Here is a 68123-nt window from a genome sequence, read left to right on the forward strand (position 1 = left end):
CAAGCAAAAAGGTGTAGGATCCACGCCCGGCAGTAGTACCCAACTGTCTCCTCATCTGCCTCCTCAGAGCACTATGCGAACTCTACACGTAGCCATGAGATGGGAACTCCAGAAGTGTGAGCCCCTTGCTCGCCAAGCTCATGCCTAAGGAAGGCCTCCACTCGTGCTCTCCAGCCCTCTGACCTGCACTACCCGGTGACTGGGTTCCCATGAATCCTTAGGCCTAGCATCTTCTGACAGTCCTGAAGTGAGACTGTCATCTCCTCGAAAGGTAGGTGGAAGCCGTGAGTCTCCGGTCGTCACCTATATTTAAGACAAAGCAAGATTACTTGTCAAAAAGTCAATCACATGAACAAATGGCCATGAATGGAGGCAATGATTCACTTTAATACATGTCTACCAACGCAGTTATCGCCGCTGAGTTGAACTTGGGCAACCCACGACGAACCGGAAAGGAGATGACATCTAGGCCAGCTCTTTGCAGGAAAGGAGTGTACCTGTCGTCGTACCGAATGTCCAAGAACCCACTGTGGGTCCTAGAACGAAGGTGCGGAAGGTCCTGCATCGAATAAAACATAGTCACATGTTACTTCATGAACACATGTACGAATAAAACTTATAGATTATTACCTGCCCCAGCGCAATGAGACGTCCTCGGTGGGTCTCCTCGTACGTCGGGTCGAGCAGGTGGAATTGCTCCATCCTACAAAAAAAGTGAATGAATTAGAATTCCAATGTACAATGAAATATGAACTTATAAATGTATAAGTAATTGACACAAATACAAGCATAAATTGAGACATACATAATTAAATATATGAATAAGACAAATATAAAATAATACTATAAACCAATAGTCCTACCTCACTAATCTGCCAACGGCAACTTCGTGAGTTGTGGCCAAGTCTACCGCACTTGCCGCACTCATACTACTCAGGATCAGTAACAAATGGAGTTCCTCTCCCACGCCTAGTTCTTCCAGGTATCTGATCCATAACCATCCTGTGCCTCATCCTCTGCCTTGATCCACGCTTATTCCAATGGTAAGCTAGATCCGCAATGTACTTCGGCCCATCATATGGAGGCCACTCTCTAGGGTCCCGGAAAGGCATGAAGCGGGGGCTCCATGTGTTCACAAGCGTGTTGACACTGAACTCGTGAGGTATCCTCCTCTCGATATTATAGTTGCGATGCCTAGCTGCTGCCATCAAATGAGAACATACAAAGTGGTATTGCCTTGGTTTACCATAAGTGCACTTGAAATCTTGAAGGACAACCACATGTATCCTCGACTCTCAGACCTCGCCGTCGGACATTGTACCGCCCCTATGCTCGACCTGATAAGTCCCTATGGCATGGTCAAAGCATGCAACCTCATGTGTGCCAGCTCTTTCTCTTGCCTTCTCTAGGTGTGCCTTTGGTTTCGGAGCCCATATCTCTCCATCACTCCTCAACTGCAATGCATGGGCGTGTCTATCGTTGAACCAGGCAATAAGCTTATAGAAGGTGAATTGAATAATTGCATTCATGGGCATACCATGTATCCCCAATAGCAACTTATTGAATGACTCTGCCATGTTGCTGCACTAAAACTCGTACCTCTAGCCACCGGCATCGTGAGCTCTCGTCCATTTCTCCAAATCCCTCATCAAACCTGTGAGCCATTGTCTACCTTCTGCATTTGATGCGGTTCTGACCTGCTCCAACTTTTCCCTAAAGTACTTGTCCTCAAGCTATCGAGCAGCCTCCTAGAACAGATCAAAGTTACCCTTGACACCGTCCTTCCGAAGTAGATTCTCGGCAAGGTGTCGAGTACACCAATGATGGTGCAAAGGTGCATACCCCTCTAACTGCTCTCGCATGGCATTAAGTATGCCCTGATGCCTATCAGATATGACGCCAACCTCCCTGCTAGGCCCAACCACGTGTATCCAGACTAGCCTCAAGAACCATCCCCAACTGTCATTGTTCTCCTTCTCAATCAAAGCAAATGCCAAAGGAACCAACTTATTGTTCGTGTCACAGGATATGGCTATAAGAAGTGTGCCCTGATATTTGCCAATCAAGAATGTACCATCAATGGAAAAGATGGGACAACAGTGCCTAAAGGCCTCGACACACTGAGGGAAGCACCAGAAGGCATGAAAAAATATATGCCTCCCATCCTTCCATGCATTAGGTTTTGGGATGTACTCATAATGCATGCCTGGATTCACCGCTTTGATTGCATTGAAAAGAACTAGCAGCTGCTCATACCCATCCTCCTAGTCCCCATATATCATCTTCCACGCTCGCTGCTTAGCCCTCCATGCTTTACCATAAGTTATCACATATCCTCCATACAATGCCTCAACGGTCCTAATAATTGTTCTCACCTTCATGTTGGGTTCTCCCTGCAAAATTCCCATCAACCGCTTGGCAATAAGGGTAGATGTCAACTGCCGATGCCTCAGTGTCAACTCATGGTCAGCACAATTGTGTGGCCCGACAACTTTTGTGATCTTCCATTTTTCCAGTCACCTATTGCTTCCTTGCACAAACCCTCCATGGGCAGCGTTCCTTGTCACACACAACTATGTAACAGCGCTCCACATATGAATGCAGTACCCTGTAAGGCCTCTTTCGTATCACTACAAAAGCCTGCAACCACCTCTTCAAAGCAGGGAGGTCATTGAACACCCTCCCCTCCTCAATTATCATGTTAGTACCGACCTCAGGAGCTTCTAGGAGCTCATTATCATGTCCTTCCACAAATGCCTGATTGGAATGAGCAAGATCACTGAACTCATGAACTCTAGGATCATGGCGGTCGAGAAAGATACACCTCATCATCTCAACATCACTCTCTGTTAGCTCTCCAACAGGACGATCATCATCAGAATTAAGAGCCCTAGCCATCTCATATGGCTCTGAGTCATGCATAATTTCAACACTATTGGAGCCACGGAATCCATCTCCAAAGTGCACTTGCGCAGCAACATGGGGCACATCCATATTCTCAGGAATGTCTCCTGCAACATCATTACAGAAATAAGGAAAGAATGAAAGAAATAGATGTAAGAAATGGGGTAAGCTCTCAAAAACCATGCGGTTAAGACACTTACTCGGATGATTCTGTGTCAAAGGGATCTCATAAGGAGGATTTGCCACGAAAACATGAGTATGACAACCATCTCCAAATACCGCATTGGGGGCAGATTGAGCATCAGGAACCGTAGGCGCAATCTGCACATGCAGGTAAGGTTCCAGAACAGGAGGGTCGATGTGTGCCTGATGATCCATTGCTGGGGTACCCATGAGGGATTGGATCAACTAACACCTGACGCACAACTACGTCCAAACATTGCAACTGGCTCTTCATAGCCGATCTCACATAGTTCTCCCACTGATCCGCACAACCAATTGAGATCATTCGCCTAAAGATGTTCGGAGGACAACCTAGGTGTAGTACACCATCAACTGCAATGTCATCATCTCCAAAGCAATGCAGCTCCTCCCGAGCCCTTGCAACCATGTCACTAAATGAAGGCCTATCATTGAATAGCACAGGCACGCTTTGCATGTCAAGAAACTCAACATATCCATAGCGATCGCTTTCAACCGTGCCTCCATGATATATGGTCACTAGGTTGTCCATCTATTTAAAAAACGTAACGAAACACATGTCCTTTAGTCCAAATTAGACGATAGATAGTACCTAACAAGTACTTTCTAACTACAAACTAAGTAATCAAGATAATAACTACGTATATATTTATAGTGTACTCACTAAATAGCTAGATCATATAAAGTTAACTACAAATATAACTACATATCTAAGTAGCTATCTAACTATATCTATTTACCAATGTATCTATGTTTCTATCTATCTACATATATATCTCACTAAATCAACTAACTGAGTCATCACAGTAACTAGTAAATAACAAACACAAACTAAATAGGTACATTGCATATTCATAATTTTTACCTTTCCGAGTCGACAGATAACGGGCGTAGGTCAAGGCGAAGATCCGGGCCCGCGGTGGCGCGGCCGACGACAGAGGTGGCGCGCGGCGGGCGCGGGGTGCCCGACGCTCCACGCGGCGAGTCCGGCTCGACGGGCGCGGGAGGCACGCTGGCAGTGGACGGTGGCAAGGCGGGGTGAGGTTGGCGGTGGAGGGGGGCAAGGTGGGACGAGGCCGAGGCCGTCGGTGGAGACCAAGGCGAGGCTAAGGCGAGGATGGCGGTGGAGGGCGTGGCGGCGCGGTGCTGCCGCCAACCATGGGCAACGGCGCGAGGGCACGGCGGCGCGGTGCGGGCTCGGGCTCGGGAGCAACAGCGGCGGCGCTACGCGGTGAGGGCGTGGGCTCGGCCGCTGGAGCAGCAGCGGTGGTGCGGCGCGGGCGCGGCGCAGCGTGGGCTCGGCGCGGGCGGGCGTAGGCGGGCGCAGCGTGGGCGCGGTGGCGGGCACGGCGGTGGAGCGGGCAAGGGCGGCGGCGACGGCGCGGGCAGGGGCGGCTTGGGTGAGAAAGGAAGAGGAAGAGGCGTGGGCCAGATAGATATTTCTGAGCTCGGCGCCAAGATCTACGATGCCGAGCTTGGCGCCATAGTGACTGGCGCCGAGCTCCCTGACAGGCCGCCCCACCGTGCCCGCCAGCTCGGCGCCAGAGACACTAGCGCCTAGCTCAGCGCCAGTCACTCTAGCGCCGAGCTAAGGGTCCATTTCCTGAATTCTTTCCGCCAGGGGTCTATTTGTGAGAAACTTTCAAAAAAGGGCCAAATAGTAAAAAAATCGGGTTAAAATGCAGTAAACTATTAGTTTGTTTAATAGTACATGAAAACAATTTGATTGTCTATACTTGTACAGCTCTTTGAATTTGTAATTTGAAAACAATTTGACTGTACAATTTCTAGCCTGCGAAAGAACATGATAAATTCAGCAGCAAGAAAGTCTATATACTTGTATAACGAGTGAAAATTAGCTAGCGTATCTCATCTTGTTTCCTAATCCTATTTGCATTTGCTAATCAAATTGAGAAGCAGAAGGGCTACGAAGATTCTAACTATATTAGATTACAGCACACAAAGGAAAGGGAATAGCAAGGTTCTTAGTAATGGATATATAACATGTTGTATGATCCTCAGAACATTAGAGAGGAAAAGAATTTTTACCCTGAACTGCAAGAATTGCAGCCATAAGATCTCATGAAGCAGGAAGTGGCAGTTGCAGGCTTGCAGCACGCTGGGCAGTGCAAGAGGCAGCCATGGCAGGGCGCAGTGGGGCGAGGTGCCAGTGGCACCGGCCCAGCGACTAGGCCCCCGACCATGCCAGCTGGGTGAGGCGGCCTCGACTACTAGCGCCGAGGCGAGGTGGCACCTACGCGGCTGCTACCCAGCGTGGGCACGGCCGGCTCCTCGACGCATGATGAGGCCGGTTCCACGGCGCATGCACGGCCGGCCCTGGACGCACGCAGCTCTATCATCGCGAGCCCGGTCTCGCCGCACCTGGAGCCCGCTGCCACGCCGGGAGCCCCTGTGGCGTCTGGAGCCCACTGCCTCACCAGCTCGTCGGTGGTAGGGACCTGCGCCGGTGGCTTGCGTGCCACCGCTTGCCGACGACCCATGGACAGCCGCACCCACGGGCTAGGAGCCACCGCCAGATCCCCGCCTCGCCGCTTGTCGCGAGGGGCCAGCTCACCGTCGTGCCAGTGCGTCGCGCCAGCTCATCGGTGACCGCGATTCAAGCCCGCTCTAGTGACCCTGCAAGCGAAGGTTGGAGTGGAGAGTAGGGGTGGGGGCGGCGGTCCGCGCGGAGGAGGCGAAGGGGAGAGGGGACGAGCATCGCCCATGAAGCTTTGTGATGGCTCCGAGGGCTTTCTTGAAAAAAAACTGAGAGGAGGCCTAGACTGTGGGTTGATTCGACTAAAGTCCGAGGTTTGTTTTGCAAAAAGACCAGGGCTCGCACGATCTGGGCCGATCCAATGGACGTGGCCACGCTGCCTGGCCCTCTTTTGGTAGCAGGATTCATATGGTAAGATTTGAAGATGATGTCTAGAACATCAACATGAATCGGAAGCAAAAGCTTGCTGGAGGTTGCAACGCCACCAGCTGACCAGCAAACCAATGATTGATCCAGTGGTGGATCTGAATTGCGAGTACTGCAGAAGGACGATCCGGCAGCATGATAATCAGCCTGTTCGTTTCATCATAAACGATCGTGGATTATTTACTGTTGGCTGGTTTGGTATGAGAGAAAAATATTGTTTCAGCTTATAATCCACGATCGTATACGAGCAAGCGAACGGGCTGAATAATACGAGCACAGAACAAATGGATCCGCAATTTCGACTGCTGCTAAAAGGCCTAAATGATTTGTGAACCAATAACATCAAAGCTTCGCATCTCACCACTGTCCATATGTATCTTGGCTAGGGATGAAAACAGATCGAATACGGACGGATATCACCGATATTACATTTGTTTTCATATTTCTGTTCGGATTCGGATTCAGATACGGATAGTGTCAACTATGTCGGATAGGATACGATTGGATATCGACATCATAAATATGCGATTTGAGTATTCGGATACGGATACGGTATCAGATGTTGGATATCCGGACTCAGATATGGACAGATCTCAACCCCTCTAAACGGATTCGGTTTTGAATACGGTCGGAAAATATCTGTACCATTTTCATCCCTAATCTTGGCAAAGGATAAGTAATGAACAAATGCTATCAATGGGTTTCATCCGCTGCACAAAATCTGCACTCTGTGTACCTCCATGCATGCCTACCACATTCAGGTATTCAGCAAGTCATCTCCATCTAAAGAACAGTACTTCTCATCAACAACCAAGTCCCTTGGCTTTATGGTGTACCGGTGTGGAGCACAGAAACGATCGACGGACATGGTAAGGCCAAGTAAAGACGTTCTGTGCCTATGGACCGGGAGTGGTGAAGGACGGACATGAGGCTTGGACCAAGGAACCAAGATGGCCGGAAGACTGACCGTGGGTGGTTGACACTTGGGGACATCAACAAGTAAGAGCACATGAGGAGGAGTAGACTGTGTTGACCAAGTCAAGACGGCGGTTGATCAAGTCAAGTGAAGGCGCAAGAGGACTTGGTGATCAGACGGTGGAGGATGATGGTGACATGTGTCGAGATCATGGAGGAGGCGTAGCGGATATGCTTCTCTAGGGGGTTTGGGGGTCTGGGGCTCAAAACCACCTATGGACAATTTTCGAGTTTGGGCCTCAAAATCCAATTGAAGTTCTGACGGGAACGCGAGGAGGACATGGTGTCATCATGAAGCTTGTATCAAGGTGAAGCAAAATCATGAAGAACCCATGGCCATCGGATGCTTGGATCTCAAGTTTGACCATTTTGCCCCTGGATTAAGTGGTTCAGCCAAAATATCTAAGGGCGTGTTAAGAGTTGTGTAATAGCTTTGTAAATAAGAGGTGGGCTGCTCCTAACCATCCCATCTCTCCCGTTGTCATTCTCTAGCTTTTCCCAGTCTCTACTTTCCTAGTTTACTGCTGTTGAGATCCACTGCGCGGGAGATTGATAGTCTTTGTGTGTTTATTAATCTTTCCTCTGTAAGAACTAGATTTGGTTGATCTTTCAGCAGTAAGCAATCATGTTTTCTGAGATTTGAGTCTATGTTCTTGCTTTGAGTTGGTTTTGGTTTATCTTCTCCGGTTCCCCTCCCTTCTCTGTTTCTTTAGATTTTGAGTTCCTATGGTTTTGGAGTTTGTTTTGAGGGTTTGGATATGTGCAAGGACCCTAGATGAACATATCGGTTAAGTGATTTTGTCAGATTCATCTCGAGCACAAAAATCTACCCTTGGGAGGAAATTTGAGAAAACCCCAACCTCTTTGATCGATTTTTAGATCTGCATCCATTCAGGAGCTTCTAGGTGTTGATCTCTTGGGAATACATCCACAACACCCATAGAAACATCCCTGTAAATTTTGAAGTCCATCGGAGTTCGTTTGAATCGTTTTTTTACTGTTGGGGGATTTTTCGCGGGATGCTAGAAACTGCTGAACCGGCCTAGCCGGATTGTGTTGCAGCAGTCTGGCGATGTTGCAGAACCGGACCAGCCATGTTGCGGAGTCGGCTTAGCTGATTTGACTTGCGGTGTTGCAATATTGGCTTGGCCGTGTTGCAAAGTCATCTTAGCCGTGTTGCAAAGCGGCCTAGCCAGATTTCTAGGGTTTGCAGCAACGTCTTGTGTGTTTTGGAGTTCTGTTGGTCCGTTTCAAGATCCGCTTGTTGCAAGGGTTTTCAGCCGTGCCCAGGAAGGTTCTTAACTCTCTAGTTACCCGTTGGCTTTGAGGGCTTTGAGTCTGACTCTTACTTTATCGTGGATGATATTGAGAGCTCGGTTTCAGGTTCCGGTGTTGCGTGTTGGTTTTCCGCTGTTGTGGTTTCTTGCTGTGTTCTTTGGTCTTCACCAAAAACATCTAGCCACCAGTTGACTCGAAGGCATCAATGTTGAGAGGTTTGGTGTTTCGTAGGGTGATTTTCGGACCGCAGCTATTTCGGAAGAAATTTTGAATTGACTCCCATTCAACTCCTCCTCTGGTCTCCTTTCTCGGTCCTTCGTTTTTTAATTAGTAGGAAATGATGTGTAAATATTTACTTGGAAGTGAATGAAAATAAGAAGAAACAATAGGGGAAAAAAGTAGCCTATGTGCCAATCTACTACTACAATTCCTCTTGGGCTAATTGGAGAATAGAGAGCAGTTGTAGATCTTTGCGGATCACCTCCCGAAACAGTGGTTCTTACAACGCAACTTTACAGATAGACTTAACTTTGTGTATATACAATCATATATGTAACTTTTTGGGTGGGGTGAAGAATATTAAGGCACATAAAACAGTAGCATGAGGATTTTCCTTCTTCTATCTATCTATATAAAAATTTCATGCGCGCACAGACCGATATAGATGACCGTAAACCCACTTGGTCCTGTGAACAATGATGAGGCTCAAGCCGGCTCCAATAATGCACAGCAATGACATAATCAGAGAGCTGACAAAGAAGCAAACAGACCCTTCACACCTAAGCGGTCCATCAGCAAAAAAACCTGCACTGTGAAGCAACCTTGGAGACGCCAATGCCATGAACTGACGACGTTGGTGAGCTTGTTTCTCAGCTTCATAATCATACAGGGTACTGGTAATAAGGCCTGAGAAGATAAGGGATCCTGTGGGGTTTGCTAGAGCGAGAAAATTGTACATTGCACCAAAGTGTTTTATGCCGAAAAGTTCAGAGACAGCAGCTGGCACAATGTCCCAATGAGCTCCATATCCGAGTCCAACCAGGAAGGTCCCGATATACATGGTTCCAGGCCAAGCCATAGCAAAGAGGAAATGTGCAGTAGCAATCAGGATCTGAGAAACTGCTAGTGCTATGTGCCTTGGATATGCATGTTGCCTGATTAAAAAGAAGAGATAGCTAGTCAGGATGAAAACAAATACACAGAAAAAAGTGACTGAAAGTGAATGGTATATAATCAAATCGTAATGTCTTAGCTTAGTGTTGATACCTGACGATGATCTCAGAGAAGTAGCCACCTCCAACACGACCAAGGAAGTCCCATATGCTCGTCAATGACACGAAGATATGCACATCTTTGAATCCAACAGCCTGGCTCATCTGACCCAGATTGTCCATCACTGTCAACCCTGATCCTGACCCAAGTAAAAATGACATCCAGATAAGCCAAAAATCAGCCTTCCCCAGTGCCTCCATCATGGTGAAGTTCTCCCCCAGGTGTGATCTCCTTTTCCTCCTTTCAGATGGAGGCAATGCTGCGTCAATGTCCCCAAACTTGTCTTCCACCTCACTTAAAATGGCCTGCGGTTCTTGTGAAATGCTTCCCTCTCCTGTCAATGGTTCAGATTCAGATAGGAGGGCCTCTCCAATCGGATACTCAGCTTTCGACATTAGCGTCAAGGTCACAGGGATCGCGATCGGCGAAACAAGAAGGACGAACAGAATCACAGTGAGAAAAACTACCATATCGTCAGACAGTTGCAGGAAATCTTGGACTAGCTTGACACCGGCAAGATACGAGGCGAGAAGCAGGCATATGGTGTAGATGAACACGAAGCTATTCTTGTCAGATGGACGCGCCTGTAGGTAACCTCCAACTGGCCTGATAACACATCATAGCAATGGCAACCAGCGATGGACCAACAGCGATCATCAAGGTAAGTGAAGCCTGGTCTGTTGTGTGCATTACTGTGTAGATTTGTGTCAGAATAGCGCTGGTTAGGCCCAGGAATCCTTTCAGGATGCCCACCATTGGGCCCCTGCTCCTCGGGAAGTTCTGGACGCATGTCACGAGCGAAGCTGTGTTGAAGTATGTGGCGCTGTTGTTTCCAACGAATATGAGAACGCACATCTGAATAACAAAACAATGAAGAATCATATGTTAGGTTCCATATATCTTTGCTTCGCTCATTTGAACGTGGTGAAATGAACACTTAAAAAACATTAAAGGTTTCCAATTTTGTAAGGAATCATGGATAGCGGTGGATTGTATTGCTCAAGTTTAATTATCAGAAGCTCATGCCTGTACCATTTTTTCCTCTCTTGATTTTCTAACGTGCAAACATGACAATTCAGAAGTAGATGGCTTCATTAAACAAAGCAAAAGCAAGCAAGGTATGAATTGGATGAATGATGTAAATCTCATCTAGGAAAACATAAATTTATTTAAAAGTAGTATCCAAGCTAACTCAGGGATAAAAAACCAGGGGAGATGCAAGGAATATGAAAACAAAACAGGATTTGCTGATTCTCTCCATCAAATCCTATGCTCAAGCGAACAGGACTCCAGCCAGTGGTTGGCGCTCGTAAGTCGTAAGTAGCACCCTAGCAGCCCCGGTTGGATCCCTCGTGGGGACGAATTGTTAGGCTAGGTTGAAAAATATCCCTCATTGACAACCTAAAGTTGGTTCTGTACTACCAGGGTTCAGGTGGTTTTGGTCCGATGAAGGCTGAGTTTTTTTTTTCTTTTTAATGAAATGTTGTGGTCAACGCCAAGGTCGCTCCAGCGCCGACAGCTCAGAGTAAGATTAAGAAACGTGTTTCTTTCGCTGATCCTCTGTCCTAAGGGAGCCCCCTGAAGTTGCATGTGAGAACATAAAGTCCCCCATTATTTTGCAAGATTCTATCATCCTGTCTACTTCATGTTGTCTGCCCACAGTTGACCCGATACTTGATGAATTTATGCTATGTGCCTCTCATGCAGCTGCACAGGAGAAGTACATGCGCCCCAACAGCATCAGGGCAGAGGAGATCAGGAAGGAACTGGAGCAGAACACGGTAGCAGCAAAGAACCTGAAGGCTACGGTCAACAAGGAGCTCGCACTGCACCTGACTGTAAGTCTCGACAAATCCCCTACAGTCCAGCAAGTTTCATCTCAGTCGACTAGAGTGTTGGGGTTGGGGTCCAATTATCATGAACAAGGGACGCACTCAAGAGAGGAAATAATTGCAACTAATGAAGTCGTCCCATCTGTTGAGGCAATCCCGGTCACTAGTCTTAGTTTAAATTTTGTCAATCTATCAGAAGTGACAGAAACCATTGAGCCCAATGTAGTTACAGAGGAATGTAACCAGCTCTTACCATCAGCTAATCCATCACCAAGAATAGGCCTGAACCAAGAACAGAATAGCGTGGGTTCAGATCACGTAGGGCAGCACACATCACAGGGCAGTCAAGACATAATTGACCCTATGGATGCGTTTTTGCATTCTGTCACAAACCATATTGAACAACCTTTGCTCCCAAATCCAGTACAGGTTGAGGCTAGCCAAATAGAACTATTAGAGGACGTTGCGATGTCCGATTTCACACAAAGAAAAAGTAGTCGGCTTGCCAATAAGACGAAATCTAGAGTTGGTAAAGACACTCTCACGGTAGCACAGGACCTACTCATTAAAAAGCTAGGAGATCTAACCCCACGGCAAGATGATGCCAGTGAAGTTAACATTGAAAGTTTTTCACAGCATCTCGACAACCCTCTCAACAAGGCAGAGATGGACACCATCCAGGAGAAGAAGACTGATTGAGCATGGCACCAAGCTGCGAAGAAGATGAGAGCGGCATGAGGCAAGGGGCCTTGGCCGCAGTAGGGCCGGTGTCTCCAAGGACAGCCCTATCTGCAAGGAGTAGCTTCATGCGAAGTTGGGCCCTGCGTGTGAAAGGTCTTAATGGCTAGAGGGGAGGAGGAGAATAGCCTATTAAAAATTTCTACAACAACACTTAACAAACCGGTTAGACAATTATGAGGCGAAGTAAGTGTTGCGCTAGCCTACTAAAATTGTAAGCCACCTATCACAATTCTAGTTTATATAGTTTCTATACACACAATAGCTATGTCACTACACTAAGTTGGTGCGCTCTCAAATGCTAACTAAAGAGCCACACTAATCAAACTAACAAGCTCTCACAACTAGCTATACTAAAGAGCTTGACAACTAATTCGCGGTAGTATAAAGAGAGTGAGCAAGATGATTATACCGTCGTGTCGAGGAAGAAGCCAATCAATCACAAGAATGAATACCAATAAAGACCAATCACCTCGGAATCAAATGATGACATAATGATTTTTTACCGAGGTTCACTTGCTTGCCGACAAGCTAGTCCTCGTTGTGGCGATTCACTCACTTGGAGGTTCACGCGCTAATTGGCATCACACGACAAACCCTCAATAGGGTGCTGTACAACCAACACAAGATAAGAATCACACAAGCCACGAGCAATTCACTAGAGTACCTTTTGGCTCTCCGCCATGAAAAAATCAAGAACCCCTCACAATCACCACGATCGGAGCCGGAGACAATCACCAACCTCTGCTCGACGATCCTCGCTGCTCTAAGCCGTCTAGGTGGTGGCAACCACCAAGAGTAACAAGCGAATCCCACAGCGAAACACGAACACCAAGTGTCTCTAGATGCAAACACTCAAGCAATGCACTTGGATTCTCTCCCAATCTCACAAAGATGATGAATCTATGATGAAGATGCGTGGGAGGGCTTTGGCTAAGCTCACAAGGTTGCTATGTCAATGCAAATGGCCAAGAGAGTGAGCTAGAGCCATCCATGTGGCTTAAATAGAAGCCCCCATGAAATAGAGCCGTTGTACTCCTTCACTGGACATAACTCGGGGTGACCGGACGCACCCTGCCAGCGTCCGGTCAACGGATGGCTGCCACGCCATCCCTCTCTTCAAATAATGAGCGCTCCATCCCAACAGTCAAGTGATGACCCGACGCAGCACAGTGCCACGACCGGACGCAGGACCCCAGCATCCGGTCACTTCTAGTAAGGTTCCAGCTACGACCGGACGCGTCAGTTCGATCATGACTGGACATAGGACCCTAGCGTCCGATCATTTCCAGTAAGCCTCCACTCATAACTGGACGCGTGCTCAACCGGACTCACCCAGCGTCTGGTCACTCACTGTCTCCTCTGTGCGCTACCACGTCAGCAGGACCGGGCGCACCATGCCAGCGTCCAATCATAAAGTGACCCAGCGTCCAGTCGAAGACCGACGCCAGCATCTTCACAACTTCCATTGATCGGACGCTCTAGTCTAGTTGAGACCAGCATCCAGTGCACTCTATGAAACCCTGTCTATTCTGTATAGGGCGCCGGTGGTACCATCGGACTGTCCGCACTCTACGGGCATAGACTCCGTCGGTGAAGTTTCTAACCCTTGCTCAAATATGCCAACCACCAAGTGTATCACCTTGTGCACATGTGTTAGCATATTTTCACAAATGTTTTTAAGGGTGTTAGCACTCCACTAGATCCTAAATGCATATGCAATGAGTTAGAGCATCTAGTGGCACTTTGATAAATCGTATTTCGATACGAGTTTCACCCCTCTTAATAGTACGGCTATCGATCCTAAATGTGATCATACTCACTAAGTGTCTCGATCACCAAAAACAAATTGGCTCCTACCACTTATATCTTTGTCTTGAGCCTTTTGTTTTTGTTTTTCTTCTTTTCAAGTCCAAGCACTTGATCATCACCATGGCATTGTCATCATTATGTCATGATCTTCATTTGCTTCACCACTTGGAATGTGCTACCTATCTCATAATCACTTGATAAACTGGGTTAGCACTTAGGGTTTCATCAATTCACCAAAACCAAACTAGAGCTTTCAATCTCTCCCTTTTTGGTAATTGATGACAACCCTTTCACAAAGATATGAATTAAAATTCAATTAAATCCATATTTCTTGTCCAAGCATATTTACTATGTGTAAAAGGATATGGATAAGTTTTATGAACCCCAAATGGTAGAAATTGCTCCCCCTATATATGTGCCAGGGGCGGATCCAACGGTGGGGCGAGGGGGGGGGGGCTCGTGCCCCCCTACCCATACCAGAGCAGTGGAACCCCTGTGGAGCCCTCATGAATTTTTAGGCAAAGTTCTATAGTGTAGGGAGGGCTGAGACTTAAGATCGAGCAACAGTGTTGTTCAGCCCCCCTGAACTATTTCCTGGATCCGCCGCTGATATGTGCTAAGAGTCTGGTTTGTAGCTTGCACATATGCTTAGGTAGGAAATATAGAAGACAAAGTCTACCAAATGATGCTAAGGTATAAAAGATGGATGTTTAAAGCGTGATATCAATCGGAGTGCACCATTATACCATCATTAGCACCATTAGTAACTAGACATACACAAAAACTAGAATACCCCGTGAGATCAACATTACAAGTAAAGGTCTTGTTTTCATAATATGATCATGAGTCTAGTTACTTAACATATGCATGCTAGTTTTTTATTTCATCATTCAAACCTACAACTAGCATACACCACACAAGCATGGATATTTGAAATTTTAAAACTTGTGCCATGCAAGCAAACATATGAAATGCACATTCAAATGCACCATACAAGTTTATAAGCTTGCTCCCCCTACTTGAGTGCTTAAAATTTTAATTGATCCCTTTCCTTTGTCATATCTCTCCCCCTATGTCAAATACTCCCCCTATCACTTATATCTTTGTTTCTCTCCCCCTTTGTCATCAATGACCACAAAGACTTAAATTATAGATAGGTTATGATTATCAATGTCAATCAATGGGATGAGGATCATTTTTCCAAATTTGGTTCAATCTAGAATACTTGCCAAAGACATTTAACTCGGTTTGATCTAAGGATAAGCTTTTTCACACCTCCAAATAAGGGTTATCTTGTACCATGTTGAGTTAAACACTTAGAGCTCATTTTCTAGATCAAATACTAGGTTTACAAGCCCACAAACATGTCATATGCTACTACTAAATCAAGTCAAGCATAGAAGCAATAGTGGTACCATACAAACATCAAATTTATTTGATTTTCATGAATGAGCCTATTAAATGTGATAGATGACTAGATGCACTAAACATGTCCTTAGCAGGGATGTATGTCATGCCAATCAACTTTTATCTTAGATTGCTCGAAGGAGAGGCATGTCATATAAATGAGGGTGCATCAACACATATTTGAGAAATACAATATGTTCAACTCATTCCTTAGCTTGCAAAACCTTTTCTCATCCAATGGCTTGGTGAATATATCGGCAAGTTGATCTTCGGTGCCTACACTCTCAATGCAAATGTCCCCTTTTTGTTGGTGATCTCTTATGAAATGGTGGCGGACATCAATATGCTTTATTCTTGCATGTTGAACTAGATTGTTGGTCAACTTGATTGCACTCTCATTGTCACATAGCAATGGCACTTTCTTGAACTTGATTCCAAAATCACTCAAAGTGGCCTTCATCCAAAGTATTTGTGCACAACAACTACTGGTGGATATGTATTCGGCTTCGGCGGTTGATAATTCAACACTATTTTGCTTCTTTGATGACCATGAAACAAGTGATCTTCCCAACAATTGATATGTGCCCGATGTGCTCTTTCTTTCAATCTTGCATCCCGCATAATCCGAGTCGGAGTAACCAACTAGCTCAAACTTTACTCCTTTGGTATACCACGAACCAACATTTTGTGTATGCTTTAAGTAACTTAATATTCTTTTTGTAGCCTTTAAATGACTTTCTCTTGGTGAGGCTTGAAATCTAGCACACATGCATACACTAAACATGTCATCCACCCTTGATGCGGTCACATAGAGTAGGCTTTCAATCATAGACCGATATAATTTTTGATCCACCATATTTCCACTTGCATCACTATCCAAGTTACCATTTGTTCCCATTGGTGTACTAATGGCTTTGCTATCACTCATGCCAAACTTCTTGATCATGTCCTTAATATACTTGTCTTGACTCACAAATGTACCATTCTTCAATTGCTTGATTTGAAGACCAAGAAAGTAACTTAACTCTCCAATCATGGACATCTCAAACTCATTATCCATCATCTTTCCAAATTCTTCACAAAAGTCTTGATTGGTTGATCCAAATATGATGTCATCAATATAGATTTGCTACATAAATAAATCTTTTCTAATCTTCTTGATGAAAAGAGTGATGTCAACCTTGTCCATCATGAACTCTTTAGAGAGTAGGAAGTCCCTCAATCTTTCATACCATGCTCTAGGTGCTTGCTTCAAGCTATACAATGTCTTCTTCAACTTGTACACATGGTCGGGCTTCTTGTCATCTTCAAAACCAGGAGGTTGCTCAACATATCTTCTTCATTGATGTAACCATTGAGAAATGCACCCTTAACATCTATTTGATAGAGCTTGATGTTGTGGGCATAAGCATAGGCTAGCAAGATTCTAATTACTTTCAATCTAGCAACCGAGGCATATGTTTTTCCAAAGTCAAGACCTTCAACTTGTGTATAGCCTTGTGCTACCAATCTTGATTTGTTCCTTACTACTATCCCATCTTGATCTTGCTTGTTTCTAAAGACCCATTTGGTTCCAATTACATTGTGTCCCTTTGGTCTCTCTACTAATTCCCACACTTGATTTCTTGTAAACTTATTCAATTCTTCATGCATAGCATTCACCCAATCAACATCCTTCAATGCTTCATCTATTTTCTTTGGTTCAATAGATGACACAAATGAGAAATGCTCATAAAATAAAGCCAATCTTGATCTAGTTTGCATACCTCTTGAAATATCACCAATGATACTGTCCAATGAATGATCCCTTGCAACATTGGTTGGTTGGTGGATTGGAACTTGATTACTTGTACTTGCTTGATCATTAGGTTGAGATGATGTACTAGCCACTTGATTTTGTTCATTGTCATGAGAGCCACTAGTATTAGCTTGATTTGTATCATCTTGCACATTTGAGTTAGAGAGCACTTGCACTTGATCATCTTCATCATCATTCACTTGCCTAGACCTCAATTCACCAACATCCATATTCTTCATGGCATTTAAAAGTTAAATACCTCTAACATCTTCCAAGTTCTCATTCTCTTCTTGTGAACCCTTGGTTTCATCAAATTCAACATCATGAACTTCCTCAAGAGTACCATTATCCAAATTCCAAACTCTATATGCTTTGCTTGTAGTGGAGTAACCAAGTAGGAATCATTCATCACATTTCTTGTCAAACTTGCCCAATCTAGTGCCTTTTTTTAAGATATAGCATTTGCAACCAAAGACCTGAAAATATGCAATGTTGGGCTTTCTACCATTCAAGAGCTCATATGGTGTCTTCTCTTTCAACGGGTGACAATAGAGGTGGTTGCTACAATAGCAAGCCATGTTGATAGCTTCGGCCCAAAAGGATTAACTCACATTGTACTCACTAAGCATAGACCTTGCCATATCAATAAGTGTTCTATTCTTCCTCTCAACAAGGCCATTTGATTGTGGAGTGTACTTGGCCGAGAATTGATGTCTAATTCTAAATTCATCACACAACTCATCAATTCTAGTATTCTTGAACTCACTACCATTGTCACTTTTAACTCTCTTGATGGTTGTTTCAAACTCATTGTGAATGCCCCTAACAAATGATTTAAATGTTGCAAACACATCACTTTTGTCCACTAGATAGAATATCCATGTGTATCTAGTATAATCATCCACTATCACAAAGTCATATTTGTTACCACCAATGCTAGTGTATTGAGTTGGCCTAAACAAATCCATGTGCAATAACTTAAATGCTTTACTAGTGCTCATCATGCTTTTCTTAGGATGAGTGTTTCCAACTTGTTTGCCGGCTTGACAAGAGCTACAAAGTTTATCCTTCTCAAACACAACATCTTTCAAGCCTCTAACCAAGTCATGCTTAACCAATCTATTCAATTGTTTTATTCCAACATGACCAAGCCTTCTATGCTATAACCAACCCATGCTAGTCTTAGTGAACAAACATGTAGATAATTTAGCTTCACTAGCATTGAAATCAACAAAGTACAGATTCTCATATATAAAGCCCTTGAAGATCAAGTTAGAGCCATCTACACTTATGATCTCTACATCATCTACCCCAAATATGCATTTGAATCTAAGATCACACAATTGAGCCACGGATAGCAAATTAAAGTTTAAGCTCTACTAGCAACACATTGGAAATACTCATGTCATTGGATATTGCAATCTTACCAAGCCCTTTGACCTTGCCTTTGCCATTGTCACCAAATGTGATACTATCATAACCATCATTGCCATTGGTGTTGATTGAGTTGAACATTCTTGCATCACCGGTCATGTGTTGAGTGCACGCACTATCAAAAACCCAATGCCTTCCTCCGGCTTTGTAATTGACCCGCAAAAGAAGATCAATTTCTTTTAGGTACCCAAACTTGCTTGGGTCCTTGAAGGTTAGTGACCAAAATCTTTGGCACCCAAATGGCTTTCTTCTTTGAGCCCATCCATGGTTTACCAATGAACTTAGCCTTTATACCATTTGCACCTTTGGTAAGCATATAGAAAGAATCAAGCTTAATGGAGGATACATTAGCATTTTTGCTCTTGTTGTTGCACTCATGCTCTTTATGACCAGCTTGCTTGCAACTAGTGCAAAACCGATCATTATTCTTCACAAAACTAGTCTTATGAGGAGCAAGGGCCACCTTGTCTTTCTTGGGGGTATAACCTAATCCCTCTTTGTAGAGAGAAGCTCTTTGGCTACCCAAGCACATAAGCAAGCGGTCCTCACCACCATAGGCCTTACCCAAGGTGTGAGTGAGCTTATTGACCTCCTTCTTGAGGTTCTCATTCTCAACCATTAGTGAGGCATTACAAGTGAAACCATCACTACTAGATGAGGTGAAAGTAGAAGTACTACAAGAAGGGTTAGCGGGAGGAACAATAATAGGCATAGATAATGATTCATCAATTATATTACAAGTTAATCCTACATTGCAAGTCTCAACATGCTGCTTTTTATTTTGCTCATCAAGCAAAGAGGAATGAGCTTTTTCAAGCTTCTTGTGAGCCTTGCCAAGCTTCTCATGGGCTTCCTCTAGCCTCTCATGAGATGCATTGAGCTCATCAAAGGCTTTCTTAAGGGCTTTTAGTTCCTTACGCAAGCTTTTGCATTCCCTTCTCTTAATGCCAAAGTATTCTTTAACATCTTCTAGCATGTCAAATAGTTCATCCTTAGTAGGTTCATAATCATCACTATCACTTTTATTTTCATTTTTATTATCATGTTCCTTATAACTTTCATCATCACAAATTTGTACCTTAGTGGCCTTAGCCATGAAGCATGATGGAGTGTCAAAGAGAGAGGGCTTCTCATTGATAGCAATGCTTGCAAGTGTCTTCTTCTTGGTGGTCTTGTTATCATCACTATCATCATCATCACTTGAGGAATCATCACTATCCCAAGTGACCACATATGAACCACCCTTCTTCTTCTTGAAGGTCATCTTGTCCTTCTTCTCTTTCTTTTCCTTCTTGTCCTTCTTCTTGTTTTTCTTGTCATCATCTTTGTCGCTATTGTATGGGCATTGAGCAACAAGATGATCTTTGCTTCCACAATTGAAGCACCTTCTTGACTCTTCCTTGTTCTTGGATGAAGACTTTTTTCTTCTAGAATGGTAGCCCTTCTTCATCATGAACTTGCCAAATCTTTTAACAAAGAGAGCCATCTTTTCATCATCATCCCATGAACCATCATCTTCACTTGATAATTCTTGCTTTGCCTTGCCCTTGGATGATGTGGCCTTGAATGCCACACTCTTCTTCTTCTCATCCTTCTTCTCATCTTTCTTCTCCTTCTTTTCTTCCTTCTCATCATCATCTCTATATGTATCATCAGTCATTATATCTCCTAACACTTGGTTTGGTGTCATAGTGTCCAAACCACTCCTTACTAGAATAGTGACCAATATGCCAAATCTTGAAGGTAAGCATCTCAAGAACTTATGGAAGAAGTCCTTGTCCTTCACCTCTTCTCAAGTGCTTTGAGATCATTGACAAGCACTTGAAGCCTATGAAACATCTCCGACACACTTTCTTCCTCCATCTTGAAACTTGTAAACTTCTCCTTAATAATGTATGCCTTTGCACCCTTCACAGCTTGAGTGCCCTCAAATGATTCCTCCAATTTCTTCCATGCCTCATGAGCTCTCTCAATGTTCTTGATTTGCTCAAAAATTCTCTCATCCAAAGCATCATGGATGGCACTAAGAGCAATGTCATTATTTTGGAGTAGTATTTCTTTGGTGACAGTGGGAACCTCTTTATTATCAATTTTAATCTTTATCTCTACCACCTTCCAAACCTTTCTATCGATTGACTTGATATAAGTTGTCATCTTAGCCTTCCAATAGGGATAATTTGAGCCATCAAATTAGGGTGGCTTCTTGGTGTTGTTGATTTGAGCCGTTTTTACACCGAAGGTTGTTAAGCCTCAAATCACGGTGACCTCGGCTCTGATACCACTTGAATGGTCCTAATGGATAGAGGGGGGGGGGTGAATAGCCTATTAAAAATTTCTACAACAATACTTAGCAAACCGGTTAGACAATTATGAGGCGAAGCAAGTATTGTGCTAGCCTACTAAAATTGCAAGCCACCTACCATAATTCTAGTTTATATAGTTTCTATACACACAATCGCTATGTCACTACACTAAGTTAGTGAGCTCTCAAATGCTAACTAAAGAGCCACACTAACCAAACTAACAAGCTCTGACAACTAGCTACATTAAAGAGCTTGACAACTAGTTTGCGATAATGTAAAGAGAGTGAACAAGATGGTTATACTGCCATGTCGAGGAAGGAGCCAATCAATCACAAGAATGAATACAAAAAAAGACCAATCACCTCGGAATCAAATGATGACACAATGATTTTTTACCAAGGTTCACTTGCTTGCCGGCAAGCTAGTCCTCGTTGTGGTGATTCACTCACTTGGAGGTTCACGCGCTAATTGGCATCACACGCCAAACCCTCAATAGGGTGCCGCACAACCAACACAAGATGAGGATCACACAATCCACGAGCAATTCACTAGAGTACATTTTAGCTCTCCGCCGAGGAAAGGTCAAGAACCCCTCACAATCACCATGATCGGAGCCAGACACAATCACCAACCTCCGCTCAACGATCCTCGCTGCTCTAAGCCACCTAGGTGGCGGCAACCACCAAGAGTAACAAGCAAATCCTGCAGCGAAACATGAACACCAAGTGCCTCTAGATGCAAACACTCAAGCAATGCACTTGGATTCTCTCTCAATCTCATAAAGATGATGAATCTATGATGGAGATGAGTAGGAGGGCTTTGGCTAAGCTCACAAGATTGCTATGTCAATGCAAATGGCCAAGAGAGTGAGCTAGAGACGGCCATGGGGCTTAAATAGAAGCCCCCATGAAATAGAGTCGTTGTACCCCTTCACTAGGCACAACTTGGGGTGACCGAACGCACCCTGCCAGCATCCGATCAACGAATGGCTGCCATGCCATCCCTCTCTTCAAATACTGAGTGCCCGATCCCAATGGTCAAGTGTTGACTGGATGTAGCCCAGTGCCATGACCGGACATAGGACCCCAGCTACGTTCGGTCACTTCCAGTAAGGTTCTAGCTACGACCGGACATGTCAGTTCTATCATGACCGAACGCAGGACCCCAACGTCCGGTCATTTCTAGTAAGCCTCCACTCATGACCGGACGCGTGCTCGACCAGACTCACTCAGCGTTTGGTCACTCACTATCTCCTCTATGCGCTACCATGTCAGTAGGACCAGACACACCCCGCCAGCGTCCGATCACAAAGTGACCTAGCGTCCGGTTGAAGACCAACGCCAGCATCTTCACAGCTTCCATTGACCGGATGCTCCGGTCTAGTTGAGACCAGCGTCCAGTGCACTCTGTGAAACCCTGTCTATTCTGTATAGGGCACCGGTGGTACCGTCGGACTATTCGCACTCTATGGGCGGAGACTTCGTCGGTAAAGTTTCTAACCCTTGCTTAAATGTGCCAACCACCAAGTGTATCACCTTGTGCACATGTGTTAGCATATTTTCATAAATGTTTTCAAGGGTGTTAGCACTCCACTAGATCCTAAATGTATATGCAATGAGTTAGAGCATCTAGTGGCACTTTGATAATTGCATTTCGATACGAGTTTCACCCCTCTTAATAGTACGGCTATCGATCCTAAATGTGATCACACTCACTAAGTGTCTCGATCACTAAAAACAAATTGGCTCCTACCACTTATACCTTTGCCTTGAGCCTTTTGTTTTTCTCTTTCATCTTTTTAAGTCCAAGCACTTGATCATCACCATGGCATCACCATCATCATGTCATGATCTTCATTTGCTTCACCACTTGGAATGTGCTACCTATCTCATGATCACTTGATAAACTAGGTTAGCACTTAGGGTTTCATCAATTCACCAAAACCAAACTAGAGCTTTCAGCGTGGCCATCATGGGATATCAATGCCCATGTATCTTGATGATTTAGGACCTTTCATGCCTGCTGGCCATGTTGCCTTCGGCATTAGACTTATTCAGACTTGCGATTTGGGTGTGGGAATTGTTGGGGCCTACTGGCTTTGTTGCCTTTGGCCAACCTTGAACACTATAAGGGACCTGCTGGTGGTGTTGCCTTCAGTCCTGTAACACCTTGGTGTTAAGCATGCATTAACATTTTGAAAATCATGAGCATAATCATTATTATGCATCCATAAGCATGACATGAAATATAGAATTGAAACATACTAATGAAACATGTATGTTGCATAGTTTTGTTTTAATAGATTAGATGCTATGTTTGTTTTGCCATGTGTGTACCTTGGTTGATCACTTAGACCACTTAGAAGTAATTAGGATGCAATTTGGAGCAAAAGTTTATATTCAAAGTTTTGCCAAATTATGCTTTTAAAAATAATTCTTCAAAATTAGGGTTTTGAATTAATATTGATTTTAATTTTGTAATTCAAAATCTATATGGAATTTGACTTTGGTCATAAAAGCAAAGTTGTAGATCTTGAAAAATGGAACAACTTTCATTTTTACACCAACTTGTGAAAATGCTTTTAAATGGCTCAAAATGGAATTTTGGTTCTGTTTATTTAAGAAATAAAAAGAAAATCATTTTTTCCTTAATGGGCCGCCGCCTCCCTTTCGGCCCAGCTCGCAGAGCCGGCCCGGCCTGCCGCGCACCTCGCCCATGCCCACGCACTCCCACCTTGCCCTTGCCCATGCCCACCGTGTGGAAGTCGCTCACCGACGGCGAGGGGCGGTGCCCACTCTGACCTGCCGTGCTCCACCTTCAAGGCTGTCCGACCACGCGCACGCCACCCCACTCCACACTCCATCCTGTCTCCTCCTCCTTCCTCTCCATTTCAAAGTTCCGTGGGAGCTCTCACCACCGAGCGCCGCCGCTGCTCCACCAGCGACGTGCCCCTCCACCCGCGCCTCTTTCTTTGATTCCTCTAGTCAACAGTTCCGCCTCGTCAAGCTCCATCGTTTACGCCCGCGTGCGGCTGCCATCGTCTAGGTGAGAGGCTGTAGTGGCCGGTTTTCTTCTCCGCACTGCCATGGCTAAGCTCGCCGGAGCTCGTGCCCATGCAGGCGACCCGCTCTGCCTCCTCTTTTCCCCTTTTGCTCAAGCGCTTTGGCTTCTCTTTGGCACCACCGGAAGGCTCGTCGCCGGTGAGCTTCGGCCGGTGGAGCCTCTTCCCCTGCTTCCGTGCGGCTGACCGATGGGACCCGGTCGGCTCTCGGGGCCCAGTTGCAGTGACTGGGTCTAGATCTAGGTGCACGGAGCTGGGTGCCCGTAGCATTTTAGATCCGGTTTTAAAGAAAAGGATTTCTAAAATGATTTCAAAAATTGATTAAAAAGCTTGTAAAATGTATATCTCGAGTTATATTGCTCCAAAATTGATGAAACAAATTTTGTTGTGTTCCTTATCACTAGATCTACATGATAAAAATATTGCATGTCATTTTTGAGATACTTTAATGTAGAGCTTTATTTAATTCTTGATATTGCTGATATCTTGTAAAATGTTTAGTAAATCCTATATGTATCAGAAAAATGTGATTCATATTTTGTTTGTCTACCGTTGTGATGTACATTCTGGAAAAAAATATATGACATGCATGTTATGTGGAAAAATATGGCTAGGTATTTTATGTGTATTAATTGCCGATTTCTTGTAAAATTTCTAGGGCTAAAAATATGAATAATACATGTAGGTGAAACTTTTTATACAGTGATTGTATGCTATTTAGATCATGGGAAAAATACCAAATCTGTTGTTTGACACTTTTCATAGTACAAAGTATTTTCATGCTTAATTATTAACCATAGCTTGTCATTTTTGTGTAGGCTGTTATACTTATCCAAATACAATGAAAATTTTATGGTAGACTAATTATTGCCTAAGAAAGCTACTGTAATTTTCTCATAATTTTATGAGCACCAGAAATATATGTTGTGTTGTAGCCCTAGTTTAAAATGAAATAAAATAATCTTCTTTAATGCATGTTTAGTTAATAATGTTTGCTTTGGTGTATCTTTGAAGCATCTTAACTTGCTGTGGTGACTTGGCATGTTAGTATAGTGGTTGTAGTAGTAGTATAGTAGTACATGTTCTTGGATGATGTTGGCTACCTTGTAGAAGAGCGTTACTTCTACTATGTCCAATAAAGTTAAACATGTTCATCTAAATTCCATGCATCATGATCATTACATGTCATCTCTCCGATGCACCTATGCATGAGCACTTATGCATCTGCATCATACAAGATCGCAGGAGGAGTTGCTAGTAGCAGTTTAGGAAGAGAAGACCGGGATAGATCCATAAGAAGTCCAGGCACAGGAGGTGCCAGAGGAAGAGGAGCAAGGAGAGGACTTGCCTGAGTGCGTGGATCATCAACCTAGTTCGTTCGAACGAGGCAAGCCCCGAAGCATTCTAAGTCTTCTACTTTATAAAAGCAATTATTTCTATATATGAGTTTATATATTGTTGCATTAAGTTATAGGAGTTGATTGAAATCGTTGATGCATTTATTACTATCCTTGCCTACCTTATTACCTTTTTACCCTGTTAGGTTGGGATCGAATAACTGCTTAGCCTTGCTTAGACCGGTAGCGATCGGTGATTTCTGGTCACCGACATTTATAGGTGGTTACTGGAAGAATTTAGCTATGGAAAGAATGATATCCTGGAATTAACCATGTGTGATGGATAATTGGAGACCGGACGGAAAAAGTTGGAGGCAACCAGACAGGGTTCTGGGGTGCTGTTAGTTTTCCGTCTATGTCGATTAAGGACCGATCGTTGCTCGTCCCTCTTGTCATGTTGAACGCATGCCTCACATTTAGCTGGCCGAATAAAGTACCTTTCGACTGTGAAGCTAGTGACACTATTTGAGCCGGGATAAACTCAGATTGGCAGACTGGTGCTGAAGGGGGTATGATGGGGATGCGAAGAGTGAGCCCAAGGTGCGTCCTGGCTGTCGGGCAGTCCCTGGGTAGTGCGGTCCATGACTGTTATCCCGCGGCTACATGGAAAGTGTCATTGGTGATCTGTAGCTCACTTGATCGGTGAGTGTGGTTTGTGTGAGGAATAAATCACCAGCTAGTTAGGAATCGATTCGAATCACCATCGCTCCTGGATAGTGAGCACTTGACTCGAGCTACAGCATCGTAGTAATTATGATGGAACAATGATGGTTATCTGGATGGTATGGGATATGCTAAATCTAAATTGGTAACTAGATGTTATTGGTTAATCAAGTAATTGCTATAGTATAGGTGCTTACCTAGATGGATAGGTCATAATAAAGATGATGCAAAGTACTTAAAATGGTTTCTTCATGATAGCTTGTGCTTTTCACAAACAAGTCAGCTAGCCCACTAAAGAAAGCCTTGCATACTCCTTGGTGTCGCTTTATTTTGGTTTAAAACGGGTAAGTCTAGCTGAGTACTTTCTCGTACTCAGGGCGTTGTTCCCATTGTTGTTGCAGATGGTCAAATATACTACGGCTATTGCATTAACTGCCTGTACCCGACGATGGGTGACAACTAGGACCAAGGGCAATGGTCACTCCGTATCTCTCATCTGATGCTTTTGTTGGAGATGACTACCTACTGGCACCATATCTAAACCAAAAGTGTGTGTGTGGCTTTAAAACTATTTGCTTCCGCTATTTTAGTTTGAACTTGGGTTGTAATAACTTTATATTCTAAACTCTGATGTATCCAACTATCATTGCGAACTTTATGTAACATGTGACGGTACTTGCTAAACTTGTATGATCTTGGTTTGTATGTCGATTGGTTTGAAATCCTTCGTGGTTTCATGGACTATCGGGTTATACGGGCTTAAGTTTGCTAAATTATCTGTTTTGGTGGAAGATTTCCTTACTTAATCTCGTATAATTGGTTGGTTCTGTTACAGGTCCATGTGACTCCAAGACTATGTTCAGCTAATTCAAGACTTTGTTTCACTACTTCAACAGTTGATAGTGGTGCTACTGTGTTAAATGGCGCAAAAAGATTATTCAATACTGTTGGAACGTTAGAGGGCTCAATGATGGGGCAAAGAGAGCAAGCATGCGTAATTTAATTACATCCTCTAGTGCAACAATAGTATGCCTCTAGGAAACTAAAATTGAGAACCGGAACCAGCAATTGTTGAATGAATCAGTCGGCCAAGATTTGGCATCAAACTGCGCCATTCTTCCTGCGGTAGGAACTATGGGGGGAATTTTATTGGCGACATCTGAGAGATTTTTCAAGCTAACACCCACACAGGTGACAGCACACTTGGTGTCCGCAAAGATCACCACATTGGAAGAGAACGTTTCTTGGTGCATAACTGGAGTTTACAGGCCACTGACAAACCCAGAGAAGATCGCATTCATGCAAGAAATATCAGACCTCAAGCAACATATGATGGACCAGTGGCTAATGCTTGGAGATTTCAATTTAATCTATCGAGTGGAAGACAAGAACAACAACAGAATTAATATTCCAATGCTGAATAGATTCCAAAACACAATTGACAACCTCCTATTGGCGCCACTAGAACTTTTTGGAAGACGATTTACCTGGTGCAATGATCAGAAAAACCCAACAATAACAAAGATAGACCATTTCCTTGCTATGGCGGAGTGGCTAGAAATGTTTCCCTGGACAGACCCACAGGCCCTGACATCCTTGGGTTTAGACCACTGCCCACTCTTTCTATGAGAAGATACATCTTTCGAGTTCTACCGAGGTTTCCATTTCGAGGCGTATTGGGTCAATATGCCAGGCTTTTTGGAAAAAGTTCATACAGCATGGGAGCAGTCGGTAAACACGTAGAACGCATTGCTCAAACTGCATGTCAAATTACTGCGCACAACAAGAGCTCTAAAAATTTGGAGGAGGGCAAAGTTCAGCAACTACAAATTGCAGGCAGCCATACTACAGATTGTCCTGCTAGAGCTTGAAAAGGCCCAAGAGAGGTGGCCATTGACTGTGGAGGAAGTAGCGTTCAAAAAACTCCTCAAGGCAAGATCAGTTGGGATGGTGGCGGTGCAGAAGGCGAAGGCCAGGCAACACTCCCGATTAACTTGGATCTGGGAGGGAGATTCAAACACACGCCTATTCCACATCTATGCAAACATAAGAAGAAAAAAGACGTACATAAGTGCATTGCACACTGAGGATGGGATAGCAACTACACAGCAGGATAAAATCAAAGTGGCGATGGATTATTTCAGTAAAGCAGTGGGAACTAGCATGGTGAGATCACGACGTATAAACTGGAGTGCTTTGGGGTACTCATCTTTCAATCTAGATGATTTGGATGTGCCATTCACAATTTAAGAGCTCTCCCAAATTATCAAATCCCTACCTTCTGAAAAGGCCCCGGGGCCGGATGGTTTCATTGGGGTGTTCTACAAAAAATGTTGGGAGATAATCAAACATGATCTATATGAGGTTGTGATGGGTTTCTACAATCACAAGACTTCCAAAATGCACTTGTTCAACGAGGCTAATATAGTGTTGCTACCAAAAAAACAAGACCCACTCAATATTGCGGATTACAGACCGATCAGCTTAATTAATAGCCTCACGAAGATCATTACAAAGTTGCTTGCAACAAGATTGGCACCCATATGAATGAGTTGGTCTCACAGGCACAAAATGCTTTCATAAAAAAAGATGTATACATGATAATTTTCTGTATGTGCAGAGGGTGATCCAGTTCTTGCATAAGAAAAAACAACCGGCTCTATTCATCAAATTGGATATCTCAAAGGCGTTTGATTCCATAGGATGGCAATATCTGTTGGATGTTCTAACGGCTTTGGGTTTCAGTACCAAGTGGTGCAACTGAATATCCTCCATCCTTGGATCGTCTTCTTCCAGAATCCTTATCAATGGTAGACCAAGTTAGAACATCAAACATACAAAGGGATTGAGGCAAGGGGACCCCCTGTCCCCGTTACTCTTTATAATTGCAATTGACCCACTACAAAGAATCATTGAGCAGGTGGCCCAGCAGGGCTTATTACAACTGGTACTCCCAAAGCAAGCAAAATTACGGTGCTCTCTTTACGCAGATGATGCAGCCCTATTTGCAAACCCAACACCGACTGAGTTGGCAAGATTACATAAAATATTATCTATTTTTGACTTTTTGGTGAGTGTTCCGGACTAAAAGTGAACCTATCCAAAATGGAAATTTTTCCAATTAGAATGCAAACCAATATGATTCATGCAATTGTTCAAAACTTCCTGGGCAAGATCAGCAGCTTTTCGGGAAAGTACCTAGGGCTCCTTTTGCATACCAGAAAGCTAAGAAGGATAGAGGTACAATAGTTAATAGACAAGATTGGTGCAAGAATACTCAGATGGAAAGAAAAATTCCTATCTTCTTCAAGAAAAGAGATATTGGTTAAAACTGTGCTGTCAAGTTTACCCATATATCACCTAACAGTGTTCCATGCACAAAAATGGCTTATAAAGAGAATTGATAGAATCAGAAGGAGTTTTTTGTGGAGATGAGAAAGTCCGGACAAAGTTAGTGGTGGACATTCCTTGCTCAACCGGCCAACAACGTGCCTTCCAAAGACGAAAGGGGGCCTAGGAATTTTAGACCTGGAAAGGTTCACTAGAGCTCTCAGACTAAGATGGCTGTGGTTCAAATGGAAACAAAAACAAAGGGCATGGAACAACTTGGAAATCCCGTGTGACAAGGTAGACCGAGACCTTTTCTATGTGTCAACTGTGGTGACAGTGGGGGATGGAAACACGACCCCCTTTTTGGTCCTCTAACTAGATTAACGACTCCATGGCAAAGTCGATTACTCCTTTGCTGTTTGAAAAGATGAGAAGAAAGAAAAATATAGTTCGGCAGGCGCTAACTAATAACAAGTGGATTGATCATATTTATCCTCCAACATCGCAGGAAGAAGTGTGACAATTTGTGCAGCACTAGGATGAGTTTACAGGGAGTTGTTCTCAATGAGGCGATACAAGATGATATTACTTGGTGATGGACTGCAGATGGCGTCTATACCACACAAAGTGCTTATCAGATACAGTTTGTGGGAGTTTACAACATGATTAAGATAACTCCAATTTGGAAGGCTAAAGCAGAATATAAATGCCGTTTCTTTGCTTGGACTTTGATGCACAAGAAAATCCTAACTGCAAATAATCTACTCAAATGGGGGTGGACTGAAGACACAGAATGCAAGCTATGTGATAATGATCTGAGCCCACTTTTGCAAAGATTGCCCATTCACCAAGAAGGTATGGGGCATTATTAAGCAATGGTTCTATCAGTGTTTCGGACTGGGGGGGGGTCCTCAACCAACCAGTGAATTTGAACTGCGTGCTCCCGATTCCGAATGGTGTTGCAAAGAGACACAAGGTTTATACTGGTTCAGGCAATCAATGCCCTACGTCTAGTCTGAGAGATCGATCTTGTATTCCTTGCACCGAAGTGCTCGTAGTAGGGGGTTACAAGCTGAGGGAGAGAGGGAGCTAGTCCCAGGTCTCAGCAGGGTGTCGCGAGGGCTGTCTAAGATGTTGCTCTCAGGCGGCTGGGATATGTGCGTGCATTACCAGGCGTTCTCCTTTTTCTTTCTAAAACGGCCCAAGTCCTCTCCTTTTATAGCCCGAAGGGAGGACAAGGACGGTACATGAGCTAACTATATGGTGTCGTGTGAATAGAGGCGGCGTGTCCGGGCCCTGTAGCCTGTTCTTGTGGTGGCGTGGTCATCGGAGTGGTCCGTCCTTGGAGCACTGGGGCGGCGTGATCGTCCCATCCGATCCTATGCGTCGTGAGAGCCCCGGGACTGCCTCGGAGTGGGTGCGGCGATGATCGTGCAAGCCACTGTGGATGGACTGTGCGTGAGGCCAAGACTTGGTCGGTGCCGAGGCTGCACCGCAGTGGAGGGGTCTCGGTAGGCACGAACCCCAAGATAGCCAAGACCTTGGTGTACAGTGCCAAGGCCTCGAGTGGGTGGCTGATCGTGGGCATAGCGTTAGGACATAGTGGTCGGTAATCCCCACCGTACCCTATCCCAGCCAGTATGGCGCTGATCGTGGACACAGCGCTAGGACACAGTGGCCGATAATCCCTGCCATGCCCTGTCCCGGTTGGTATGGCACTGATCGTGGACACAACGCTAGGACACAGTGGCCGGTAATCCCCACCGTGCCTTGTCCCAGCCGGTATGGCACTGATCATGGACACAGCGCTAGGACACAGTGGCCGGTAATCCCCGTCGTGCCCTGTCCCGGCCGATATGGCGCTGATGCGACCTCGGGTCCCGTCGGCCATTCTGTGGTGTTGAGCCATCGTCCGGCTGAGATTGCGGGAGTGGTTGAAGCATTAATGAGACATGACGCGCTATCTGGAGGATCGGTCGAGGCAGGGGGCGATGGGCTGCGGACGAGCCGGGCTTGAGCGACACGGAGAATGAGGCCTTACGCGAGACAGAGATCGGATTCCTTGCCGAGGCATGCCACGAGAGGCCTCGCGTGATACGGAGAATGCACCCCCTACCAAGGCCTTCCATGGCGAGCCTCACACGAGGTGGAATTCGCGTCAGGGTGCCGAGACCTCCTGTGCGAGGCTCGAGGCGAGGCGGGGGGCCTGGTGGGCTCGGTCGTTGCGGGTGAGGGGCCCATGGCTTACCTTCTAGCTTTATCTTTTGATGGGACTTTAGCGACCCTTTTGATTGTTCGCTTGGGGTACCCCGTTCTAAGGTACCCAACAGTAGCCCCTGAGCCTCGAGGGGAGTGCGTGCACTCTCCCTGAGGGTTTGCCTAGGCTTGGTTCGTACCCGCTCCCGTAGGAATTGGGTTTTGTATCTTGAGGTTCTGGTGGGTGCGCGCGAGCACACCCATCGGGTGTAGCCCCTAAGGCCCTAGAGGAGTGGAGTTACTCCTCTAGGGGCTTTTTTATTTTCGTGTTTGAACGAGTAGTTCTTATTGCATTTGCCGAGCCCCTAAGCGCAAGTTCGGGTTGCGGGGGTCTTGGTGAGGCTGTAGGAAAAAACCCTCTAGCCTCCGCATGGAGCGAGAGGTTCGTCAGGGGCCCCCTGACTTTGGGTATGACCCTCACGCTTCCTTTCGCTCGGAAGGAGGGGTGGAATGTGCTAGGCTACCCTCGATGGGCACGAGCATGGACACTTCCGGTGAGCTGTTATCGGGTAGTCCGAGTGGAGGCCCGAGCCCTGTTCGCTAGGGGATGGCTAGTGGTCTAGAGACACACTCAAAGAGTACCAGAGGATTTCTCTAGTGGGTGCCGAGGCCATTCACTGGGCCTCGGTGGCTCGATGCCTCCCTATGATGGGATCCCATTCGGAGACTTTCCCCCTGTCTCGGACACGACTTTGGGCATCCCAAGCGTTTCGATTGCTTGGGCCTCGGCCCCATATAGGCTCGCCCGCGGTCGTCCCTGACTCTGTTATCCTGGGGCGGCTGTCGAAACCCTTTGGGGCCCAGCCTTCGAACCCCTGGATCATAATAGGTTTAGAGCCTGGTTCCTTCATACGAAAGGAATAGATCGCAGGGGATATCTTCCCTATTGGCTCGGCATGGGCGGCGCGCCTTTTGAGGCGGTTTCATGGGGAGTCGAAACGACGCCTACTGCCGTAGTGGTCGAGCATGACGTGGTGGATGGGACATAACTATCCTCGCATTTAATGCAGGAGACGTGGGCGCATGGGCCGGCGAAATTGGCTCGTGGTTAACCACGCCGGATCGGGGGAAAACCTCCCCGATTTCGTCGCCCGTTCATTTTGCCTCCTCCCTGCATAAATGCCCGAAGCATCTCGCCCCTCCTCGTCTTACCTTGCCTGCATTAGCACCGCCTCCGTCGAGCCATCACTAGAGCAGCGGGTGCCAGGAAGAAGAGGAGAGAAGAGCGAGCCTAGGGAGAAAGCGAGAAAAAAACGAGAGCGTGGGAGAGAGAGAAAAAACTCACCACCGCACCTGATTCCTCCATCGCACCCATGGCCAGCGACATCGTCGTTGTCGAGGCGGACCCTTGGGACCCGTTGGATGTCACCGAGGAGATGCTTCAGTCGCTTGTCGATGGTGGACTCCTTCGCCCAGTGACAGACCTCGGTAGGCCAGAGTGGATTGCTCCATATGGTGAGCCAGAGCCGAGGCCTCGCGATAGCTACGTCATGAGCTTCGTCTCCTTCCACGAGCACGGCCTCGGCGTCCCGGCGAACCAGTTCATGCGGGCGCTCCTGCACTACTATGGCGTGGAGCTCCACAACTTCAATCCCAACTCCATCGCCCAGGCGGCTATCTTTGTTGCTGTCTGCGGGGGGTATTTGGGGATTGCTCCCCATTGGGAGTTGTGGCTCCACCTATTCTGGGCGGGGCACACTACCAAGCCGACGGGTACATCGGGTAAGAGGAAGGCGATGAGGGCCGGCGGCTGCACTCTCCAGGTGCGCCAGGACCGCCAGCACCTCTACATCCCGGCCCAGCTCGCATCCTCCAACCGACGGTGGTACATGAGCTGGTTCTACCTTCATAATGATGACGGAGGACTTCCCCCTTACACCGGGTGGATTGTGGAGAGCTGCCTAGAGAGATGGAAGTGGGGCATCCCAAAGGACGACCAGCCCAAGCTGGAGCCGCTCCTGGAGGGGCTGGCGAGGCTACGGGGCCATGGCCTCACCATGGCTGTGGTCGTGGCCACCTTCCACCATCGGAGGGTGCTGCCGCTGATGGCTCGGCGGCAGTGGCTGTTTGAGATGAAGCCAGGTGAACCCATGGAGGGCATCCGGATGTCCTCCTCCGCCCTTTCCGATGAGGAAATCCTTTGTTGGGTGGGAGAGACGGTAGAGGCGAAGCTGAAGGGCGGCAACTTGACCCCCTTCACGATGCGACCATCATGGGGGTTTCTTTCGCTGGTAAGTCGTGTGCCGCTGTAGCCTCTGAACCTCCTCAGTCTCCCCCTACCCCTTGTTCCCTTATGCGTGTTTGTCGTTCCTTCAGGGGATGAGGGACGTGCACTCCTCTCCGCTGCCCATTCCTGAGGATGCGAGGTGGCGGGCGATCAACTGGGCGCACGCCTACGCGCAAAAGACACGGAAGGACGCCAAGGCGGTGAAGCACACGAGGCAAATCCTCACGCGCGAAGGGTTAGATCAGCGCCGCCATCAACAAAGGAAAGATGGCCTCCCGTTGGAGGAATCCCCATCGACGTCGCTATCGATGGAGGCCTCGGACGGGGATAACAGGGGTGAGGCGGGGCGAGGTCCCTTGGACCACCTTCCTAACATAGTGGAGGTGGTGCCCGGGGCGCTGGCCAGCAGCCCGGCACGCCTGAGAGGAGGAGGAGAAGCGGACCCAGGGTCGGCGGTTGCCCGCTCCGGGGCCGAGGCTGACACGCCCGAGGCCCGGGCATTGGGCAAATGAGCCGTCAGCCCGGTGGGCTCAGTGGCCGTGGTGGAGCGAGTGGCGGTGGAGACGACGCCACCGCCCCCGCAGAGGACCGAAGGGGCACCGGGGTCCATTGGGGACCGACCGGCGCCGATGGATACGGAGGTGATGCCTCTGCCGCCGCCTCCGCCGTTGCGGACGAGGTTCGCCGTGGCAAAACGGTTGCCACCCCATTCAAGGTTAGTGTATTTTTGGTGGGGTCATAGTGCATTCCGTTTGCCTTTTTGGTCTCGCGCTGACCCTGTAGGTTATTTTTCCTTAGTCGGAAGCGGCCTGCGGACGAGCTCCCCTTGGCGCCCCTTAAGGCGCTAAAGGCGAGCCCCGGCTCCTCCGCCCACTGGGTGGCAGAGGCACAAGCCGCTATCCAACGTGGCATGGCGTCGGTGAGGGTTGACCCAAGGGGGCTGGCCACCCAAGGAGGGGTTGCCGAGGCGGCCCCTACACAGACGAGGGAGGGAGCACTTCCGCCTCGTGGGGGCGAGGCTCACGAGTCGGATGGGGCCGGCGTGCCCTTGGTTGCCAAGGCCGCCAGGGTCTTTGAGGCTGATGCGACAGAGGCCACGGCACCTACGACCGCCGAGACCACAGTGGCCGCGGTCGGTGTCTGTGCGTCTGTCGAGGCCACGATGGCGGAGGCCAAAGCCCCCAAGACCGTCGAGGCCATAATTGCAGAGGCCGGAGCCCCCGAGATCACCAAGGCCATCATGATGGCGGCGAAGCCATCTGTTTAGGAGGCGGTGGAGGCCTCGGTGGCGCCCTTGGTTCAAGGCCTGCCATTGTTGCGGGAGAGCACCTAGGAGGCGGAGGTCTATCTGATCTCCTCCGACAACACTTCCCGGGCGTGGGTGGTGGTCGACGCTGAGGATGTCGGTGCCGTGGAACAGTCGGCACCATTCTTGGATGGGGGAAGCTCAACCCTCGTGCGGGCGCGACCCGAGCCTCGCGGGTGGGATCACCCACGAGTACTATGGCAGAGCCGGGATGACCCTAAGGGGGAGCCTCTGTTCACCCTCGAGGACGCAGCCGAAGGCGAGCGCTGGGGCACCTTCGAGCAATACCGCCAGCTAGCAGAGCGGTCGCTTTAGACGGCCCTGTCCGTGGTGGCCGACAAACTGCCTGGAGTTGCCCAGGTTTGTGTTTTCCTTTCTCGCGCAACGTTGTCCTTTTCTGGTTTCGTTGCAATCAATGACCCTTGTTCTACTTCCCTAGGAGCTCGAGACCCGGTCGCTTGGGAAGTCGGTCTTTCTTCGGCGGGAGAGGGGCGTCTGGGACCAGCTTCAGCGGTAGAAGGACCTTCTTGCCAACGCCAACGAGCTCCTATCGGCACGGAGCGCGGAGGTAGAGGACCTCCACCTTCATTATGTCGACACGAAGGTCGAGGCGGCCACAGCCTAGATGCAACTCGCCCCTCTAGCGGCGCGGGTTAAGGAGTTGGGGGAGGAGCTCACCCGCATGGTCAACGACTGGGATGCCTTCAGGGGCTGAGCTATTGAAGCTACAGCCTCGGCCGCGGCTCACGCGGGGCAGCTGGGGGTGGAATAGAGGGTGCACCAGCTAACGAAAGGTGCCTTGGACGAGGCCCTTGCTGCGGCTGAGGCCTCGCGGACCGAGGGTGTAATTTGGAGGGGGACGGTCGAGGGTGAGTTTTAGTCCCCTCATTTTGTTTTCTTTTTCTTATGTTCACTCCCTAACTCCCTTGCGTGATGCAGAGCTAGGGAGTGAGGCTTCCATGGCGGCCGAGGCTTCTCGGGTCGAGGCCCAGCGCTTGAAGGAGGAGGCCGAGGCTTCCCAGGCCAAGGCCCTGCGCTAGAAGGAGAAGACCGAGGCTTGTCAGGTCGAGACCCGACGCTGGGAGCAGAAGGCCAAGGGTGAGTTTCGTGGGCTTCCATCCCTAACTTAGGTTGTTTTTTCTCTCGCTTGGCCTCATTCCATTTTCCTCGGTGCAGAGTCGGAGGCGGAGATCACTCGGGCCGCCGATGCTTCCAGTGCAGTGCAGACGGTGCTCGAGGCCAAGATCAGGGAGCACAAGGCGCTGAAACGTGCTGCCCTTTCTGCCTGTGAGGCCCTAGAGGTCGAGGGGGTTCAGTCAGGTAGCTCCCTGGGGAGCCGTCTGACCATGCTGAGCAACCAGGTGCGCGAGTGGCTCCGAGGGGCGCTGCACACTGGTGTCAAGCGCGCGCTGGCCATCATCTCTTCTCACTACATCGGCGTCGACCTCTCGGCCATCAGCGATGGGTATGTCCTGCCTGATGATGAGGAGGAGGCGGACACGGTGGTCATGAAGCTGATGGAGGTAGCAGAAGGCCCTGGCACGGCGTTGGCGATGCTCTTCGAAGATGAGGTGGTTCCTCCCTTACCATCTACCGGTGCTGAAGACCCTAAGCCTTGATCTGTGTCTCGGAGGCCATGTAAAAGTAAAGTAGGGGTTATTTTTTGCATCGTAACGCTTGTGGCCATTGAGGCCTTTATTTTTGAAGTATTTGTGTTTCTTAGTTGTTTTTCTTATGTTTCTGAGCCTCTGCCCTCTGTTGCCCCTGATCGGATTTCATTTGCAAAGCACCCCATTGGGGCCTAAGCCGTCCCTCGAGCGAGAGGTAGTGAGGGAGTGCCATAGCCCGGAGGCGTAGGCCGTCTCGCGACTCTACCGGCCTCTTGCTTAGGAAATAGATCTTGGTCCGAGGAGTTTTTACAACTGATTCGTCAGAGCCTGCTAGAGTCTTGGCATAGGAATTTTTACAAAAAACAACTGAAGAACAGTGCATGGGACCTAGGGGGGAGTCCCCCATCTAGCCCCCGAGGGAGGCTTGGTTCTGCCGAGGCAGAGCCGAGTCTCCCTTGTCGTGTTATTGTACTGCCGAGACCTATGATGGGCTCGGGGAGTTTCTCGAAAAATTAGACCAACTAAAGAACGCTTTTTAATTGTATTTCGAGAAACGATATACACAATGCTTGGAAATTTAGGGATAAAAGCAACATAGCTATTCTATGTTCCAAGCGTTGGTGAAGACTTCGCGCTTCTCGTTGGCCAGCTTGTAGGTCCCGGGCTTCAGTACTTGGGCGATGATGTACGGTCCTTCCCATGGCAGGGTTAGCTTGTGGTGACCCTTGTTGCTCTATGCTAGCCTCAACACCAGGTCGCCTACCTTCAAGTCTTAGCCTCGGATGCGTCGGGCCTGATAGCGCCGTAGGCTCTGCTGGTATTTGGCCGAGTGTAGTAGCGCGATGTCTCGGGCTTCCTCCAGTTGATCAAGGGCGTCCTCTCGGGTGGTGCGGTTACTTTGTTCGTTGTAGGCTTGTAGCCTCGGGGAACCATATTCCAAGTCGGTGGGGAGGATGGCCTCGGCCCCATAGACCAGGAAGAAAGGCGTGAACCCCGTGGCTCGGCTTGGAGTGTTCCTTAGGCTCCAGATGACCGATGGGAGTTCGGCGAGCCATTTCTTGCCAAACTTTTTCAACCGGTTGTGAATTCTTGGCTTGAGGCCTTGTAGGATCATGCCGTTGGCACGCTCTACATGGCCGTTGGTCCTTGGGTGCCCTATGGCCGACCAGGCCACACGGATGTGGTGGTTGTCGCAAAACATCAGGAACTTTTTGCTGGTGAACTGTGTCCCGTTGTCGGTGATGATGGTGTTGGGGACCCCAAACCTATGGATAATGTCAGTCAAGAACAACACCGCCTGCTCGGATTTGATTCGATTGATCGGACGAGCCTCGATCCATTTGGAGAATTTGTCGATAGATACCAGTAGGTGGGTGTAGCCCCTAGGGGCCCTTTGTAGAGGCCCAACCATGTCGAGCCCCCATACGGCGAACGGCCATGTGATGGGGATGGTTTGTAGGGCCAGGGCCAGGAGATGTGTCTGCCGAGCATAGTACTGGCATCCTTCGCAGGAGCATACTAGCTTGGTAGCGTCGGCGACCGCCGTCGGCCAGTAGAACCCTTGGTGGAAAGCATTCCCTACGAGCGTCTAAGGCGCCACATGGTGCCTGCAGGCGCCTGCATGTAAGTCCTAAAGCAGGGCTCGGCCCGCCTCAGCACTGATACATCATTGGAGGACACCTGAGGGACTTCGCCTATACAATTCATCATTGTAGAGGACGTAAGCCTTGGCTCGGCACGTGAGCTATCGGGCTTCGGTCCTATCGCTAGGAAGTTCCCCCTGATCGATCCAATCAAGGAACAGGGTTCGCCAATCCGCGTCCTGGTCGGTCTGCGGAGGCTTGGCGCTGACTTCCATGACTTCAGGCTCGGTCGAGGGGGTCTCGGCAGCAGAGGGGGCATCGAGCTTTGCCATGGGTTCTGCGAGTGGGCCCTCCTCTGTTGTTGAGGTGTAGCAAATGGAAGGTTTGTAGAGGTCACTGGCGAAAACATTCGGGGGGACCGGGGCCCATGCCGAGGCCATCTTTGCTAGCTCATCGGCGGCCTTGTTGTACTTCCATGGGACGTGATTCAGTTCGAGGCCATCGAACTTGTCTTCCAGGCATCGTACCAACTTGCAGTAAGCCTCCATTTTGGGGTCGAGACAATTTGACTCCTTCATCACTTGATCTATGACAAGCCTTGAATCGCCTCGGACGTCGAGGCGCCATGCCCCAAGTTCGATGGCGACTTGCAAGCCATTGATGAGGGCCTCGTACTTAGCCATGTTGTTGGAGGCGGCGAAGTGGAGCCGCACCATGTAGCGCATGTGCACTCCGAGGGGCAAAATGAAAAGCAGACCCGCGCCTACCCCGGTCTTCATTAGGGATCCATCGAAGTACATGGTCCAGCACTCCGTCTGAATTTGAGCAGGTGGCAGTTGGGTATCTATCCATTCAGCCACAAAATCGGCCAAGACCTGAGACTTGATCACCTTTCGAGGTGCAAAGGTCAAGGTTTCCCCCATAAGCTCGATAACCCACTTGGCTATCCTGCCCGAGGCCTCCCGATTATGAACTATCTCGCCTAAGGGGAAAGATGATACCACAGTCACTGGGTGTGACTCGAAGTAGTGACGCAGTTTACACCGGGCTAGGACTACGACGTAGACCAGCTTCTGGATATGGGGGTAGCGTGCTTTGGTCTCGGAGAGCACCTCGCTGATGAAGTAAATAGGATGTTGGGTGGGCAGAGCATGCCCCTCTTCTTGCCTCTCCACCACTACGGCCGTGCTGACCACTTGGGTCGTTGCGGCAATGTAGAGTAAGAGGGCCTTGTCCTTGGCCGGGGGTACCAGGACGGGAGGATTTGTGAGCAGCATCTTGAGTCTGTCGAGGGCTTCTTTGGCCCCAAGGGTCCACGAAAAACGCTCGGATTTTCTCAAGAGTCGGTACAGAGGCAAACCTTTTTCGCCGAGGCGTGAGATAAAGCGGCTCAGGGCCGCAAGGCATCCCATGACTCTCTGTACTCCCTTGAGGTCTCTAATTGGTCCCATGCTGGTTATGGCCAAGACTTTCTCTAGGTTGGCTTCAATGCCTCGTTCTGAGACTACGAATCCCAAGAGCATGCCTCGGGGGACCCTAAACACACACTTCTCGGGATTGAGTTTGATGCCCTTTTCTCTAAGGCATTTGAAGGTTATCCTCAAGTCATCAATGAGATCCTCAGCCTTTCTGGTTTTGACCATGATGTCGTCTACGTAGGCCTCGATGGTCTGCCCGATGTTGTCACCAAAGACCTGGGTCATGCACCGCTGGTACGTGGCACCTGCGTTTTTGAGGCCGAAAGGCATAGTCACGTAGCAGTACATGCCAAATGGTGTGATGAAAGAAGTCGCGAGCTGGTCGGACTCTTTCATCTTAATTTGATGGTAACCAGAATACGCATCAAGGAAAGACAGGGTCTCGCACCCTGTAGTGGAATCAACGATTTGATCAATTTGGGGTAATGGAAAGGGGACTTTCGGACAGGCTTTGTTTAAACTGGTGTAGTCTACGCACATCCTCCATTTCCCCTTTTTCTTCTTGACTAACACGGGGTTAGCCAACCACTCTGGGTGGGACACTTCCCTGATGAACCCGGCCGCCAAGAGTTTCTGTATCTCCTCACCGATGGCCCTACGCTTTTCCTCGTCGAAGCGGCGCAGGCATTGCCTCGCTGGTCTAGATCCGGCCCGGATGTCCAGGGCGTGCTCGGCGACCTCCCTCGGTATGCCCGGCATGTCCGAGGGACTCCATGCAAATATGTCGGCGTTTGCACGGAGAAAGTCGACGAGCATGGCTTCCTATTTGATATCGAGGGTGGCGTTGATCCTCAGCGCCCGGTCGTCGGGGCAGGCGGGGTCGACCAAGACGAGTTTGATGGCTTCCGTGGGCTCGAATGCCCCCGTACGACGCTTGGATTCAGGCGCCTCACCACTGAGTTGGTCAAGGTGGGCGATGAGGGTCTCGGCCTCTGCCAGAGCCTCGGCGTACTCGATGCACTCAACGTCGCAGTCGTATGCATGTTCGTACATGGACTCAATCGTGATGACACCGCTAGGGCCTGGCATCTTGAGCTTGAGGTAGGTATAGTTGGGGACCGCCATGAACTTGGCATAGCACGGCCGCCCTAGGATGGCATGGTAGGCTCCCCCGAACCCGACTACCTCGAAGGTGAGGACTTCCTTGCGGTAGTTGGAGGGGGTGCCGAAGCAGATAGGAAGGTCAATGTGCCCGATGGGTCGCGTGCGCTTCCCTGGCACAATGCCATGGAAGGGGGCGACGTCGCCTTGGAGCCTCGACCGGTCGATCTCCAAGAGCTCTAGGGTATTGACGTAGAGGATGTTGAGGTCGCTGCCTCCGTCCATCAACACCTTAGAGAGTCGGGTGTTGCCGATGATCGGGTCGACAACCAGTGGGTACTGCCCAGGATTCAGAACATGGTTAGGGTGGTCATCTCGATCGAAGGTGATCGCCTCTCAAGACCAGTCGAGGTACTGGGGGGTGGCCACCTTGACCGAGAAAACCTCTCGGCGTTCCCTCTTGTGCTGCCGCGCCATAAGGCACGCCGAGGGCCCACCGAAGATCATGAAGGCATTGCGTACCTCAGGGAAACCGTCATCCTGGTCCTCGTTCCGCTCGCCGGCGCCCTTCTGCTTGGCGTTGTCGTCGGGGAGCCCAAGCCTGGCATAGTAACGCCGCAGCATGGAGCAATCCTCGAGAGCGTGCTTGACCGGGCCCTGGTGGTAAGGGCAGGGTTTCTTGAGCATGTCTGTTGACACTATTTTTTACACGTGTCAAAATGATCAGAGTGGGCTAATCGATAGGAGGAAAGTTACTGTATACACTGACAGCCGATGAAAATCAGCTTGTAAAGATGGTTGCCGATGAATGGTGGTGATCGATGGAGAGGTTGATTTAGACTCGGGTGTTGCCGATAAGGTTAGAGATGTTATTGTCGATGACGATGAAGAAAGGCTTGAAGACTACTGCTGATGAAACAGGAAGTATACCGATAGAAAGGAGGTCGGTGAGATTTCCATCGTAATCGAGGTGGACAGGGAAATAGATAGGAGTTGATTTCCTTTTCTATATTTATTAGAGTATGATTCATGTAAGAGTCGCGTGTTTCCTTTGATATGGACTTGGTGTCCTAGTTGTGTTTGGTTATGTCTCTTTAGATTAGGGTATAAATATAGATTGAGGGGCAATGTAATATATATATCAATCAATATCAAAACCAATTTTTACTACTATTTGCATCTACTTACTTTTCGGCGACTTCGTCAATTTGCATATTTTTTCCTTTTTTACGAGTTCTCATTGATTCGGCGAGTTGCATAGCTTTAGTGCGACCTTCGGCGATTCTCAAGTTCCGTGTGAGTACCTCTTGGCCGTGACTTCTGGGTGTATCGCTGTTGTCAGGACCAAAGTGCTCGTATCTTCATCCTTGTCGATTAACAGGTCAAATCGACTGGCACGCTTTGGATATCGATTCGGGTATTAGCCCTTTGTGTTTGCAGATCCACTTTTGCATCAACACATCTTTTGGCACGCTCGGTGGGACCAATCAATCCGATCAATATGTTCAATTCTGAGATCGATTTAGGGAACATTATCGCGATATCAGAAGAAGATCTTAAGGAAGAGCAGAGGTAGGCTATGGAAAAGGCTGTAGAAGAATACAGGCAGTTTTGTCTGAAATCGTTTAGCCTGAACAAGAGTGGACAAGTCATCCAGAAGCAAGATTTGTTGTTGCCTCGGCAGGTTACCTTTGACTCCAATCCTGGTAAACTTCAAGAGATGGTTAATTTTGCAGTAAATCATGCTTTGATTAATCATTCCAATGTGCTGTCCAATACTGTTCATAATACTGTGGTTCGAACTCTCAAAGAAGGACAAGCGTCACCGCATTACGTTGGGCCTACCTATCCCAACTAGAGCCGGCATCTATCAATACTCCATCGGCTCCCTCGGCCGTTGTAGGTACAGAAGTTACTTCTCCTCCTGTATCGGCAGGCTTACCTAATATTCAATCTACACCGATACGATCAGATCCGGTGCTACCAAGAGGACGAGTTCAGCTTAATACAGATCTAGCGGCATCAGCTATGTCAGGCCCTATGTCTCAGAATAGCCAGATTCCTGCTAATTGGTGGGGATATGGTATGCCTCTGGAGTCATCTGCTTTCAATCCTGGGTTACCCTAAGTGTTTGATGCAGTAGAAAAAGCTCCTATACCATCAGCTGTTTCATCGATGGCTCAAGTGCCTCAATATGCCACAGCAATTACTATGCAACCAACTCTAGGAGGTTTCCAGATGCCTTTGGTTCAAACACCCAGTTCAAGTCCATCGGCAAGCTTACTGCCGATGCAGCAGAAAGCCCCTGTTATGAGTCAAACTGGGGTTCAGTTCATGCCTCAAGCTGGCTATAATTATCCAACAATATCAGCAAATTACCAGCCATCGGTAAGTTTTGTACCGATAAGTTCTAATAATGGTTGGTCAGGATAGTTACCTGTTCAACATACAGTTCAGCAAAATCAGCAGGTTGCAGGGATTCAACAAGGTCATGTGCAAGCTGGTTTCCAGAATCAAGCATCAGCAGCTTAGCCGATGAATCCTTTCCAATAGGTTAATGGACCACAAGTAACGGCAAATATACCAATTGCTGGAGATCGTGGGCCACAAAGATATGTGGAGGGATATCAGCAGGCACCTCCCATAGAAATTCAACCAGTCCGTCAGCAGGAGGCTGATGCTTTTTGGGCCGATAAGATAGCAGAGATTATGAAGGATCAGTTTGGAATAAAACCCAAGGTCAATACTTATTCTTATCGGACTCCATACCCTCCTGCATATGATTTAATTCCTCTCCCAAATCGGTACAAGGTACCAGATTTCACTAAATTCTCTGGGCAAGATGATACATCAACAATGGAACACGTCAATTGCTTCATTATTCAATGTGGAGAGGCAGCTAGCAGAGATGAATTAAGAGTTCGATTATTTTCATCATCTTTGTCTGGATCGGCATTTATATGGTTCATTTCATTACCACCAAATTCTATTATTACTTGGGTTGATCTAGAAAAACAATTTCATAAGTATTTCTTTGCTAGAATCCATGAAAAGAAGCTTACCGATTTAGTAAAATTGAGACAGCATAATGATGAATCGGTGGAAAGCTTTGTGCAAAGGCTACGAGATGTAAAAAATAAGTGCTACAGTCTGGTGCTGGATGATCGGCAGCTTGCCGATCTGGCTTTCCAAGGGTTATTGCCATATCTTAAAGACAGATATGCTTCTCAGGAGTTTGAAAGCCTTAGTCATCTTGTGCAAAGGATCTCTGATCAAGATACAAGGGTTTTTGAGCCTAAAAAGAATTGGAGTAAAAAAGTATCATTTGTTGAAGAAGTAGGAGATTCTGATTCTGATGAAGAACTAGTTATCGGTTTAGCTGAGTGGGTTAAGAATAAAAAGCCGATATCTTGTCCCTTTGGTCAGAAAGAACCAGAAAAGTTTACCTTTGATATCACCAAGGCCGACAAGATATTTGATCTTCTGCTTCAAGAGGGCCAAATTAAGCTGTCACCTAATCATGTGATCCCATCGGTAGAAGAGTTGAAGAAGATCTTGTACTGCAAATGGCACAATGCAACTTCACACAGTACAAATGAGTGCAAGGTGTTTAGGCAATAGTTACAATCGGCTATTGAATCTGGGAGAATTAAGTTTGGTACTTCCAAGGCCCAGAAGCCGATGAAAATTGATCAATACCCTTTTCCAGCAAATATGTTGGAGGCCAAAGGGAAGACTAAGGTATTGACGTCAGAAGCTGCTGAGAAAAACGCATCAGTGGATCCCCAACATCGGATAACTACCGATGATGCAAAAAGTAAGGGTTTGCTGGGAGAAAGCAGTAGTTCCAAAAACCCTCCTCGGCCTGGCATTGTGATTACCCATCGAAGGCAGCAGGAGGATTAGCGTCAGCGTAAGGATCGATATCGACAACAGCAAGAAAAGAGACGTCGGGAAGAATTGTATCGGCATAAAAATCATTGGAGGTGCCCGTTTTTCATCCATTGCAAGGAAGAAGGTATTAAATTGCCAACTATTGAAAATTGCCCTGAGTGCAATGGTTATTATAGGGTCAATCGGTCAGAAAGGAGGTTTCAACCTGGCAATCAGGGTTTATTTATCAATGAACCGATCAAAGGCAGAGCATCAGTGCATGATCGGCTGGGGGCAGACTTAGTGTACATGAAAGGCTTGGTAAACGCGCTGGATATTTTCCAAGGAATCAAGGGGAGCTTGAGGAGATGGCAAATGCAAGAGTTCCCGATGAAGAAATATTCTATAGGGACCCTAATATACACCATGTAGAATCAACTAGGACCTGTTATCAGCCGGTTTGGAAGACCAAGTTTCCTCGATGGTGCCTGAAGGGTCTGACAAAGACACAGAGAAGAAGGATGCAACGTGAGCATCAGGAGGATTTATACCGAGAGGAAAATTCCTCCAATGAGAGGTCCGGTCATCAGCAGTGGCAGGTAAAACACAAAAATAAGGGTCCATCGACAGATGTTAATATGGTATTCATGTTGCCGATGGAGTTTTTGGCACAATCTGATAATGAGGAAGAAGTTGTTCTCTCTGATCAAGTAGCTCAGTTGACACTAGATCCAATGATGGCTGTTTTTGAGAAACCTACTGATGATGAGAGACAGCATCTTAAGGCTTTATTTGTGAAAGGCAGAGTTGATGGGCAGCCTGTATCTAAGATACTTATCGATGGAGGGGCTGCAATTAATATTATGCCTTATGTGATGTATCGGAAACTTGGTAAGGGAGATCAAGACTTGGCCAAAACCGATATGATGCTGAAGGATTTTGAAGGCAATGTGTCACCGGCTAAAGGGGCGGTATGCGTCGAATTGACTATCGGTAGCAAAACCTTGCCGACGACGTTCTTCGTTATTAATGGCAAGGGTGCATATAATCTGCTTCTAGGGAGGGATTGGATTCATGCTAATTGTTGTGTTCCTTCTACAATGCATCAATGCCTCGTACAGTGGATTGGGGATAAGATTGAGTTTGTCCCTGGTGATTCTTCTTATATCATCGCATCGGTAGAATCAGATACTTATGAGCGAACTAAATGCATATCAGGAGAAGTTTAGGAAAAATAATTCCTTAGAGTGGCTGATTATGAAATTTCACCGATCCAAGCAGTCGGTTCTGAAGAAGAGTTTTAATGGATAGGTTTGCCGATGATGGAAAATTAGGTCAAGGGTTCACATCGGCAGATGATTTAGTAGAAGTAGATATTGGTGATGACGATAGGCCAAGACCTACTTTTATTAGTGCTAAGTTAGATTCCAAGTGTAAGCAGCAAATGACTGATTTGTTAAAAGAGTATAAAGATTGTTTTGCTTAGGATTATACTAAGATGCCTGGATTAGACCGATCAATAGTTGAACATCGGTTACCTATCAAATCTGGATTTCGGCCACATCAGCAGCCAGCGCGCCAATGCAACCCTAATATACTTCCTGACATTAAGGCCAAAATAACTAAATTAATTGAGGTAAAGTTTATTCGGCAGTGTCGATATACAGAGTGGATCTCTAATGTGGTTCCTATTTATAAGAAAAATGGAAAACTTCGTGTTTGTATTGATTTTAGAAATCTTAACAAAGCCACACCGATGGATGGCTATCCAATGCCGATTGCTGATTTGTTGATTGATGCTGCAGCCAGACATCAAATTATCAGCTTCATGGATGGTAATGCAGGTTACAATCAAATATTCATGGCTGAAGAAGATATTCCCAAGACTGCTTTCAGATGTCCAGGTCATGTAGGGTTGTTTGAGTGGGTAGTCATGATGTTTGGTTTGAAAAATGCCAGCGCTACTTATCAAAGAGCTATGAACTTTATTTTTCATGAATACATCAGCACATTAGTGGAGATCTACATTGATGACGTAGTGATTAAGTCCGGAGATATCACAAAACATCTAGCCAATTTACAAAAGATATTGGAGTGCACAAGGAAGCATGGATTGAAGATGAATCCTAATAAATGTGCATTTGGTGTATCGGTAGATCAATTTTTGGGTTTTATGGTGCATCAGCGGGGCATCGAAATCAGTAGGAAGTCTATTGATGCAATTAACAAGGTGGTTGCTCCTGCCAATAAAACTGAATTGCAATCTTTGATCGGTAAGATTAATTTCATTAGAAGATTCATATCTAATCTATCAGGAAGAATCAAGGCTTTCAGTCCATTACTTAAATTGAAGGCCGATCGGGAATTTGTATGGGGAGCTGAGCAGCAGTTAGCCCTGGATGAAATTAAGAAATATTTAACAAATCCTCCAGTGCTAGTTCCACCTCAACACGGGAAACCTTTTAGGTTGTATTTGTCAACTGATGATATCGTTATCGGTTCAGCTCTTATTCAAGAATTTGAAGGGAAAGAACGTGTTATTTATTATTTGAGCAGAAGATTAGTGGATGCTGAGACAAGGTATTCGGCCATCGAAAAATTATGTCTGTGTTTATACTTTTCTTGTGTCAAATTAAGACATTATTTGTTATCTGCCGAATGTACGGTCATATGCAAAGACGACGTAGTCAAGTATATGCTGTCGATGCCGATATTAAGTGGTAGAATCGGCAAGTGGATTTTAGCATTATCAGAATTTAAACTACGTTACGAATCGGCTAAGGCAGTTAAGGGGCAGGTTATGGCTGATTTTGTTACTCAGCATTGTAATACAGTGGACTCTCTGGAGGTTGCTCCTTGGACACTTTTCTTTGATGGGTCCACATGTGGTGAAGGAGCAGGTATCGGCATTGTGTTGATTTCACCTCAAGGAAGGAAGTATGAGTTTTCATTACCGATTGTTGCTACGTCGACAAACAATTAGGCTGAATACCAAGCCTTGATAAAAGGGTTAGAATTGCTGAAGGAGATACGTGCCGATACTATTGAAGTCTTTGGTGATTCTATGCTAGTTATAAATCAATTGGCTAGGATTTATGAATGCCGAAGTGAAGTTTTAATTTTGTATTATGAAAGATGTTTGCAATTGTTGAAAGGGTTTAGAGATTTTTGTCTTGAACATATTTCTCGACTATATAATGAAGAGGCTAATCGACTAGCTCAGCATGCTTCAGGGTATCAGCCTATTCAGGAAGTGCTAACATCGGTAGTCGGTACCGATGACTGGAGAAAGGAGATTGTCGATTATTTAAAGGATCCATATAAAAAGGTTGAAAGACGTATAAGGTTCCAAGCTACCAAGTATGTGCTCCTTGATGATAAATTATATTATCAAACTATAGATGGAGTTTTACTCAGATGTGTTAGCAGTGATGAATCGAAAAGCTTGATGGGTGAAATTCATGAAGGAGTGTGTGGAGCGCATCAATCGGCTTTCAAGATGAAGTGGATGATTAGAAGGAATGGATACTATTGGCCGACTATTCTTGAAGATTGTTTTAAGTATTTTAAAGGATGTCAGGGGTGTCAAAAGTTTGGTAATGTTCAAAGAGCGCCTGCATCGGCTATGAACCCTATAATTAAACCTTGGCCGTTCCGGGGATGGGCTATCGATCTCATCGGTTAGATTTATCCGCCATCGAGCAAAGGATATAAATTTATTCTGGTTGCTACCGATTATTTTATAAAATGGGTTGAGGTAATTCCTTTAAAAAAGGTGACATCGGCTAATATGATCGATTTTGTGAAAGAGCATATTGTTTACCGATTTGGTATTCCTCAAACTATCACTACCGATCAGGGTACTATGTTTACATCAGGAGAATTTGATGAGTTTGCTGTAGGTATGGGAATTAAAGTTTTAAATTCTTCTCCATATTATGCTCAAGCTAATGGTCAGGCTGAGGCTTCTAACAAAGGGATCATCAAACTCATTAAGCGCAAAATTAAAGAAAATCCTAAGAGGTGGCATACAGTATTAAATGAAGCCTTGTGGTCATATCGGATGTCATGTCATGGTGCAACTAAAGTAACGCCTTATCAGTTAGTATATGGACACGACGCAGTATTGCCTTGGGAAATTAAAACTGGCTCTAGGCGAATACGTTCTCAAAATCAGCTGACAGCCGATGATTATGATACTCTTATGAAGGATGAGTTGGAAGATGTGGCGGGTCATCGGTTAAGGGCTCTAGTTAGCATCGAAGAAAATAAGAAAAGAGTAGCCAGATGGTATGACAAGAAGGTGAAGGTAAAGGAGTTTGCCGATGGAGATCTGGTCTGGAAATTGATTTTACCGATTGGGACTAAAAGTTCAAAGTTTGGAAAGTGGTCTCCTAATTGGGAAGGTCCATATCGGATAAATCAGTCTGTTCCTGGTAATGCATATATTCTAGAGACCCTCGAAGGGGTCATGTTTCCCAGAGCATTAAATGGAAAATATTTAAAGAAATATTACCCTAGTATCTAGATGGATGCATAAAAGTATAAGTGCCGATAACAGTCCTATCGGCTAGAATTATACAAGGATGTCAATGTCTCATAAAGTGCCGATGCAATAGGCAAGGTTTATAAGTTTAACAAGGATTGGATAGCCAATATCGCACGCAGGCGAATCTGGTCGGCTTCCTTCATTTCTTTGATATCTTCATCGGCAGCACCCTTCACAGGCTTAAGTTTTTTCTTCATGGCCAAGGCTTTGCGAGCCTGGATGTCTCTTTCTTGTTGAAGAGCCTTGATGGCATTGGGTAGCTGGCTTTCTTCTTATTGAGCATGAGTTAAGGCTGCCTCGACTTCTTTCAATTCAGCCAATAGAGCCATCTTCTTTGCCGATAAATCTAAGATTTTCTGCTTAAGTTCAACGCTCGAAGTCTGCAAGTTGCCGATGCCCTTGTGCTTCTCATTGGCAATCTGTTTCAGTTGTAGCATCTCTTCTTTGAGTTGAGCCTGAGCTGCTCTATCGGCAATGCGTTGAGCAGCCCGTTGATATTGCAGTTGGCGGCTTTCTAAATGGGCTACTGGGAAGAGTACTTCTTCAATATCGGCAGGGACCTGGCCATGGATTGTTTTGAAAATTGCCTTTGCGGGGTTCAAGTCATCTACCAGTTGGGTGGTATCCTGCTATAACAAGTTCAGGAGAGCTTCCAACTTGGACTTAGTTTCTGCCGATATTGTTCCTAGTGCAAGGGAAGAACTTGTTTCCTCTCCATCATCGTCAGAAATGTCAATGGCAAAGGAAAATAGGTTGTTTGGGGAGTCTTGTTCCTGAGGAAAAGAAAAAGAGGTCAGTTAAGGATAAGTATGAATATTATAAATCGATTAGGTCAATTGGCTTACCTGTTTCAAGGCAATTTCCTGTACTTGGCTGGAGGAAGCAGCCTGGAGTATGCCGTGTGGAGGATCGGCTGAGCTTGCCGATGGGATATCCTCTGTGACCTCATCGGTGGTTGGCTCTTGGGGTATGATGACCGATGGTATGTCCTGTATAGGAGGATTAACTGCTTGCTCGGTTGCATCGACTGATTCTGGGTGAATTGCAGACATTGGGGCAGATGTGGGGATCGGCATGGACTTCTATCGTTTTGGCTGTGCCTCGGCATCTGTTAAGGCTTTGCGCTTTGCTTGGGCATCAGCAACGGTTGGCTAGGGGGCATCAGCACTTGTTGGTTGTGAAGCTTGGACATCTGGTACGCTTGCTGATGTACCCATTTGTTGCTGCAAAACAAGTGTAAGGTATGATATTTAACAGATAAAATATGAAATCAAAGGGATACCTCTGAAGGTTTGTCAGAAGAAGTGGTGCTTGATATCGGGGGAATTGCCGATGACGATCCAGCAGTGGCTCTTACACCCTGATGATTAATGTTAATACAATTTGTGATCGGCATGAGTAGAAATAAACAGGGTTGTTACCTTGAATGCCTTGACTAGGGTTGTAGCAGCAGCCAATGGAGTGGCCCTAGCTGTAGCCAATTTGGACTTGGAGGTGATGGTCTTGGCACGGGTCTTCTGGTGAGTCAAAGCAGCTAAGGTGGGGGCGTTGTAGCCGATCGGTGATATCGGGGAGACAGGCCGAAGATCGAAGGGTTTTCCACTTTTGCTCATAGATGGTGCTGGGTTGTTAACCTGTCACGAGAAAATTAGTTACCGATATATGAAAGGAAAAAGCAGAAGGGAGTTAAAAGAAACTTACTGCGTCATCAGGGATGGCATATTCAGGGTCAATCATGTGCCGATATGTGTGAGCAGATGTTGCAAATAGTTGTTCCCTCCACTCTCGCCACCATTGCTTATATGATTCGGTGATGAAAGATACTGGTGTCTAGATGGATAGATCGACATCTGTAGTATCGGCATCGGGGGAGAGTCGCACTACACTGCTCTAATCTGTTCCACAGGTGATTGTTTCTCTAGGTTTGATCACATCAGCAAAACAAAGTTTGATTGGCAGTTGCCTAAAAGCCAATTGACGGGATACTGCCGATGGATTGTAAAACTCATACGTGATATTGGTGTTTTTCCCGCTACTGAATGTGTTTACTGGGATTGCCCTGGGAGTAATGATGGCCATCATGAGTTCATTATCCTGATTCAGAGTGTCATCGGCAAAGTTGAAAAGAAGGGGGAATCTGTTTTCTTCGTCAATATAAGGTACCCAGGCCCTATGATCACGAGAAAGACTATTGTAGAAGCTTTGGAAGAATCTGCCGATCTGGTCTTCATTGGCCTCTGTTCCAGGGAGGACAATTATGGCTTCACCAAAATTGAGGGGTGAGCGTGTTGCCGATTCCTCATCCCCAAGTACATGGTCTTCAGCAATTTCTCGTGGGAATTGTTGGGCAAAGAAGTCCCATTGCAAACATTTGTGCATATGGGTATTCAACCACATGTTGATAAACCACCACGGGCCTCCTAAGTTGCCGATGGGTTCGCCAAGCAAAAGTTTCTGAGACACTTGATGAAGAAGATGATAAGTGGAGCTCAGAAGGTATCGGCCAAGAGGGAACCTTACACCATTGGCCAAGAGTTTAGCCGCGGGGAGGAAGGTGTTGGTTGGTCCTACTGATCGACCACAGAAGATAAATTTTTCTAACCACATATTTAAGAATGTGGCATGTTCCCTCTGGTTAACTGTCCTGGTCTTCTGGCATTCTTGAATGTATCCTGTCCAACCGCCGATGTTGTGGGTATTCACCCTATATTCAGATTTTCTGCCATAGATGGAGCCTTCATCGGCAGTTGAAATATCCAAGCCAGTGAGCATGTAGACATCGGCAAGTGTGGGAGTAGCTGGGCCATGTCCAAACATAAAAGTGTTTGTTGTGTCTGACCAGAACTAAGCAGCTGCAATCATCATTGACTCATTCTTTTGCATATCGGCAATAGATAGCCTAATGCATTGGTCTAGCTTCCGTTCTACCCAGTGTACTTGCATCAACCTATTAACCCTCAAGTACCAATCTTTCCACCCTTTGGTGGTTTTGGGCCAAGATCGGAATGTATCTTTCCATAAATTCAGAGAGAAATTTTGGGCTCTAAAGGGGATTCTATTAACCTCTGCATTAATCAGATCAGTTGGATCTAGGTTGCCCATTGGTCCTAGGCATTGGACATGCGGCTGATCGGTTGGAATAACTAATTTGTTGCGCAGTTCCTAAGTTTAGAGGATCCGAAGAACAAAAGAAAAGAAAAATTACCAACTGTATGAACTCGCAAAGACCAGAGGAATCGAGGTAAAAGGTAACGGAAGTGGAACGAACCGCAGGGACGTCGAGGATGATGCTGGAGAAGAGTTCTTGTTGGTTGAGGTCACGCAGTTGTTCGTTGGAGTCACCGCTGGAAAGAGAAAATGTCAAAGATTGGAGTCTGAGGGTAGAAGATGAGCGTTCCGGAGAAATCTATTTATAAGCCGCTTGGAGTAGGGGTATTTTGGACTTATCTCTATGTCGCGCGCATGTAGGTTGAGGTGGTTCAGATGGATATGGTAACTGTTCGCACGATAATTAGGGGATTGTACAGATGAGTTGATGGCAAGTAATCATGACTTGGAAGATATATTGGTACAGGATATTTTAATTCTGAAAGTGGCGGCATTATTATGTTAGGATCTTGCCGATGGATTATTGTTTCGGTATCTTAACCATAATCAAGGCAAGAGTGGTTGGCAATTGTGCGATATTTATTGAGGTGCGTGAATCAGGATTAGATTTGATTAGATTTGATAACAGATCAAGTTTTGGCTTGAAGGATGAGTTACAGTAATTGGGCGAAGGCAAACGTTATCTGGAGTAAATTTTGGAGCATTAATGGTTTTATACTCTGAAATTGGGGGGCATGTGTTGACACCGTTTTTTGCATGTGTCAAAATGATCAGAGTGGGCTAATCGGCAGGAGGAAAGTTACTGTATACACTGACAGCCGATGAAAATCAGCTTGTAAAGATGGTTGCCGATGAATGGTGGTGATCGATGGAGAGGTTGATTTAGACTCGGGCGTTGCCGATAAGGTTGGAGATGTTATTGTCGATGCCGATGAAGGAAGGCTTGAAGACTACTACCGATGAAACAGGAAGTATGCCGATGGAAAGGAGGTCAGTGAGATTTCCATCGTAATCGAGGCGGACAGGGAAATAGATAGGAGTTGATTTCCTTTTCTATATTTATTAGAGTATGACTCATGCAAGAGTCGCGTGTTTCCTTTGATATGGACTTGGTGTCCTAGTTGTGTTTGGTTATGTCTCTTTAGATCAGGGTATAAATATAGATTGAGGGGCAATATAATATATATATCAATCAATATCAAAACCAATTTTTACTACTATTTGCATCTACTTACTTTTCGGCGACTTCGTCAATTTGCATATTTTTTCCTTTTTTACGAGTTCTCATTGATTCGGCGAGTTGCATAGCTTCAGTGCGACCTTCGGCGATTCTCGAGTTCCGTGTGAGTACCTCTTGGCCGTGACTTCCGGGTGTATCGCTGTTGTCAGGACCAAAGTGCTTGTATCTTCATCCTTGTCGATTAATAGGTCAAATCGACTGGCATGCTTTGGATATCGATTCGGGTATTAGCCCTTTGTGTTTGTAGATCCACTTTTGCATCAACAATATCGTCAAAAGGCCTAGGGCCTTTGAAGCCTCGGGGGTTCTTGCGTTCTGCGGCCGCGACCAGATCAGCCTCCAGGACCTCCTGCTTCCCTAGGCGCCCCTTTTTCTTTCTCTTGGGGAGGTGGGAGGCTGAGGCCTTAGGGGCCTCGTCCCTCCGCTTCCTCTTGGTGTCGCTGTCGGGGAAGATGGCTCCAACAGCCTTCTCACCTGAGGCAAAGCTGGTGGCGATGTCGAGGAGTGCGGCAGCAGAGCGCGGCACGTTCCACCCTAACTCTTGAACCAGGTCTCAGCAGGTAGTGCCGGTGAGGAAAGCCTGGACGATCTCTGAGTCGCCGACGCTGGGCAACTCGGTGCATTGTTTGGAGAAGCACCGGATGAAGTCTCGAAGAGACTCGTCCGGCTTCTGGTGGCAGCTCTTAAGATCCTAGGAGTTCCCAGGGCGCACGTATGTGCCCTGGAAGTTCCCGACGAAGATCCTAACCAAGTCACGCCAGTCGTAGATTTGTGAGGGAGGAAGGTGCTCAAGCCAGGCTCGCGCTGAGTCCGACAAGAGCAAGGGGAGGTTGTGGATGATGAGCAGGTCATCATCCGCGCCACCTAGCTGGCAGGCCAGGCGGTAATCGGTGAGCCAGAGTTCAGGGTTGGTCTCGCCGCTGTACTTCGCGAGATTGGCTGGTTGTCAAAACCAGGCGGGAAAAAGTGCAGCGCGGATGGCCCTACTGAAGACCCAAGGGCCTGGCGGTTCAGGGGAAGGACTGTGGTCCTCCCCACTGTCATAGCGACCGCCTCGATGTGGGTGGTATCCCTGAGCGGGCCCCTCGTTGTCGTGGCGTCGTCGCCTGCTGACCACCTCATGGTCTCCCTGTACCTCACGTCGATTGCCGAGGTGGTCTAGAAGCACGGGGACCCTATGGGCTATCGATGCTCAGTTGGGCTCGGGACGAGCTAGGGCTTCCCTATCCTACCGAGGCGGTGCCATGGGCAGGTTCGAGGCGCCCCCGTGCCGTCGGGAGGCGGAACTCTCGGCCTGCTGAACCGCGGCAGTCTCTAGGAGATCCCGGAGCTCACCGCGGACCCGCCGCCCCTCCGTGGTAGAAGGCTCGGGCATTACGCGGACCAGCATTGCCACAGCCGCGACATTCTGGCTAGCGCGATTGAAGACTGGGGGTTGCTCACTCCCTTCGTCGTCGTGGATGCGGTGATGCACATCGCGGGCCCTCCGTCGGGCTCCCCCGCCTTCGCCGCGACCTCACTGTTCTTGTTCGAGAGAGTCTCGAAGCTACTGCAGAAGGAGTTGGTCTTGTTCGACCTTGGCCTAGAGCTCACGGAGCTGTTCTAGGTCTGGGCGCTGAGGTCATGCAAGAGCGACGTTCTCATTTCATGCGGCCGGCAGGACATTACGTGGGGGCGTGGCGGCGCCCGCACCTAGGCGAAGCGGGGAACGGCTACCTACCCCCTTGTCCTCTTTGCCCGCCCTCGGCATCCTGAGCCCGACGTGAAAACACTCATGAGTGGGCTCGTAAGTGCCTTTGTTGTCGGAGTCGGAGTAGCCAAAGCAGTAGTCGCTTGCGGCCAAGAACTGGCGCAAAGCCCTAGGGTCGTGGAGTCTGGAGAAATCCACTCTGGGCCATGCCTCATCCTCATCCGAGGAGTCGGCGTGGGTGCTTAGGTCGAGGCCGAAGCGCTGGCGGCGCTCTGAGGGATCCTCGTGAGCGGCAGTGTAAGCGTAGGCATAAGAGGCGGCGGCATTTCTCAACCCAAAGGGGTATGGGGATGGTGCCGTCGCCAGACTCTGCTCCACCGGGATTGGCTCCTCAGGGTGTGGTGGAGCGGATCTTGATGACTGGGCATCACCGCGCGCCACCGGCGATTTTCCTTTGTCCAAGCTCAGGCCAGACAGGTCCCCAGCCAGGGACCCCATGCCAACAGCTGTGCGTAGGATATCGGCGGGGAGCGGCGTGCCGTCCTGGATTCACATAGCGTCGGGGTGGTCATGCTCGCGTCGTGCCTGGCGAGCGCGGCGAGAGTGGCCTCCCGGGCGCTGCCTGTGCCTGGGCTGCCGGTGCGTGACTTCATCGTCGGTTGGTGGGGCTCGAGGAGTGAGGAGTACCATGTCATACTCATGCCCTAGAGACATGAACTCTAGGCTCCCGAACCAAACCACCGTGCCGAGACACAATGGTCGTACGGGGTCTGCCATCTGGAACTTGCTGGGATGACGAAACTGACATGCAGAGACCCCTACCTGGCGTGCCAACTATCAGTGTTTCGGACCGGGGGGTCCTCAACCAACCAGTGAATTTGAACTGCGTGCTCCCGATTCCGGATGGTGATGCAATGAGACACAAGGTTTATACTGGTTCAGGCAATCGATGCCCTACGTCCAGTCTGAAAGATTGATCTTGTATTCCTTGCACCGAAGTGCTCGTAGTAGGGGGGGAGAGAGGGAGCTAGTCCTAGGTCTCAGCAGGGTGTCGCGAGGGCCGTCTGAGACATTGCTCTCAGGCGGCTAGGATATGTGCGTGCGTTACCAGGTGTTCTCCTTCTTTTTCTTTCTAAAATGGCCCAAGTCCTCTCCTTTTATAGCCCAAAGGGAGGACGAGGACGGTACATGAGCTAACTATACGGTGTCGTGTGAACAGAGGTGGCGTGTCCAGGCCCTGTAGCCTGTTCCTGTGGCGGCGTGGTCGTCGGAGTGGTCTGTCCTTAGAGCACTGGGGCGGCGTGGTCGTCCCATCCGATCCTGTGCGTCATGGGAGCCCTGGGACTGCCTCGGAGTGGGTGCGGCGATGATCGTGCAAGCCACAGTGGACGGACTATGCACGAGGCCAAGACTTGGTCGGTGCTGAGGCTGCACCGCAGTGGAGGGGTCTCGGTAGGCACGAACCCCAAGATAGCCGAGACCTTGGTGTACAGTGCCGAGGCCTCGAGTGGGCGGCTGATCGTGGGCACAGCGTTAGGACACAGTGGCCGGTAATCCCCGCCGTACCCTGTCCCAGCCGGTATGGCACTGATCGTGGACACGGCGCTAGGACACAGTGGCCGGTAATCCCCGCCATGCCCTGTCCCGGTCGGTATGGCGCTGATCGTGGACACAGCGCTAGGACACAGTGGCCGGTAATCCCCGCTGTGCCCTGTTCCGGCTGGTATGGCGCTGATCGTGGACACAGCGCTAGGACACAGTGGTCGGTAATCCCTACCGTGCCCTGTCCCGATCGATATGGCGCTGATGCGACCTCGGGTCCTGTCGGCCATTCTGTGGCGTTGAGCCATCGTCCGGCTGAGATTGCGGGAGTGGTTGAAGCATTAATGAGACATGACGCGTTGTCTGGAGGGTCGGTCGAGGCGGGGGGCAACGGGCTACGGACGAGCCGGGCTCGAGCGACACGGAGAATGAGGCCTCGCGCGAGACGGAGATCGGATTCCTTGCCGAGGCATGCCGCGAGAGGCATCGCGTGATACGGAGAATGCACCCCCTGCCGAGGCCTTCCATGGTGAGCCTCGCGCGAGGTGGAATTCACGTCAGGGTTCTGAGACCTCCTGCGCGAGGCTCAAGGTGAGGCGGGGGGCCTGGTGGGCTCGGTCGTTGCGGGTGAGGGGCCCGCGGCTTACCTTCTAGCTTTATCTTTTGATGGGACTTTAGCGACCCTTTTGATTGTTCACTCGGGGTACCCCGTTCTAAGGTACCTGACAGGTTCAATCTATCGGTGTTGGATACAGTGAGCGAAGTAGGATCAATCTATTCCTTTTGGTTGAGATGCCGGCGTAAAATTGATAAGAACCATAGAAAGGAAGTGGACGGAATTCTAATCTACTTCTGGTGGAATATATGGAAAGAGCGAAATAGAAGGATTTTCCAACAGCAAAACCTACCACCGATACAAGTGGCTTCCCTATGTAAGGATGATATCACACAATATTGCTTAGCGATGGCAACACAAGATCAGGGGACTCAATCAGAATAGGAGTTTAGTACCTCTGCTCACGTTTCTTCCTTCTCCTTTGTTGTGGTTTCCTGCCCCTTCCATCATCCGACTAGTTGCAATGCTGTAATTACTTTGATTTTTAGGGAGTCGTTTTTTGTTTCTTTGTAGTTGTTAGTTGGGGAGAGGGACAGGCAAGTCGCCTGGTGAAAGCTATCAGGTTTGTAATTCCCTTGTACAGGTTTTATTTTTCTCTTTTTATCGTCTAATAAAACTTGCGGCAAAGCTTTTGCCATCCTTTCTAAAAAAATGTTGTGAGGGTGGTCATCCCCACCGACCGAGTTTTTTTTTAAAAAAAAAGCCTATCCTCAAACTTTTTAGGGTTGCTTGCTTTGTTCTGCCCAATTCGAGTTGGCACTTTGGCTTCATCTTCTCCAACTCTAAAGAGATCACTGTGCATGTGCGCATCCAACACAGAAAGTTAAACTTGATAGTACATAATTTGCGTGAGATCACTAAGTGCTAATCAGGCATTGAACTCAGCCACTTATGTGAATCAATCGTTTAGAATACGGTTTCCACCATCCACCTAACGTGTACTGAATTTACTATATGTGAGTCACATAAAGTGCTTTTTATCACATTGACAACAACAATGTAGCAGGAGACAAAACTACGATGATCTACTAGTTACCCCATAAGCAGACCGAGACAGACAGCTCTCTACTAGCACACAACATACGAACTGTGTTTGGATGGACTAGGAATAGCTGTTAGCCATCTAAAAGTTAGCCAACTAGTTATTAATCTATGCATGTTTGGATCATGGACTAATAACATAGGAAGAGAGAGGAGAGAGAATATGAGATATAGCACTTTTAGCCTCTGACAGTTGGTTTTGAAGGACATGTGAACTATCAACTATAGTGGGTTTCGGTTAACCTTTAGCCCACCCATTAGTCCACTTGTTTGGATCCTTAACAACTAAACTTTAGCAATTTGTTAACTCATTGGATCCAATGGCCCCGTTCGGCTTGCTGAATCTTAGCTGAAACTGGATAAAAAACACTGCTCTGGCTGAATTGTTGTAAGAGAAAAATAATGTTCCAACTAAAAAAAACAAGACGAAGGTAAGCCGAACGGACGAATAAGACCCTAACATCTCCGATGCTAAATTTCAGGATGGTAACAATTTGAATATGGACAAATAAAGGTAGCAGTGGTTAGCTGTCCCTGTAGGTGGTTGGACGGAGCGTGGTAGCACAACCGTAAAAAAAGGAGATTTGTATATGACCCCCACATAAGTGATCGACAAAGACGACCTAAATAATAGTTGAAAGGAATGCACATCTATGTGGGTTGGTCAATTTGAGAAGCAAGCATCTGATTATAGAACTCATAAATCATCATCACTATTATTCCCGTTCAGACTTTAGACAGACCATTCTAACATAAGTTGCATCGTCTCATCATTAGGGTTTTCGGACCGAGAGCTAGCATCACTTCTGAAGAATTAACCATTTTGAGCACAACAAGGAAGAAAGCTTAAGAATTTTTGTTCATTATTAACATGCTCCTCGTATATGCGATGGACTTGCTTTTACCAATCTTAACGGTTGTCCCCGAGGAATGGAGCAATTTAGCAGACAACAAAATTGACAGCATGCGCTGTAATTTAGAAACACGTCTCGTATCCAAAGTTCAATTTTAAAAAAGTAATAGATCCTCATAACACTAGCTTATTGATGAATTAATAAACAAAAAATAGAGTGATCATCAGCCAATGAATAATAGAGCAGTAATGATATATAAAAGATTCCATTTTTCATCAAACAGCAACCAAAAAAAGGACCAACGCAACACAAGCAGAGGATGCATGCAACCAAAAAAGAACCAACACAAGCAGAGGATGTCACTCACTATACAGAGGTGCAGCGGCGGCGCCTGCCTGGTGACGATGAGCCAGAGCCAGCCGTAGCCGAGGAGGTTCTGCGCCGTGCCCATGAGCAGCATCGCCCACGCCCCCGGCAGCGCGGCCGAGAGCGTGCCGGCGACGACGCCAACGTAGCCCCCGATGTTCTTGGCGACGGCCAGCGCGGCCACCTGCCGCTGGTTGTGCCCGAGGCTGGCCTTGAGCACTGGCGAGATGGCGCCGAAGAGGTAGCCGATGCCGGCCATGGACTGCACCCACATTGCAGCCACCAACACCAGCCATCGGTTCCTGCAGAAGGCCCTCAGCCTCTCCGCGAGCTTCACCATGGGAAATGGGAATGACCCTGCGCCTGCGTTTGTTACAAAAGGATGTTTTTTTTCTCTCTCTCTGTCGACTGTCTTTATGCTTGCTGGAGCTGGGGCGAGACTTCCAATATGAAGGTGTGAAGCACGCAATGCAATTGGCTGACAAGCTAGCTTATGAAATGATATATTAAATAAATAAATGCTAAATTATGCATAGAGCAAAAAGAATCTACAAGCTGATGCACGCGTAATATTGCGACATTGCGACGTGTCCTGTTGGTGACCTATGCAGACAGTTGTATCCGTTGTGTTGAAGGTGAATAAATAGACTGCGATTAATAAGAAGTCTTCTGTCCTTTTTTATAAAGGAATAACATCTAGCATCATCATCCCTTATAACTATGAGAATCAGATCACCTATTACATTAACTTAAAACAAAACCAATATAGCATCCACCTCAAAGCTCAATTCTACATAGCGAATGTTTCTAGCACACCATAAACTTAGAAGATTTGCTCCCTGTTTTGTTGATGCTAGTGTAGCAGCGCCTAATGGTGAAGCTAGTGTGTTCCCCTAAATAGGAGCAGCAGAAAAGTTTTTAGACGACAATTGTTAAAACTTAAAAAAAAAATCATTTCCTTTCTTGTAAGGCATATATTGTCTAACAGATGGTAGCACCTCCTTAATAATACTATACTAGCAATGTATTTTATTTGCCCCCATGCTTGTAACCATCCATTAAAAAAATCAAGAATATTTAATGAAGGTCGTGACCTAGAACCAAATAAATTGTTTGCCAAAAGAATTTAGCATAGGTACAATCAAAGAAGAGGTGTTTCATCTCTACAACAAAACATGTGATTTGTTCTCGCTCCAATTCTTTCTTGGTAAATTATCTTAGGTTAAATCACTCCTCTCTTTAGGAACCACAAAAAAATAGTTTTTAGTGGTATCATTAAATGCCAAATTTCCTATAAGACTGATGTAATTTACTATGAAATAATAATTATTTTTCAAAATCCAAAAAAGGTATCCCTTTCTTCTCATAAATTATTTTTTTGTAATTCTTGCTACGAGATTATTCCACTCTAACAACTTATTCCCTATTTCCCTATTAAAGCCTGTCTAAAAGAGTGCTAAAAACGTATTCCCTTTCTTCTTAATTCTTAATATAATGATACGTGGCTCTCCAGCGTTTTCATGGGAAAACATTGAAATTTCACAGGAATTGACATAAATTATTTCAGTTTAACTTTATAGAAAAACACATAGAAATAAAAATCTCGTGTTCCAAATATAATTAAGTAACCCTCAGGAATAAATCCCTGCCTCCTCCGCTATTCGGTTACTATAGCAACTGTGGCAAACACTGTTGATTGTACTATGTTAATCACTGCTCGCTCACCGCTAGCACTGTACAAACACTGTTGAACCATTGTGTTAGACGCCTTACAAAACACGGTGGTACAACCACTGCTGTTCATTTACTGTAGTGACTTTTTTTTTTCTCCTCCCCGTCTGCGCCACATCAGTGCGCCCACCCGCGCTAGCAGAATCGTGAAAAAAAAGTTACCACCGACTTAAATAAAGGTACTCCATATTGAGACTACGGAGCCCGCAGCAAAATAAATGGTTCGGAGAAGAATAGCAAAACACAATTTTTTCTAAAGTTAAACAATAACAAAATAGTCTATGGTCTCAACATCAATAGAGAAGTGCACGTGTCTAGTTAATCTTGCAAGTGTTTTTTTGATGGTCGCAAGAAATACCAGGTATAAAAGTGCCCTCATCCTCCAGCACGCAACCCCATCCCCGAATCAGAAAATTAAACTGTCCCCTAAAATCTCAGCCATTTTCCAGGCACCTGAAGTGTAGACAGAGTGTAAAATTTTACATCAGGCTAGAGTTATTTGTTTTTTTTTGTCGGTATCAATATGACTAGAACAGTCGAAATGACCGATAGCCGGTTTTGCCAGTATCAGGCATTTCGGCAGATAGACCTTAACACAATTGATATTCTTGCCATAGACACCATCATCAAGCTTTTTTTCATTCACAACAGGACATGTTTGGCTAGCATTAAAGCCGACTGAAACTGTTTTGTTGTGAGAGAAAAACACTGTAGATTCTGACTGATAAACCAGTTGATAAGTTCAAGCGAATATGGCCTTAACAACTACCTCTGCGTATATAATACGCGCCACGTGCACAGGTGAGTTTGCCCTACCGTTATTATATATGTTATCGTCAAAACTAAACAATAACAATTATTCCGTTCAGTCCGTCTATATGGTATGGCTATCACAAAAGATGTCCAACTCTGATTTGCTCTCATGCCACAGCCTTTTTTTTAAGACCTACAGTATCAAACAAGAACTCTCATTCCCTGGTTGCTTAAGGAGGAAGCAAGGTATTTTGGCGCCAACCACGCATCCTGCGTCGGTGTCGGTTTGCATGGGTAACATTGGACCGGACTCATGAGGCTCTGTGCGGTGAGCACCGCCCCCGGCCGGCGGTTGGTGCTTGAGGCTTGAGAGCTTTGTTTGTCTGCCAAGTGTCAAGTGGGAGGCAAACAGGCGGTGAAGCCACTGGCGCATTGACGCTGGCCCTGTGGCTATGGATGAAAACGGTACGGATATTTATTCGACCGTCCGTTCGACCGAACAAATATGAACATTTATCTGGATACTTACTCGGATATCCGTATTTTTTTTCGGATACGGATAATAAAACGGATATCTTAGGCGGATATCAAATACGGATGTAATATCATCGATATCCGGCGGATATCGGATAATCCGATTAAGTATCGGATATATCCGGATATTCCAAACGGATATTATCCGGATATTATTCAAACGACCTTGATGGAGAAATGATCTAAAATTTAAACTGTCCAAACTTTCTCAAATGGAAAGTTGACCAAAACAACAATTGTAGATCTTGATGAGTTGAACAAACTTGGTATTCAAAACTTTTCAATTTGAAGTCATTTAGAGTTCATAATACTAGAGTCAAAGTGTTGTTTTTTCATTTGACCAAATTTGACTTGGTCAAACTTGCTCAAATGAGACACTAAATGATCTCAGATGAAAAAACTCTGAATACCAAGTTTGATCATCTCAGCAAGATCTACAATTATTATATAGCTCATTTTCCCATTTATGAAAGTTTTATCAAACACTAGTCACAAATTCTTGAATCTCATATAGACTTTCTAAAACTATGTCACACACTTATGAAATTTAAACTATATTTTGTTCAAACTTTCTTAAATGAAAAAATGTCCTATATAAGGATTGTAGATCTTGATGATCTGAACAAACTTGGTATTCAAAACTTTTCAATTTGAGACAATCTAGGGTTCCAAAAACTAGTTTGTAGGCGTCAAAATTTAAAAATCATAAATTTGAACCGTCCAAACTATCTCAAATGAAAAGTTGACCAAAACAACAATTGTAGATCTTGATGAGTTGAACAAACTTGGTATTTAAAACTTTTCAATTTGAAGTCATTTAGAGTTCATAATACTAGAGTCAAAATGTTGTTTTTTCATTTGACCAAATTTGACTTGGTCAAACTTGCTCAAATGAGACACTAAATGACCTCAGATGAAAAAACTCTGAATACCAAGTTTGATCATCTCAGCAAGATTTACAATTGTTATATAGCTCATTTTCCCATTTGAGAAAGTTTTATCAAACACTAGTCACAAATTCTTGAATCTCATATAGACTTTTTAAAACTATGTCACACACTTGTGAAATTTGAACTATATTTCATTTAAACTTTCTCAAATGAAAAATGGCCTATATAAGGATTGTAGATCTTGATGATCTGAACAAACTTGGTATTCAAAACTTTTCAATTTGAGACAATCTAGAGTTCAAAAAACTAGTTTGTAGGTGTCGAAATTTAAAAATCACAAATTTGAACCGTCCAAACTTTCTCAAATGAAAAGTTGACCAAAACAACAATTGTAGAGCTTGATGAGTTGAACAAACTTGGTATTCAAAACTTTTCAATTTGAAGTCATTTAGAGTTCATAATACTAGAGTCAAAGTGTTGTTTTTTCATTTGACCAAATTTGACTTGGTCAAACTTGCTCAAATGAGACACTAAATGACCTCAGATGAAAAAACTCTGAATACCAAGTTTGATCATCTCAGCAAGATCTACAATTGTTACATAGCTCATTTTCCCATTTGAGAAAGTTTTATCAAACACTAGTCACAAATTCTTGAATCTCGTATAGACTTTCTAAAACTATGTCACACACTTGTGAAATTTGAACTACATTTTGTTCAAACTTTCTCAAATGAAAAAATGACCTATATAAGGATTGTAGATCTTGAATCCATGACCATGACTCCATGAGACCCATGAAGCCATGAGCTTGGCTATTTCTACTCATGCCGTGAAGATTGATGCTTGTATGATGTTTGATGTATGATGTATCTGTATCTTTATCTTATTTGTTGCTTTACTCTTTAGTCTTTTGGCTTAATCTAGATGGATTATGGACTCATAGAGTGGTGTAATGGTTTGCGCACGTATGATATATATATATATATATATATATATATATATATATATATATATATATATATATATATATATATATATATATATATATATGCTGCTTTTACTCAATATCCGAATAGATATTTGTATCCGACCTTCTCCGAATCCGATTCATACCGTATTCGATACTCATTATTCGTATCCGTAACCGAGTCAATCCGTATTCGTATATGTATCCGAACGCTATCCGTGTCCGAATCCGAATCCGAACAGAAATATGAAAACAAATATAATATGAGTGATATCCGTTCGTATCCGATCCGTTTTCATCCCTACCTGTGGCGATGCAGCACCACTGCACCAGCTCTGACGACATGGGAGCGCGGGCCTTCAAAAGTTTCTTCTTTGATCCAAGTTCATTTTTGGATCCAAAGAGCATCTCCAATATTTTTTCTAAATTTACAAGCGGCTTGGCTGACAGTTTCTGCGGCTGCAAGCCGACTGAAAATGATTTGTTGCGAGGAAAAATACTATTTCATAATTTTTTAAATCATTATTTGAAGGATCGTTTAAATAAAAATCATGATCCGTATCTTTTAACCTCCAGCGGTTTCTATATAGCTTCTACATGCTTTGGACAGCCAGTCCCGTTACCTATCTTGACTAATGAGCAATCATAATAGAGAATAGCAATATTTGGTGACTTAATTGAAAAAGTTGTTGGATGATTTTTTTTCACTAAAATTTCTCTCTATTGAAAGAGAAAATTTCCTTTAGTATCGGAACATATGGTTCCCTATTCAGCACTGAAAGATAAAATTTTCCCAATATAGCACTAGGTTCATTTTCTGTTCCCTATATAGCACTGCCATTATATTTGGCCTCTAACACAGTCAACTATAAGTGAAAAGGATCATTTTTACCATTCTTTCATGCGTGGTTACATCAGTATGTCAATATTAATATTTTATTGCATAGATTTTTTTAATAGTACTATTTTTTGACATTGAACAATTTTTAACCAATACAATTTTGTGGGGTCCATGAACATTTTTTGCACAGATTACATATGATAGGACACTTTTCTGGACAGCACCAAAAGCACAATTTTATGTATGGGTGAACTTTATTTATGTTTCGTAATGTAAAAAATGATCATTGTCAAAAAAATATGGTAGAACCATCCAAATTATATGGCCCACATGTGGCCGTCATTGTCTCATAGACCTCTGACTGTTGCATACGCGAGCCAGATAACTCCGATAGTCTGTCGGATGTCCTCGGGGAAACCCAAATCATCTATATTTTACAACTCATACAGGATCAACATGGAGTTACCACAACATTATAACATTTGGTACAAAAATAACTTACATCGGAGTGCAGAAGACTTATAACAATATTTTACAAAACATGTTAAAGTCAAAACTTAACTCAAGTTCCAAAAGATTAGTAGGACTATGGAAGCAACTTAGGTGAAACATTTAAGGTAGAAGGGAACGTCAGATCATGTCGTGTCCATTGACATGACCTCGATTAGCAGCACAAGTCAGATCCTGCAACAGGAGTTAACAAACCCTGAGTACTTGAGGGTACTCAACAAGTCTTACCCGACTAAAAGAAAAGACTCCAAGGGTATGCAGGCTTATAGGAAAGTTGGAAGCAAGAGTAACTTTTGCAGAAAAGTTTACTACAAGTGGATCCTTATTTTCAATGTTTTAGCTGCGTATTAAGTTCATTAGTATTATTCAGTTTACACCTGTTCTATATCAATCACTTCATTAAGCATCTCATCTCATCTTATACCAGCTCGTATCCAACGGTATTTCATATATTATTCTACGATGCAGGGCAGAGGATCGAGTCTCTAAAATCGAGGAGCACAACGATTCAAATCGATTAGGCCTAGCTAGGGTTTCCTTACCACACGACATATGCAGGTCCTAGACCTACATATATCAACCTTCACTCGGATCCTCCAAAACGTGAACCGATCTACGCTACTCGAGAGCGCAGTACTCCACCTCCCTGTGTCGTTTGTCCTTGATGGGTTCACAGGATGTGTACACGCTACTCTCACCATCTCCACACTCCTAGTGCGCAGTTGTCTTTTCACATAATGGAATAGCCGAGATATCAGGCTTACCGGAGTATGTGGCCAGTACTGTAAGGTCTCGAACATATACAAGCCTACAACGAACGGGCCTTAATCGACACAGGCGGAGCACTACGTCAAGACTCAAACTTGACGCAAGCAAAGAGTTCGCCCGGTCTCAATTTAACATTATCATTAACAGGGTATTCACATGAGCCTTCAGTAGAGTTGAGAAGAACATGGTAAAACCTATTTCTCACGAATGATGAAACCATCATTCGACTTCTATTGAATTCTAAGCACTGCTAAGCATTAGAGATATCGACCTATTCATACTAACAGGGTAGAACTAAGGATACCTGAATATCAAGGTAATCATGCATCAATGGTATTCGACCAACTCCTAATTACTTAATGCACATCTCACAAGACGTAAGTGTAGTAAAGATTTGTAAAGCTAGAGAAGGGTGGTATGCACCGGAGCTTGCCTGTGTTGCAGAGAAGGTTAGACTCCACAGAAAGATTCAGTTAGTCAGACATGACACTAACACCACTGGTGGATGGATCTTCTTCGAAACTTGATCAACACGAGCCTTCTCACTCTCGTATGCACTACACGTAATATATGATGCTTTACTTAACATGATGGACTATATGCCAAGATGCAAGATGCGAGGCATAACAAGTGCATTAATAGAAGTCTAGCAAAGTTAAGAAAGTTGAGTACAACTTTCCTTTACCAAAGAACTAGGGTTATTATTATGAAAACATTTTAATCAATTAACTAACAAATTAATTAGTTGTTTAACATGGAAGCAACACTTATTATATTATCCTAGTCAAACAAGACAAAGTATTTAGCTGACATTGCATCAAAATTAACCATGAGGGCCAGCAAGGCTCATTACATGACCTAATCACGTGCATTGACTAATTAGTCATTTGAGCAAACTTATTTATTTATTACAAACAAATTAATCATGAGCATAACAAAGAAGTAAAAGAGTTGCCAAGGAACAGTAGGGGTTTAGTGTTTCAAGGTCCACAATCAAGTCCAAAATCACAGCAAAGTCACTTAGGGATTTATAGAAATCATTTGTTATTTTTATTAATCCATAAAAGACATTTAAACATACTTAAATTAATTAACCAAGTTATAATTATCAAAATAGTACCAAACTTTTTGTGAAGGCAGATATAAGCATATAAAGCATATACAAAAAGTTTAATGATTAAAGCATAATTATTTTAGCCTATAAAAATCATGCAAGGTACATTTATTAATTAAACAAGGTAATTTTAAAGCATATAAAAACTACTGAAAATGACCATTTCATATTTTTCCATGGTCGAGCATAACATAAAAAGGCTGCACACAATGTTTCACATTTTTATCATGTACCAATATTTAGTTATGAATTATACAAGAATCAACACATAAAAGCATTTTCTGGAAAAAGAATAAATCATTTTCTG

The 68123-nt window shown here is 46.0% G+C and overlaps 1 protein-coding gene and 1 pseudogene across 1 annotated transcript; both read right to left on the reverse strand.

Moving 5' to 3' along the window:
• Positions 1-8921: 8921 nt before the first annotated feature.
• LOC136494547 (protein NUCLEAR FUSION DEFECTIVE 4-like) lies at positions 8922-60060 on the reverse strand (annotated as a pseudogene).
• Positions 49510-51003, reverse strand: LOC136490676 (uncharacterized). Its single transcript, XM_066486878.1, has 5 exons — positions 50953-51003; positions 50673-50885; positions 50534-50611; positions 50097-50474; positions 49510-50024 (listed from the first exon to the last, which is right to left on the reverse strand). The coding sequence occupies exons 1-4, from the start codon at positions 50986-50988 to the stop codon at positions 50403-50405; spliced, it is 399 nt and encodes a 132-aa protein (XP_066342975.1). The 5' UTR covers positions 50989-51003; the 3' UTR covers positions 49510-50024; positions 50097-50402.
• Positions 60061-68123: the final 8063 nt, after the last annotated feature.

The sequence above is a fragment of the Miscanthus floridulus genome, chromosome 11 (assembly GCF_019320115.1).
Source record: "Miscanthus floridulus cultivar M001 chromosome 11, ASM1932011v1, whole genome shotgun sequence".
NCBI classification, from domain to species: domain Eukaryota; kingdom Viridiplantae; phylum Streptophyta; class Magnoliopsida; order Poales; family Poaceae; genus Miscanthus; species Miscanthus floridulus.

Bases quoted from the DNA above. Each gene is read 5' to 3' on its own strand.
- LOC136490676 (XM_066486878.1), bottom strand. From the start codon at position 50,988: ATGATTGACCCTGAATATGCCATCCCTGATGACGCA. The intron at 50,886-50,952 runs GTAAGTTTCTTT...TTCTCGTGACAG, and splicing joins ATGCCATCCCTGATGACGCA to GTTAACAACCCAGCACCATC. The intron at 50,612-50,672 runs GTAACAACCCTG...ATTAATCATCAG, and splicing joins CCCTAGTCAAGGCATTCAAG to GGTGTAAGAGCCACTGCTGG.